The 72,089-nt window shown below is 44.3% G+C and overlaps 1 protein-coding gene across 1 annotated transcript; it reads left to right on the top strand.

The window, feature by feature from the left end:
• Positions 1-15,511: 15,511 nt before the first annotated feature.
• Positions 15,512-69,549, top strand: LOC137431632 (thymus-specific serine protease). Its single transcript, XM_068123172.2, has 12 exons — positions 15,512-15,655; positions 23,373-23,554; positions 31,805-31,904; positions 39,562-39,691; positions 41,892-42,015; positions 46,434-46,511; positions 51,779-51,826; positions 56,446-56,718; positions 58,848-58,992; positions 63,193-63,375; positions 68,878-69,023; positions 69,109-69,549. The coding sequence occupies exons 1-12, from the start codon at positions 15,595-15,597 to the stop codon at positions 69,166-69,168; spliced, it is 1,530 nt and encodes a 509-aa protein (XP_067979273.2). The 5' UTR covers positions 15,512-15,594; the 3' UTR covers positions 69,169-69,549.
• Positions 69,550-72,089: the final 2,540 nt, after the last annotated feature.

The raw sequence follows: 72,089 nt of genomic DNA, 5'->3' as shown, positions 1-72,089 counted from the left end.
AAAGTTTGTTCACAGCATAAAAAAAAAAATTGGGGTCAACGTGGATCCAGGTTTGACCCCCCAAAATAAGAATTTGCTTTTTCCCCTGAAACTACAAACACTATTTCGATGAAACTTGACCACAACCTTCATCACCTGTGATGTACCGAAGTTTGTTCATGGCACGAAGAAAATCGAAGTTTAAGGGGATCAACGAGGGGTCAAAGTGGGTCAAGGTTTGACCCCCCCAATACACTACCGGTCAAAAGTTTTAGAACACCTCAATTTTTCCAGTTTTTATAGAAATTTATGCAGTTTAATGTCTCAATGCACTCTGAAATTAAGCATAGAACAAATAAACAATTGGAGATGAAAAAGAAATCATAGAATCACTTTGTTTAACAAAATGTAATTTAAATTTTTGACTCAGCAAAGTAGCCACCTTTTGCAGATATAACCGCCGAACACACTCGTGGCTATCTTTCTACAATGGAAATCAAATATTGTTCGGGAAGTTCTTCCCAACACTGTTGCAGAAGTTCCCACAAATGTGTTGCACTTGTAGGTTGCTTTGCTTTCACCCTTCTGTCCAGTTCATCCCAAACCAGGTCGATGGGGTTTAAGTCGGGAGACTGTGCTGGCCATTCCATGATTTGAAGCCTACCGTCTTGTTCTTTTCCTCGAAGGTAGTTTTGACATAGCCTGCAGGTGCGTTTAGGGTCATTATTTTGCTGTAGGATGAACCCCTGATCAACTACGCGTATACCCGAGGGTATTGCATGGTGCTGCAAAATGCTGTGGTGGCCCTTTTGGTTCAGGGTACCAGTCACTCTGTGCAAGTCGCTGACTCTGGATCCAGCAAAAGAGCCCCAGACCATCATGCTTCCTCCTCCCTGTTTGACAGTTGGTGTCACACACTGAGGAACCATCCTTTCGCCTACTCGGCAGCGTACAAAAACCCTGCGTGATGAACCAAATATTTCAAATTTTGATTCATCTGTCCATAAGACCTTCCAGTCTTCAGTCGTCCACTGGCCGTGCTTGCTTCATGGCCCAGGCAAGCCTCTTTTTCTTATTTTGCCATCTTCACAATGGCTTTCTTGCTGCCACTCGACCTGTCAAACCTGCAGCTCGGAGTCTTCTCTTCACAGTTGAAACTGAGAATTGCTTACTTTGACCAGTGTTTAGCTGTGCTTGAAGCTGTTGTCCTGTGAGCCGCCAATCACGCAAGCTGCTGACTCTCAGAAACTTGTCTTCTGATTCTGTTGTGGCTTTGGGTCTGCCAGACCTCTTCCTGTCAGAGTTTCCTCCAGTTTCCAATATACTACTTCCTGCAGTGCGATATTGTCCAAATAATGCTTCAGAGGGTGTAATAACAGTCTGTTCCAATACTGCTTTTATACAGACAGAGGGTTTGTAATCACGTAATCAGCAGAGGTTGGGACACCTGTAGGAATTGTTTGCATCAACTTTCAAGGCTTAATTTACTTACCTTGCTGCAGAACAGCTGTAAGTTGTTAACCCATTACTTGTTCCCTGAAGAAGGCCTTTTTTTTACAATATAACTGTGCAATTTACATTATTTTCCCGTTTTTGCTAAGCTAAACTTTTTTTTAACCTCGAGCAATTTACTGCTTACCTTTGTACCATTTCAGGTTATTCACTGGACTTGAATTGCTTAAATTTCAATCAAAACTGGAAAAATTGAGGTGTGCTCAAACTTTTGACCTGTAGTGTAGGTATTTGCTTTCTTCTCTGAAACTACACACAATTTCGATGAAAGTTTACCACAACCTTCACCAACCGTGCTGTCCCAAAATTTGTTCACAGCATTAAAAATCTGCCCCTTTGTGGGTGTACGGTGGGGGGTTGCCCGCCCCCCCCCTCAAATAGGTATTTGCTTACTTCTCAGAAATAACACATGCGATTCCTATGAAACTTGACCACAACCTGCATCACCCGTGATGTACCTGTAGTGAAAATGTATTAAAGTTGAACCCAGGAGTGATGCCCACTTAAACCGCTGAGGGGCTTCTATAAGACCTCGGACGTCCGCGACGCAGAGCCACTCCTGTGACATTTTACTATGACATGTAGTCTTGTATGGTACGTACCCGCACATATTCTAGGCTTGCTTGCATTGACTAATATGATCGATCATTCTTATATGATGCCAAGATCCTGATATCTATTGCATGATTGTATTTTACAGGATGATACCAAAGATCTAATTGAGATTAAACCTACCTATGGGACAAAGTTGTGGACTTGGTTTATTTTCACAACATTTAATCTCAATTAAGATCTACGGAAATGGCGGGACACAAGATGATCCATGTACCGACATTCAGCGCCGACCCACAAGCTGCGGACTCGGGCTCTGAGTTAACTCACTGGCTCAGGTCACTGGAGAACCAGTTCAAAGCCCAGGATACTGTTCCCACTGCTGAAACGAAACTGGACGTTCTGCAGACCAAAGTGGTCCACCACGTCTACAGGAGCATCGAACGATGTACGACGTACGATGCCGCTGTGGCGGAGATAAAGCGAATTTACATTAAGAAACGGAGCGTGGTGTACACCAGGTATCTGCTCTCATCGCGGCGTCAACAGCCCACTGAGTCGATAGACCGCTTCACCCAAGAGCTACGACAACTCCTTGCGGACAGTGCCCAAGAGGTCCGCACTCACGAGCAAGTCCAGGATGATCTTGTCCGAGACGCTTTCGTCTCTGGGATCGGCGCTCCTGCTCTCAGGCTCAGACATTTGGAGACAGCTGACCTGACGTTCTCGGAGGCTCTACGGGTGGCACACGTCTACACTGAGGCCCGGGAACAATCTACCGCCTATGACCACACATGGGTCGTCGTGGGAACTTCTCAACTCGCGCGACCGGAGAGAGCTACCGCCGAGGATACGGGAGCGGACTCGACCACGCTCGCGGAGCCCTTGGCCGCTCCCGAGGTGGACTCGGATTCCGGCTTTGCTGCGGCTACGGTGGCCAGGCCAAGGCCTGTACGAAATGCTACGTGTTACTTCTGCGGCAATCGACAGCATCCCAGGTCGGCGTGTCCGGCTCGGCAAGCAATATGCCATTTATGTTCAACTAAAGGACATTTTGCAAAAGTCTGCCGAAAGAACGCGCGGGGCGCACGAACTCGCGCGACCTTGAATGGGCTTATCGCCGAGCCAACGGACCGAGCACAGAGCGGGGCGCCTCACCCGACTTTGATGAGCGGTCCTCCTCCTTGTGGGCCCCTGGCTGCACGCTCGACCTTGGTGAGATACATCGGGCCGCCAAAACAAATGGCGCGAACGCGACCGACCGCGGAGCGACCGTCCTTGACTGGAATCCGAACGCCCTCCGAAGGCGACTCAAACAATCGACAAGCTCCTGCTTTGACACGGCAGACAATGCACGTGACATGAGCGCCATCTGACGACAGCTCGTACGGACTACATGCTCTTGCTTCAGCACGTGAAACCACAGTTGGCTGCGATCCTTCTCACGTGACACGAGCGCCCCCTGACGGCAGCTCGTACGGACTACAAGCTCCTGACGCTCCTGCTTTGGCACGACCAACTATGCCTTTGACACGAGTGCCCTCCGAAGGCTGCTCAAACGACCGGAAAACTGCCGGCGTGGGATCCACACGCGAGGCGCGATCTTCTCGCTCGGATGGCTCAATACCTGCCGGATCTTCCGGCCTTGCCCAGGCCATTATTCCACTCATGGTCGAAGGCGTTTTTGCACGGGCTTTAGTCGACACGGGATCTACGGATAGTTTTATCGATCATTGACTCGTGCGTAAACATGGATGGCCAGTCCTCGGGACAACACGACGGATCTTTATGGCCTCCCAGGGGCTTAGGCTCAGCACAAAAGGGGAATGTCGATTGAAACTTGTGATAAAGGGACGCATGTTTCCAGATGTACATCTTATGGTCTTGCCTGCTTTATGTGCTGACATTCTGTTCGGACACGATTTTCTTAAACGACACGGACGTTTGGAAATGGAATTCGGTGGGACTGACACGCTCGCTGTGTGTGCACTCGCGAAAATGGAAATTGAGCCCCTTTCGCTGTTCCCCATCCTGACCACTGACTGCACACCTGTAGCGGTGAAATCACGGCGCTACTCACGAGCAGACGTGCAATTCATTGCGGAAGAAACGGCCCAGCTCTTAAAGGAAGGTATCATAGAACCTAGGCGGTCGCCGTGGCGGGCCCAGGTCCTAGTGGTGCGAAGTGAAGCGCATCGCCGACGCATGGTAATCGATTATTCACAGACGATTAATCGCTTTACACAGCTGGACGCCTACCCCCTTCCGGGGATGGACGCGCTGGTACGACAGGTGGCCCAGTACTCAGTCTACAGCACGCTCGATCTGCGTAGTGCTTATCATCAGATCCCCATCTCTAGGGCTGATCGCATCTATACCGCCTTTGAATCGGGTCAAAGGTTATACCAGTTCACCCGACTACCTTTTGGGGTGACGATCGGGGTCGCCTGTTTTCAGAGGGCTATGGACGACCTCGTTACGAAGGAGAACTTGACAGATGTCTTTGTATATCTGGACAATCTTACGGTTTGTGGGTATGACCAGGGGCATCATGATGCTAATCTGAAGCGCTTCCTCGAGGTCGCGCAGAGGTATCGCCTAACCATGAATGAGGCTAAGTGTCGTTACTCTCTACGCACGATAGATCTTCTGGGGTACACCATGACCCATGGCTCTGTCGCTTCAGATAAGGAGCGTCTGCGACCTTTGCTCGATATGGCTCCGCCTAGCGATTGAGCTTCGCTGAAGCGTGCTCTCGGGCTGTTCGCCCATTATTCTAAGTGGGTGCAAAATTTCTCCGTGAAGCTCCGCCCCCTTGTGGCCTGCGACACGTTCCCCATGAGCCCAGCCGCCTTGGCGGCCTTTGGGGGCCTTAAGGCCGACATCGCTGGCGCCGCTGTGGAGATGATCGACGAGAGTGAATCTTTCGTCTTAGAAAGTGATGCCTCGGATCATGCGATAGCGGCGACACTCTCCCAGGGGGGGGCGCCCTGTGGCTTTCTTTTCGCGGACTCTCACCTCCGCTGAGCGGAGGCATTCATCTGTCGAAAAGGAAGCGTACGCGATCGTCGAGTCGATCCGGCGATGGCGACCGTACTTACTCGGGCGATGCTTCCAAATCATCACGGACCAACAAAGCGTAGCGTTCATGTATGACACCTTACATGCTCAGCGCATTAAGAATGAGAAAATCACTCGCTGGCGTATCGAACTTGCCGACTTCTGCTACACCATCAAATATCGCCCAGGGAAGGATAACCTGGTCACCGACGCCTTATCGAGGCCGGCTACGTGCGCGGGTATCATAACTCTGGAGGGTCTGCGCACTTTGCACGGCACTATGTGTCATCCTGGGGTGACGCGTTTCGCTCATTTCGTGCGTAGTGGTAATCTGCCATACTCGATTGAGGACATCCGCCGGATCTGCCGCGACTGCGCTATATGTGCAGAACTCAAACCGCGTTTTTACAACCCTCCCATGGGGACGCTGGTTAGGGCTACTAGACCGTGTGAGAGATTGGCAATGGATTTCAAAGGGCCGCTGCCGGTGTCGAGTAACTCTCGTTAGCTGCTCACTATCGTTGATGAGTACTCGCGATTCCCTTTTGCTTATACGTGCGTGGATATGACGGCTGCCACGGTCATACGGTGCCTGCAGAATTTGTTTTCTATGTTTGGGTATCCGGCCTATGTGCATACCGATCGGGGTGCGGTGTTCCTGTCTCAGGAAGTGAGAGGTTACCTGCTCCAAAATAATGTCGCTTCGAGCTACACCACACCGTACAGACCCCAGGCGAATGGGCAGGTCGAACGCTTCAATGGGATTATATGGAGGGCCGTCATGCTAAGCCTCAGGACCCTCGGCCATGGCCTCGATAAATGGGCTTGGTCGCTACCTGCGGCGCTGAACTCGATCAGCGCTCTACTATGTACGGCCACCAACCAGACTCCTCACGAAAGACTGTTCCACCACCCTAGAAGCTCGGGTAGTATCCGATCTTTACCCAGTTGGCTCACTGAGCCAGGGCCGGCCTATCTCAAACGTGCGGTTCGCACAAGCAAGTACGACCCCTTAGTGGATAAGGTGCAGGTACACCAGGCTAATCCCGAGCATGCTCATGTGATGACGGCAGATGGACGCGAGTCCACTGTCTCCGTCCGCCATCTCGCCCCATGTGGGGTCATCGACCCTTATAGGGATATCGACAAACCGATCTACGAGTCTATGGACTCTCCCGAAGCTTCCTCTATGGAACATCTGCCGTCCCTTCCTTCGTCAAATACTCCCGCCTGAAGGCTCTGTGGTGCCCCCTCCGACACCTACCTCCAGCGGCTACTCCGAAGCGGGGGACTCCCGGCTTGGGGATGCTGTACCTGGTAGTTTCCGGACACGTGCCGGCCAGGTAATTCGCCACCCTGACCGCTACGGATGGACCGACTGACATGGAATGACATCCCCAATCAATTAATGCTGACGCACGCTTGTTTCCTGCCTAGCGGCAGTGTAGTTCTAACGGCGGGGAGAATGTAGTGAAAATGTTTTAAAGTTGAACCCAGGAGTGATGCCCACTTCAACCGCTGAGGAGCGTCTATGAAACCTCGGACGTCCGCGACGCAGAGCCACTCCTGTGACATTTTACTATGACATGTAGTCTTGTATGGTACGTACCCGCACATATTCTAGGCTTGCTTGCATTGACTAATATGATCGATCATTCTTGTATGATGCCAAGATCCTGATATCTATTGCATGATTGTATTTTACAGGATGATACCAAAGATCTAATTGAGATTAAACCTACCTATGGGACAAAGTTGTGGACTTGGTTTATTTTCACAACAGTTCGTTCACGGAATGAAAAAAAAAATCGGATCCTGAGGGTCTACTGGGGTAGGAAGGGGTCACCCCCCAAAATAGGTATTTGCTTTTTCCTCAGGAACTATGCACACAATTACGATGAAACGTGACCACAACCTTCACCACCCATGATGTAAAAACAGTTTCACAGCATTAAAAAAAACCCGGGGTCTAAGGTAGTCTATGTGGGGGTGGGGAGGTTGCCCCCCAAAATAGGTATTTGCTTTTTCCTCAGAAACTTCGCACACAATTACGATGAAACGTGACCACAACCTTCACCACCCATGATGTAAAAACAGTTTCACGGCATTTTAAAAAACCGGGGTCTAAGGTAGTCTATGTGGGGGTGGGGAGGTTGCCCCCCAAAATAGGTATTTGCTTTTTCCTCAGAAACCGCACACAATTACGATGAAACGTGACCACAACCTTCACCACCCATGATGTAAAAACAGTTTCACGGCATTAAAAAAAAACCGGGGTCTAAGGTAGTCTATGTGGGGGTGGGGGAGGTTGCCCCCCAAAATAGGTATTTTTTTATTTGTTTGTTTAAAGTCTTATGATTACTCCTGCTAGGGAGTAATGCATTCACTCTTCTGTGTGTGTGTGTGTGTGTGTGTGTGTGTGTGTGTGTTTGTGTGTTTGTGTACAAGATATCTGGAAAAGTTCTGAACGGATTTGGATGAAAGTTGGTGGGATGATTGGTCTTGGGATAAGGAAGAATTGATTAGTTTTTGGTGAAGCTCGGGATATTATTCCGGATCCAGGAATATTTTTTGGAAATTTTTTTGGGAAAGATTTTTTCTGTTTTACTGCATTAAAGCTTTTATTCTTATTCTTAAATGATGATTTTCTCCTCTAATTCCGAGATATATCAAAATAAATTCTCTGACATTTAGGGCTTACTTTCTTTTTCATTTATTGTTTTTAGTGGGGCGGCTTAGCCCAAATATTCAAAAGAATTGTGCATTTTGTGATACAAGCACCAAATTTGGCACAAATGTACATTAATATGTTGCGAACATTTTCAGATATTGGGCCACTTGAAATTCCGTAATTTTTTTTTTTCAAATTTTTTCAAATTTCGTAATTTCAAATTTTTCGGGTGACACCGTCCCAATTTCGGTCTTCGAGGCCGGCCGATAGGCAAAGTGTGACCGGAAGGGACGAGGTTCTCCTGACCATGTGGCCCTCGATCTGGGAAGCGAGAGGCGTTCCATTAGTGGACGCGCCCCTCACGCCCGACTTTTGGGCGGCCCCGGCAGGCCGTTTGTTTTGACGTTCCGTGACAGGCCCCGCACCCCCACCTCCGGGCCGACCGGAAGCTTGTGCTGAGTACATCATACCTGAACAACTCAGTGAGGCAGAACACAGCAGTGCACACCAGGGTGACCCCTTCAGTGCATAAACCAATTAACCTGTCCACTGCAGGGCATATAGAAATGAAGTTATTTTCTGCATATAATAATAATATAAGTTCAGTTCTATATAACAATTTCTGTTATCACCACTACCACTACAACTACCACTACTACAAGCTTTGTCTGGAATTTTGTGGACTAACAGACAAACAGACATACAGACAAGCTGGGATCAAAACATTACCTCCTTCCACCATTGAGTGTAGAGGTAAACATCATGGAAATTATATCATGCCCTAGATTTAATTCATGCTTACCCGTGTATTTGCTTCACTGGTTCACAAGGTCTTTTGCATACATGTAATTCAGACTCACGTCTTCATTGCTGACCACACAATGTTCGCAACATATTAATGTACATTTGTGCCAAATTTGGTGCTTGTATCACAAAATGCACAATTCTTTTGAATATTTGGGCTAAGCCGCCCCACTATATCGGCCGGCCTCGAAGACCGAAATTGTGACGGTGTCACCCGAAAAATTTGAAATTACGAAATTTGAAAAAATTTGAAAAAAAAAATTACGGAATTTCAAGTGGCCCAATATCTGAAAATGTTCGCAACATATTAATGTACATTTGTGCCAAATTTGGTGCTTGTATCACAAAATGCACAACAGGTTTGCTATGCTGCTACACTATTTGGGGAGAGGGGATGTTAAACAAAACGTATTATTCCAACTAAACCCACGGCGGGAGTATGCGCTCTACTGAGTGGCGTTCTAGTTATGTTAGTATGATTCTACATGCTGCTCTGTCTTCTAGCAACCATTGAAATTGGTTTAAAATCTGCCATGATCTTAGTATACTGCTTTAATCTACCAGGTGAGCACCATGGGGCATTGCCCCTATGTTTGTTTTTATTCCTGTGAATTCCAAGTTCGTTTTGTGTGATGGTTTGTGTACCTTTATGTTAGAACGCAAGATGTTCCTCTTGTGCATGTACCAAAGCAGAAATTGCGTGGAGGGAGAGCAAATGGAATGGTTTGCATTTCCTAATGTCCCACATGATGATTAAAACCCCTTGAGTAAAAGCAAAGAGGCTGCTAAGGTGCCTGGTACCTGGTAAGAGGGTGCTAAGGTGCATTAACCAGTCGTATCGACTCCGTGGAGGTTTTGTTACTTGGTGTGCATGCGTTAGGTGTAAACCCACGACCCACGTTAGACGTCAACCCACAACGTTGGGGTGACTTTTGTGGCATTCGTGGCATTCGAACCGCTCATTGTGGCATTCGAACGAATTTTAAATCTCGCGAGATCACGGCGAGGTCACGTCTTTTCGAAGCTGTTCCATGCGCTCACGCTTTCGAAGCTAAGTGATCTTTCACATTTGTGTTTTTGTCGTATCTTTATCTTTCTTTCGGTGCATGTACCTATTGGGGTGACTTTAATAGGTTTCTCGGTGTTGGTTTTTCATACCTGTGTACAGAATCGTCGGTTTTTTCGTATCGTATATTCTGAGGCCTAGTGTAGTACTAGTAGGCTACCGTGTCCTCAGACCTTGGCTTGAGGCTTTTGTTTTTTGTCTCAGCGGTTCTTCGATCGCGCTGCAACTACTGTCGGTCTCTGTTTTTCACGGTCTTTTCACCCATACTCCCTTGTTTTAAAATCTCAAAAAAAAAAAAAAATTTTTTTTTCCTTCCCTGTTCTTATCCGCTTGTGCGTTCTTATTTGTTCTTTCGTTCTTCGTTCTTTTGCTCTTTCGTTCTTCGTTATTTGTTCATTCGTTCTTCGACCACGTTGTTCGAGATCACGTGATCAAGTTGTTAATACATGTTTCATCTGTCCCCTGAAGAACTTTATTATTATGTCATATTCTATAACACTTTTTTCTACTTCTTCTATAAAAGGATGCTTTCGACTTGCTCACCAATTCTATTCATTCAAAAAAAAAATTCCATCTCTTACAGTGCATCTTTCATTCATTCCCTAAACTCTCCAGAACTCCACCCATCCTTCAGCGTCCTCAAACGTATTTTTGACTCGAATATCTCAAGAAACTCATTTTGCAATAAATGTTCGTTTCCCATAAATCGTACACTTTTCAAAATCCAATCACACCCCTCCCCTCCAAATCTTCCCCATCACCCATCTCTGTCAAATCTTCCCCCTTGCCCCTCCCCCCCACATCTTCCCAAACACCCATCCCTTTCAAATCTCCCCCCCTGCCCCTTCCCTCCTAAACTCCCCCCACACCCCTCCCCTCCGAGACTCTCCCTCACTCCTCCCCTCCTAGACTCCCCTCTCACCCCTCCTCCTCAAAGCGTCCTCCCCGCTTCTTCCCCCTTCCAACTTTCACCTTCATCTTCCTCAACCTTCTGCCTCACTCTTCCCCCTCCTCAAATAACACCTCACTGCGCCTCACCCAAACACCATCAAACCTTTTGTCCGCCCCATTCTTCCCTTTCTCCAAGCTATTCTGTAATCTCTGACACACCTGCAACAGCTCTCCCTACCTCTTCCTCCTCTTCCACATCCTGCCCTACCGCTCCCCCCCCCCCCCCCCTGTTCTGTATCAGATGCTCCCCCTTCCTCTTCCTTAACAGTATGGACCTCAAACATCCGGGGCCTTCGCTCAAACTTAACTGATCTCTCCATACAGGTTGCTTCTGACAAACCAGACGTGATCTGCTTAACAGAAACCTTCCTCCTTCATGATGTCTCTGATTCCTTGGTATCTCTCCCAGGTTACTCCCTCCTCCGGTATGATAGACCTGAGCCTCGTCCTGGAGGTGGGGTTGCTATCTTTATAAAAAACTCTCTGCCTCACTCGCCCTGCACTGCCCTCTCTCCACCTCACCCCCAGGAATACCTTTGGCTACGGCTTCCCCTTCGCTCCCACCTTTTGTTCATATGCGTGTTGTACCGTCCACCAAACAGTGATGACTCCATCTACATCTCGCTGTCTGATAATATGGACCAACTTCTATCTACCCATCCCAACTCTCTCTTCCTCATATGTGGTGATTTCAACTGTCACCATGCCAGTTGGCTGGGGGTGGGTACCATTCTCACCAGCCATGGCTCTTCAGCAAAGGACTTCTGTGACTCACTGGGACTGACACAATCTGTCAATTTCCCAACCCGGATCTCAGTCAACGGAGAATCTTCTCTTCTGGACTTGGTTATGACTAACTTCCCTGAAAATGTCTGCTGCTCTTCTTCTGCTCCAATCGGCTCTTCTGATCATGTGCTTGTTGAAGTGGACATCTCTCTGACCATTTTCAGAGAGCCTCCTCAGCGTCGACGAGTCTGGCATTTCACTCAGGCCAACTGGCATGGTCTTCAAGCAGCCATCAATCATCTGGACTGGTCTCCCATCTCTACTGCCTCTGACATCAACTCATCCTGGGAATTCTTCCAAAGTAAATTGCTCTCTCTCATGTACAGATTTATCCCTTCTCGTCTTCAGTTGTCATACCCTTCCTCCCGTCCATGGTACATGGAATCTTGTGGTGAGGCTATTGCCCAGAAACAACTTGCTTTCGTCTCCTGGAAAGCAAATCCAACGGAAGGAAATCTCATTTCCTTTCACAAAGCCCGAAACAAGTGTGTGTCCACCCTCAGGAGAGCCAGGAAACAATATCTCTCCGTCCTCAGGACCGAACTGTCTTATCTGTCTCCCTCTTCCAAATCCTGGTGGCGTCTGGTATAATCTGTTTCTGGTGTTTCTTCCCCCTCCATCCCCTCCCTCACCTTAAATGGCCACACGGCTGACTCCGCACGTGAAAAAGCTGAATGCCTCAACTCTGTGTTGGCCTCTAAATCTTGTGTCCCAAACCCATCCCTCTCTGTACCCACCATACCCAGTCGTACCCAGCTGCTCCTGGACTCTGTGTCCTTTCCTCCTGACAAGGTGGAAAAGTTTCTGTCAACCCTCGACTCTGATTCTGCAACTGGACCTGACGGCATCAGCCCACGGGTTCTAAAATCATGTTCTTCCGCTCTTTCACTCCCTCTCTCTGTTCTCTTCACCCTCTCTTTTGCTCAAGGTCATCTTCCATCTGCTTGGAAATCTGCCAACATCACCGCTTTGCACAAAAAAGGTGTAAAAACAGATCCCAGCAACTACAGACCAATCAGCCTTCTCCCAATTATCAGCAAAGTCATGGAATCCATCATTGCTTCAGATATGAAATCTTTCCTCTTCTCCAATGGCTTGATCTCTGATCATCAATTTGGTTTCAGACCTGGACACTCCACTCTGGACATGCTGCTTCTGCTTTCTCAACAATGGATGGAGGTCCCCAATGCCAAACAGGAAATTAGAGCAGTCTCCCTTGACATATCACATGCCTTCGATACGGTCTGGCACCCCGCTCTGCTCTCCAAACTCTCCTCTTTTGGTATCCATGGAAATCTCCACGCATGGCTGGCGGACTTCCTCTCTAGTCGTAGTCAACGTGTGGCCCTGAATGGGTTTCTCTCATCTCCTCTTCCTGTTCAGGCTGGAGTTCCCCAAGGCAGTGTTCTGGGCCCTGTGCTTTTTCTGGTCTTCATCAATGATCTCTCTGACTCTCTTGAAAATCCTCTCTATCTCTTTGCTGACGACTCTACTCTCTGTCGCTCCATTCTTCATCCCTCAGATCGGCAGTCTGCAGCCTCCTCACTCTCTGCAGACCTTGACAAAATCACAGACTGGGCAAACAAGTGGAACATGTCCTTCAATCCTGACAAATCTCACACTCTTACGATGTCTCTCCGAAAAGACCGACTGGACAACCCTCCAATCCACTTTCTGAATAATCCTCTCCAAGAAGTTCTGTCACTCAAGCTTTTGGGTCTCACTATCTGCCATGATCTTTCCTGGAAAAACCACATTTCAAATCTGGCCTCCAAAGCCAGTCGCCGACTGGGCATCCTCCGTCGTGCGAAGTCCTTCCTTGGCACACCTGAGCTCACCACATACAAGGCTTTCATCAGCAGCTCAATGGAATACTGCTCTCCCCTCTGGGCTGGTGCTCCTGCCTCACACCTCGCTCGCCTTCGCGCTGTTGAAACCAAAGCATTCAGAATCATTGGAATCTCCCGCGATGAAGCTAACTCCAAGGGCCTCTCACTCACTCACCGCAGGCAGGTTGGTGGTCTTTCCGTCTTCTACCGACTCCTCTCTGGCCTTGCCCCCCCAGCTCTCTCTGGGCTCTGTCCTGCAAATATTCCTACAGGTCGCACAAGACCTGCCTGCAACCCTCTTTTGGTTAAACTGCCAAAATCAAGACTCTCTGCTCACCTTCACTCCTTCATTCCTCTTTTCTCCCACCTCTGGAACAAACTCCCTCACTCTCTTCAATCCCACTCCACCCTCCAAGTCTTTAAAACAGCTGTTCACCACCATCTCTTATCTTCCCCCATCCAAAACCTTGATCTTTTCTACCCCCGCTAATTTCACCCCAATTCCACTTTTTGAAATACCAACTTCTGTCCTGGAAGTCCTTGGTGTCCTTGTGCTTTATACTTCTCCTTCCCCCCCCCCCCCCCTTCCCATGCCTCCTCCCCCCGGGCCCTCTCCCTTCCACACATCTCCCTGCTCTCGGATGTTGTGTTTGTGTGCTTCCCCTTTTCTCCCCATCTTGTCTTCCGCTCCCTCTTTTTGTGTATTTTGTTTGTCTGATCGATTTGTTTGTGAAGTAAATGTTAGCTCTTTCACGAGCCTCGATTCAGTATACAAAAAAAACAAAAAAAAAACACGAGTGTCAGAGGTAAACCCACAAGCCACGTGATGTGTCTACCCACGACCCGCTTGGGTGTCAACCCTTGACTCACAGCAACTGTCAACCCATAACCTGCATTAGGCGTAAACCCACGACTCAACATGCGTCAGGTGTCAACCTGCAAGCCACGTTGGATGTCAACCCAGGAGCCGCGTTAGATGTCAACCCACAATCCGCAATAGGTGGTAATCCGCATCAGGTGTTGCCCCGATGTTTGTTGCTTGTGGGTTGACGTCTGTGGAAATACTTATGAGAAAATGGAGACCACCGGAGGTGCTAGCGAATGATGAGTGGAAAGTGCATTACCAAATTGTGGTGCCACCGCCATACCGGAAGGAGATGTTGAGTTTGGCGCATGAGACACCTTTGGCCGGGCACCTTGGAGTGAACAAGACATGTGACAGAATTTTGGTACATTTATTCTGGCCAGGATTGCGACGTGATGTGGCGGAGTTCTGTAAATCTTGCCAGCTGGTGGGCAAACCTAATCAGAAAGTCCCATCCGCACCTTTAAAACCAATTCCAGCTTTCGAAGAGCCATTCAGCCGAGTCATTATTGACTGTGTAGGCCCTTTACCTAAAACTAAGGCTGGACATCAGTATTTGCTGACCATCATGTGCGCTTCCACAAGGTTCCCAGAGGCAGTGCCTCTTAGAAAAATTACTGCGGCAGTTATTGCAAAGGCCTTGATTAAATTTTTCACTTTGGTTGGCCTACCTAAGGTCATCCAGTCTGATCAGGGTTCCAACTTCATGTCAAAGCTTTTTCAGCAAGTGGTACACCTGTTTGGGAGTGGAGCAAGTAAGATCAAGTACTTACCATCCCGAGAGCCAAGGGGCCTTGGAAAGGTTCCACCAGACATTGAAGAATATGATCAGAACGTACTGTTTTGAATGTGACAAGGATTGGGATGAAGGAATACCCTTATTGTTGTTTGCTACGAGAGAATCTGTTCAGGAGTCATTGGGGTTCAGTCCTTTTGAACTTGTGTTTGGACACGCAGTGCGAGGACCATTGAAATTGGTGAAAGAACAGTGGCTACAGGAGGAGTCACAGTCAACAGTGGTAGAGTATGTGTCAACGGTTAGGCACAGATTGGCAAAGGCTTGTGAAGTACCCAAAGACCCTTTAAACCCAAAAGACTCTTAAATACCTCAAATAACCAAAATACCCTAAAGACTCAGAGGAAACAAAACACCTCAAAGACCCAAAATACCCTTAAAAGCCCAGAGGATCCAAAAGACCCTGAAGTTCCAAATGGCCTTGAAGACCCAAAATACATCAAAATGGTCAAAGATGCCGATCCCTCTGAAACGACGTGTGGTGAAATGCGCGCTGAGTTACGCGAGTGAGTTTAATTTAAAAGCCTCCATCTTCGAGCGGGTGAAAACATGCGGTCACGTGACCACGTGCGTGATGCAAGAACTCGAGCACGTGATCCGTGACGCGTCAGCACGAGTTTTGTCTCGCCCACTGTCCCACAAGCACGTGATCCGTGACGCGTCAGCACGAGTTTTATCCCGCCCGCGCCCGCTTCGGACGCTCTTCCTATTTTCACTGCAACCATGCGGGTCCTCGCTTCGCTCTCGCTCGTGATCTTCTTACAGGTGCTTCATATCAACGCTGGTAATGGTAACCTTCACACGTTGTAGTTACTTTGTGTTTTGTACACAACATTGTATCGCACGTGTCTGTCTAGGATACGTATATGATCGCTCGTGCGCTTCTTGCTTTTCGAGCTATTATGTACATTTATTGTTATTTATAGTATTTCCTTGTTTCACTTCCCCCTTAAATGCAAATCTGCAAAATGTTGTTTTAATCTGGAGAAGTGAACAGACCTTAGTTTGTGCGTTTGTTGTTTTTTTAATGTTAAAACTATTTTTTTTTTTTTATTGCAGCAAAAGCTGGAAAACAGCATTTATACCAAAAACCAAAACAAATTGTTAGGAAGCGCCGATTGGTCCAGTTTGGTGATTTTACTTTACGATGGATGTTCAGAACCTTCTATAAATACCGATGGTCCGAGACACTTCAAGGTTTGATTTAAATTTAAATGTATTGCGTCAAATTTAAAAAAGTGAGAATATAGTTAAACGAGAAGGGCACTCTGCACAGCGCACACCTCCGCCGCCACGCCCGCCGGGGTGAGCGCGCACCTCCGCCGCCACGCCCGCCGGGGTGAGCGCACACCTCCGCCGCCACGCCCGTTGGGGTGAGCGCGCACCTCCGCCGCCACGCCCGCTGGGGTGAGCGCGCACCTCCGCCGCCACGCCCGCCGGGGTGAGCGCGCACCTCCGCCGCCACGCCCGCCGGGGTGAGCGCGCACCTCCGCCGCCACGCCCGCTGGGGTGAGCGCGCACCTCCGCCACGCCCGCTGGGGTGAGCGCACACCTCCGCCGCCACGCCCGCTGGGGTGAGCGCGCACCTCCGCCACGCCCGCTGGGGTGAGCGCACACCTCCGCCGCCACGCCCGCTGGGGTGAGCGCGCACCTCCGCCGCCACGTCCGCTGGGGTGAGCGCACACCTCCGCCGCCACGCCCACCGGGGTGAGCGCACACCACCGCCGCCACGCCCGCTGGGGTGAGCGCGCACCTCCGCCGCCACGCCCGCTGGGGTGAGCGCGCACCTCCGCCGCCACGCCCGCTGGGGTGAGCGCGCACCTCCGCCACCACACTCGGTAGGGTGTATACCTCCCCCAGGCTGAACTGTTTACATTTTGTAACCCCCACTGATAGGCCAGATCTGCATCCGGATATTCACCAAAATCTAATCATTTCGTACTTGTCACACATCCAACATGTCCACCAAGTTTCGGCCAAATCCGTCCAATAATTTTTGAGATATTCTGCTCACAGACAGACGGGTGAAAACATAACCTCCATCAACCTTCAGTGGTGGATGTAACGAGTTGTGGTGATGGTGTCCGGACTTTTTAACTGACTCTGCCCAAGCTTCTCCATTCTATATACAAACGTTGCTATTAAAAAACAACTTTTTATGTTGATGGGTTAAAATCGGAAAATTGAGTTGAAGGTATTGCTAACCTATCAGATTCTTGAAGGTATTGCTAACCTATCAGATTCTTGAAGGTATTGCCAACCTATCAGATTCTTGAAGGTATTGCTAACCTATCAGATTCTTGAAGGTATTGCTAACCTATCAGATTCTTGAAGGTATTGCTAACCTATCAGATTCTTGAAGGTATTGCTAGTCTATCAGATTCTTGAAGGTATTGCTAACCTATCAGATTCTTGAAGGTATTGCTAACCTATCAGATTCTTGAAGGTATTGCTAACCTATCAGATTCTTGAAGGTATTGCTAACCTATCAGATTCTTGAAGGTATTGCCAACCTATCAGATTCTTGAAGGTATTGCTAACCTATCAGATTCTTGAAGGTATTGCTAACCTATCAGATTCTTGAAGGTATTGCTAGTCTATCAGATTCTTGAAGGTATTGCTAACCTATCAGATTCTTGAAGGTATTGCTAACCTATCAGATTCTTGAAGGTATTGCTAGTCTATCAGATTCTTGAAGGTATTGCTAACCTATCAGATTCTTGAAGGTATTGCTAACCTATCAGATTCTTGAAGGTATTACTAACCTATCAGATTCTTGAAGGTATTGCCAACCTATCAGATTCTTGAAGGTATTACTAACCTATCAGATTCTTGAAGGTATTGCCAACCTATCAGATTCTTGAAGGTATTACTAACCTATCAGATTCTTGAAGGTATTGCCAACCTATCAGATTCTTGAAGGTATTGCCAACCTATCAGATTCTTGAAGGTATTGCTAACCTATCAGATTCTTGAAGGTATTGCTAACCTATCAGATTCTTGAAGGTATTGCCAACCTATCAGATTCTTGAAGGTATTGCTAGTCTATCAGATTCTTGAAGGTATTGCTAGTCTATCAGATTCTTGAAGGTATTACTAACCTATCAGATTCTTGAAGGTATTGCTAACCTATCAGATTCTTGAAGGTATTGCTAGTCTATCAGATTCTTGAAGGTATTGCTAACCTATCAGATTCTTGAAGGTATTGCTAACCTATCAGATTCTTGAAGGTATTACTAACCTATCAGATTCTTGAAGGTATTGCTAACCTATCAGATTCTTGAAGGTATTGCTAGTCTATCAGATTCTTGAAGGTATTGCTAACCTATCAGATTCTTGAAGGTATTACTAACCTATCAGATTCTTGAAGGTATTGCTAACCTATCAGATTCTTGAAGGTATTGCTAGTCTATCAGATTCTTGAAGGTATTGCTAGTCTATCAGATTCTTGAAGGTATTGCTAACCTATCAGATTCTTTAAGGTATTGCTAACCTATCAGATTCTTGAAGGTATTGCTAACCTATCAGATTCTTGAAGGTATTGCTAACCTATCAGATTCTTGAAGGTATTGCTAACCTATCAGATTCTTGAAGGTATTGCTAGTCTATCAGATTCTTGAAGGTATTGCTAGTCTATCAGATTCTTGAAGGTATTGCTAACCTATCAGATTCTTTAAGGTATTGCTAACCTATCAGATTCTTGAAGGTATTGCTAACCTATCAGATTCTTGAAGGTATTGCTAACCTATCAGATTCTTGAAGGTATTGCTAACCTATCAGATTCTTGAAGGTATTGCTAACCTATCAGATTCTTGAAGGTATTGCTAACCTATCAGATTCTTGAAGGTATTGCTAACCTGTCAGATTCTTGAAGGTATTGCTAACCTGTCAGATTCTTGAAGGTATTGCTAACCTGTCAGATTCTTGAAGGTATTGCTAACCTTTCAGATTCTTGAAGGTATTGCTAACGTATCGCACACCTTTGGCGAAGGGAAACCCACTGGTCACCATAGTCCAGAGATAGTCGCCTGAAGTGGTTTCATTCCCCATTACATGGATACTTTAGCCTTGTGGATTCCACTCTATCATAGATTGGTTTTTTTAAATGCAAAATTCGTTTATTTTTCGTTTATTCAAATTTTTTGTTTTATCGGAACACAATGAACTGGACCCAACGACATTGGCACTGCTATCCACAATAATTTTTTTCTTCTAAGTTTTTCTCAGACGTTCTCCTGCCTTCATCTTAGTTTTCAACGGCACTGCTATTTACAAGGGTGATGATCCATAAACCTCCAGACTGGTCAAGTCGGCCTTCTCCCCATCATGACCAAAGTGGTGGAATCTATCATTGCTGTTCAAATTGTTTGCTAATGATATTTGTGGCCGAGTTTGAAGGTCTACTTTCATGCACCACACACAGGTTGTTGGGTCTATTTTCTGTCTCAATTCTGGCCTTGCTCTCTCATCCATCCATGTCCATCTAGATCACATGTTTTCCAGTTCTCACGCCTGTATGCCCTCCTCAATGCCAAGCTGAAACCTCACCCTCTATTCTTGTACCTTTCAATCCTCTTGTTTGTAACCTCGATTCCTGGGTGTCTGTCTCGTACCTGCTCTGCTACTTTCGCACTCCTTATTTCTGCCCTTTTTAGCCTGCGTTTTGCCATAGGTCATATTCCATCTGCTTGGAAGCGAGCCAACATCACTGCATTACAAAAAAGGTGAAAAAAAAAAAAAAACATTCCCCATTTGGTCCTTGACTGCAGAACTCTTGGCTTACTTTCAATCCTCAGCAAAGTCATGGAATCCATCATTGCAGTTGACATAAAATCATTCCTTTTCTCCAGTGACCTCAGATCATCATATGTTCAGACTAGGTCACTCTACCTTGGACATGTTGCTTCCACTCTCCCAACAATGGATGAATGCCCTCGAAGTCAGACATGAGACCAGGGCTATCTCTCGAACATGTCGCATGCGCGCGATATAGTCTGACATCCTGCCTTGCACTCCAAACTGTCTGTCTATGGAATCCAAGGCCAACTCCACTCGTGGGTTAATGACTTGCTCCGCTCTCATAGGCAATGTGTAGTTCTGAACGGAATCCTCCCCTTATCAAGGCTGGAGTACCCTAAGACAGTGTTTTGGCCAGGTCATATTGCTGATCTTCATCAATGATCTGACTCTCTGGAAAATCCTCTTCACTGTATCTATTTGCTGATGACTCCACCCTCTGCCGTGACATCCCTCATCCTTCTGATAGATGGGCAGCAACCTTTTCCCTCTCTTCAGACCTTGACAAAAATCATAAATCTGTCTCTCCCTCTCTCTCTCTCTCTCTCTCTCTCTCTCTCTCTGTCTCTGTCTCTGTCACACATACACACATACACACACATATTCCCATTCACTTTCAGACAGCCATCTGAGGTTCAATCACTCAAACTCCTAGATCACACTGAGCCATGATCTTTCTTGGGCAAACCATATTTCAAAGTTGGTGTCCAAAGCCAGTTGCTGACTTGGAAAGTTTTGCAAAGTCCTTCCTTGGCACACCCGAAATCCGATCCACTTCCAAGGCTTTCATCTGCAACTTGACCTCTGGGCACACGGGCCCCCATCAACCCCCGTTGGGTGAAACTCCAAAAATCCAGGATCACTGCACAACTCGTCATTTTTCTTCCCCCCCCCCCCCCCCCCCCATCTGTGGAACCATCTTCCACACACCCTTCAATCTCATTCTTCCCTTCAAGTCTTCAAGACAGCTGTTCACCACCATCTCAGGTCATCCCCCATTTGAAACCATGATCTTTTCTACACCTGTTTAACCCCTTGCCCCTTCCCCCTTCCACATTTTGCTTCTGCATCCATCTTGTCCACCCCATGCATTGTCCGCTATCCCTCATCCTTACCCACACATCCCTTGTTTTGTTTGTCCGTCTCCATTAATTTTCTCCCTTGGCCCTGCTGTTGGGGTTTCGTCCCTTTTTCTGCCGTTGCTTTTGTTGTGTTGCATCCTGATCCATTCTAGCTCTTCCATGAGCCGTAACTCTTATACAAAATGATGTGACGTCTCTCTCTTCCCCCCTTTGAATACCTGTCAGTCTGTGAACCTACAGCATCTGTTTACCTCCTCCATGAGCCTGGATTTGTGGATTTAGAATTAATCTGGGATGAGCAACGTAGCAGTCATCTGTCTTGGAGGTGACGTGAATGTGTAAATACAGAAATGTTTATGTAGGCATCTATATAATCAATGATCAACACCCCTTACACAATGTGGAGCTTGAGGAGACCCCAAGTAAATTCTGTTGTTGCAGTGACAATTATTTATTGTGAAATTTATGTCATGTACACATGGTTGCTGATGCATGATGATTAAATCTCTTTCACATATCTTATACCAGCAAGACTCTGCTCCCTACCACTATACTTGGAATTTGCGACGGTTCTTGAATGATGTCTTCCCAGGCAGGTGGATTGATAGATATGGATGAAATGCTAGGCCACCTATCGATGTGAAATTTTACAAATATAATCTAACAGCGCTGTTGCATATCGTTTGAAAATTATGTCATAGGTCACGTGGTTTGGCAGCCATCTTGGATAGAAAAACGAACCTTATCCGATCAACACAAAACTTCACAAACGTGATCCCCTGCCTATACATATGCACACTCGCAGAGTGCTAGCATCTACCCGTTGTGGGACTATGCGGAGGCATATTGGCGACAGTCGCATTGTTCTCGTTTGTTTTTCGTTTATAAACAAATTGTTTTGTAATGCAGATTTCCATGAAGTAAATGATTGAAAATGCAAGTGCAGTAGGTAAAGCAGTAAAGCCTTATTGTTGTACTTCACTTATTTATTTTTTTTCGATCCCTCTCCCTATGCCTATTGAGTAGAGTTACCAGTTGTTGCATACACTAAAAAGTCTAACTAATATCTCGTATCTCAAGTCATCCTGATTAAAAACAGAGATAGAACATTGAAAACTATTTTTGCTGAACTCTTTCTGTATTTTATTATTATTATTATTTTTGTTTTTGCACTCTTCATGCACATCCTTCTCAGACCCTTCAGAAATGATATTCTTCTCCAGCAGTTTAGTTAACTTCAGAGAACATGAAACTATGACATATTCTGCTTTGAACTTGTCTCCCCCCCCACTCCCCACTATCACTCTCGGGGACACACACACGGACACACACACACACACACGGACACACACACTCGGACACACACACTCGGACACACACACACACCTTTCTCTTTCCAACAGCTCCAATACACGGCGTCGATAAAGTCCTTGTGAAACTTTGAACTTTTATAACTTGATGTGCACATGAGAGAAACGATCATCATTTGATGTACACATCACCAAGTTTTGTCATCGATAAATGTTATTGCCGTTAAATCCACAATTCCCCTGGGTTTCTTGACGAGTTGACATTTTCTGAAGCGGCAACTTGTGCATTGGTAAAGTCAAGCACCACAATTACCATATTTGGTTGCTGAAGTATGATTATTAAATCTTTCACATATCTTATACCAGCAAGACTCTGCTCCCTGCCACAATACTTGGAATTTGCGACGGTTGGTGAATGATGTCTTCCCAGACAGGTGGATTGATAGATATGGACGAAATGCTAGGCCAACTTGTTTGCCTGACCTGCCCCTATTGGACTACATTTTATGGGCTATGTAAGACTTATTTACTCGTAAAAACCGCATTCTTTGGATGAACTCAGGGCTGCGATCACATATGCAATTCATTGAATTACTCAGCAGAAACTGGAGAATGTTTCCAACAAATTGGAAAACCAGATTGAATGATTTATTATGAAAGACTAGCAACGGTACCCGCCTTGGGAGGCCCAAATGAAAAGGCAAAATGTCAGAAATTGAAGGCTTTTTTAATTTAAATGATTCATATAATTATAAACATCCGTTAAATCGTATCAGACGCAAATCATCAATCTAAACAGTATTTGTAGAATTTCAATAAAAGCCACATCACTGTTCATATCAGTAAATATTATTCCATCGTGTTTAGAAAAACTGGAAAATTGGAAAAATTGGGAATTTTTTTTTTTGAAAAACAATATAGCCTATTTTACTCCAGGGGGTCCCAGGATTACCCACCCAAAATTTCGTTGCGGGCGGTTCAGTCGTTTTTGCGGTACCTTGGAACGGACAGACAGACATTTGGTCAATTATAGTAAGATTGTGGTTATGTTGAACCGAAAATAAATAACTGTTGAGTAAAAACGTTATTAATTGTGCTTTCATTCCGTAGTTATCATTTGCTTACATCTTGTGTACATCAAAAGTTTTATAAATAAATAAAAAGTTCAAAAGGTGCACAAGGACTTTATAAGTTGCACAAGGACTTTATGGACACCCTGTATATATCTCGGGTTTTAATTTTGCTTTATCTATGAAGGAAGCTTTAATGCATGTCACCAGTTGGGTAATTGTATGATGCTTGTCATTGGCAGGTCGGCATTTCTGGAGAATTACTGATCATGTCCACAGACTTCGTCTTGAACGGCAGAGATCGTACGTGACCAAGACCAAACTTTGGAATGAGCCACTGCAGTTCAACAGGGCTCCCATCGCCGAGTTCCTCAAACAACCTTTTGATCACTTTGATCGGCAATGTAGAAAGAGCTTTGAGCAGGTGAGTGTGGTCACGTTTTGTGTGTATTGAGGAAAGGGTGGAAGGACATATTGGCATTTAAACTGACTTGCTTTAGTGCTCCCTTGTTTATCATACGCAATACAATATGAATTACCTCACTTTATCCATTGCATTGTGACATCCGAGTCTGAAGTGCATTTGGTGCATTGTGGTTTTAAAATGCCTCGGGGTGTTCAAAACATGAACTTCAATATTTGTCGTGATTGAGGTATATTAGCAAAACAATGATTCAAACCATTTCCAACTTTCTTTTGACTAATCTTTGAAAAATGGATGACATGTTGGTACACAAGGATACTGAATTGATTGGATTTCAGCCATCCTCCTAAAGTAGACCAAACTAAAAGGTCTTGTTCGATAGTGGATGAGCTGTTGATATATTTTATTTTTTATTCACGAGCTGTTGATATATATGAGCTGTTTTATATTTTATTTTTGATAACGATAGTTGGTCACAAGACGAGATAGATAGTGACATAACCCTGGTGTTGGCTTAACTGGTTAAGGCTTCAAGACCCTGGATCTTGGAGTTTGAGCCCCTTCGGAGCATAAATGACACCAGGTGGGATGACTCGGCCTGTCATCTTTCTAATGTTGGCAAAATGAATACCAGCTTATTGGAAACGGGGGGCACTGCATCAGTGGCACAGCTGTGCTTGCCCAAAATAATGCAACCGACAGCCACAGGCTGCATACGAAATACTAATAATAATAGTGGCATAAACATGCTTTTTATTATTTTATTTTTTCCCAGTCGAATACTGGGCACAGAAACACAAGATTAACATGAAAGTCTAAAATAAGTTAATGCAGCATTTGTTACTTGAGGCCATTTTCATATGTACAACAACAACAGGCATTTTAAGGCCGTTTTCCCTGCTAGAGCAGGGATTAGCTTTGCGGACCCCATGACAATCTTCTACATCTCCCCTTGTTAACCCCCTTGCCCGCATTTCTTCTTCCACCACTTTTAGCCAAGTCTTTCTCGGTCTTCCCCGTCCTCTACTTCCTTCTACATTCATTTCCATCACTCTTCTCAACCAGTCACTTTCATCCTTCCTCAACACATGACCAAACCATCTCAACCTGTTCCTCTTCACAGCATCAATCACAGGCTCTATTCCCATCATCTTTCGCAATTCATCATTTGTCTTCCTCTCTCAACGATACTCCACACATCACACATCCACCGAACCATTCGCATGTCGACCCTTTCCAGCCTTCGTTGCTGCTCTACGTTCATGACCCATGTCTCGCTCCCAAAAATCGTAACAATTCTCACACATGCAGCATACACCTTTCCCTTCAGCTTCAACGACACTCCCCTCCTCATCAGCACACCACTCAGTTCCCGAAACTTCTTCCATGCACATCTCACTCTAGCAACCGTTGCCGAGTCTGATCCACCTTCTCCATTTAGCATGTCTCCGAGGTAGCAAAATGTTTTCACACCTTCCAGCTTCACGCCGTCTCCAAGATCCAACTCAACATTCCCTCCATCTGCACCTCCCTCTGTGCACACCTTACACTTGAATGTAGCTGCCACACTCGTTAATGACCCTCTCAGACCACTACATTTTTGATGAACCCAATCAGCGCACATTGTACATGGAATGGAGTTCACTCCGATACCCTTCCTGCACACAGCAAATGGCCACTTCCCAGTTCTTTCCACCTCACCACATGCTTTACCACTTGCCATCACCTTCGTTTTTCCGATATTCACCTTCAGACCTTTTGCCTCCATACATTCATTCCACTTGTTCATCTTCTCCTTCAGTCCATCCATACTCTCCCCCATCAACACCAGATCATCTGCATACAACAACTCCCACGGTAAACCCTCTTTTACGTTCTGAGCCAGCACCTCCATCACAGCTACAAATAGTAGTGGACTTAGTACTGACCCCTAATGCACTCCCACCTCCATCTCACCACTGTTCCCGTCCTTCGTCCTTATAGCTGTGCGTGCTCTCTCGTACATTGCCATCACTACTCTGATCAACCATTCCTCCACTCCTAACTTCCTCAATGCCCATGTCACTACTTTGCGTGGAACCCTGTCGAATGCTTTCTCCAGATCAACAAACCCAAGAAACAACTTCTTCCTCTTCTCCATATACTTCTCCTGCAACTGCCTCACAATGAAAAGCGCGTCTGTCGTTCCTCTTCCTGGCATAAATCCAAACTGCATTTCGTCGATCTTCACTTTCTTCCTTATCCTCCTCTCCAACACCCTTTCCAATACCTTCATTCCATGCTCCAATAACTTTATCGTGCCATACTAGCCACAGTTCAGAGGGTCACCTTTCCCCTTGTATAGAGGGATGAGGGTACTCTGTTCCCAATCCACAGGAATGCGGCCTTCTTTCACCTTCTTTCACTTCTTCACGGAGTGGGTACAAAGTTCTGAATCCAGAAGCAAATTTATTAAATGAGAAATGTAGCAGAGTGTGTATGTGTGTAACTTGATTTTGTTTCAAGTCTGGAGTTTGATGACCTTTTCAGTGATAGCATCCTGCTTTCAAGTTATTCTGTCCAGTGGTGCAGGTGTGCACATTGCCTACTTTAACAAAATGGTAAAAACCTAGGTTGGAGGTGGCCATTCCATCTTGATAAAATGCTCCCATTTGTGAAGGACGTACACCCAGAGTACAACCACCACCTTTCAACTTATTTCATCCAGCGGTTTCTGAGTGCATAAAATACAGAGCACTTGGCCAGAGCACTTGCGTAAATTGGCCAAGTAGTTTTAAATTTTACAAGGTTTTCATACAGATACGATTACAATATGTAAACCGCTGGAATCTGTAATATGCTCTCCCACCACGAGTGGTGGGAGACTATACGCATTTACAGAGAACACATGTCCCCTTCCTTCTGAACCCCCACGAATATAAAGTTTTAATGTGTAATGCTTAGAACCTACCCGGGCACAGCCCAAGTACAACCACCAAATTTCAACAGACGCGCGCACAGATGCAGGCGTGCCCGCGCAGGCACGCGCGCGCAGGCAGGCGCACACGCACGCAGGCAGGCAGGCGCACACGCAGGCAGGCAGGCAGGCGCACACGCAGGCAGGCAGGCACGCACACGCAGGCAGGCAGGCACGCACACGCAGGCAGGCAGGCAGGCACGCACATGCACGCAGGCAGGCAGGCAGGCACGCACATGCACGCAGGCAGGCAGGCACGCACATGCACGCAGGCAGGCAGGCACGCACACGCAGGCAGGCAGGCACACGCAGGCAGGCACGCACCCACACGCAGGCAGGCAGGCACGCACACGCACGCAGGCAGGCAGGCACGCACACGCAGGCACGCAGGCAGGCAGGCAGGCAGGCAGGCAGGCAGGCAGGCAGGCAGGCATGCACACGCAGGCAGGCAGGCAGGCAGGCAGGCACGCACACGCAGGCAGGCAGGCACGCACACGCAGGCAGGCAGGCACGCACACGCATGCACCCGCAGGCAGGCACGCACGCACACGCAGGCAGGCACGCACACGCAGGCAGGCACGCACAGGCACGCACACGCAGGCAGGCACGCACACGCACGCAGGCAGGCACGCACACGCACGCAGGCATGCACACACGCACACGCAGGCATGCAGACGCGCATACACGCAGACACGCAGACACACAGACACACACGATTAGATGTGACAGTAAAATATACTAGAACAGCACTCGATAGAGCGCATACCTCCGCTCGGCTGAACACTTTACATTTTGTATCCCAGTGATAGGCCGGATCTGAATCTGGACCTAAACCAAAATCGAATTTGTGTGTGTAGTCCTTTAATTTTTCCATTTTCTAACTAGTGGATATACCCATCAATGATGAGTGATGTGATTTGATAAGACGCAAGATAGATAGAACAACAACAAATGGGGAATTCATAAAACACTTTACCCCATGCAGTGTTGAGAAAAAGGGTATGGGTGGGGTCTGTGAGCAGCAAATTTGATTGGACGTTATGATGTAAAATGCCATAATATTTTGTCCAAGTACTGGTGAACAAAAGGTTTTTGAAAGTTCCAAAAATACTTCAGTGTTCAAGTGTCTAATTAAATTGAAATAAGATAGATTTTGAAGGTTGTCGAAAAAACAAAATCTGTTTTCTTTTTTGTTTGTTTGCTGCAATTGGTGCAGCGTCTTTGACACCACTTTATTTAACAGATTATATTAGTTGTCCATGCCTGTTGCTTCTGTCCTCTAATGTCGCAAAAACAGTAGGTTTCCTGTTTGGAATTATTATTATTATTATATTTTTTGACTGCCAGACAAGCAGACAGATTAAACAAATTGACTCACTCCTCTCTGCACATGTGTGACAGGGACGAATCAGACCAAAGTACTGCTAAACTACATGTTTGTAGTCCGATTCGTGTTCAAAATATAACATTCAATTGGAATCAAGTAATTGCCCAATCATAAACTGACGTTTGTAGACACAGACAGACAAACTGAACCAATTGCTTAACGCCGCTTTTCACTGCATGTGTGCAGGGTAATAATGCCTGTGATGTAATGGTGCCTGGAAGCCCCCGCCCACCTAGCTGATATACCTGTTATGGTCAGGTGATAGGATGGTATTGGATTTGATAAGATTTGGCAGAGGGAGGGGGCATACAACAACAGTGCAGTAGGCCCATCATGGAAATGCGGCACGGGAATTTTGTGATGTCATCAGACATGATGAACATTATGACCAAAATCTCCTTTTGATTGGGTCTAATGGAATAAATGGAGAGGTTATAAGTATATTTAGATTTCATAGGCAAAATTGTAAGACATTGATAATTATGCCTGATGTTTTGGGACTATGTGCAATGCACTGAGAAAGGAGACAGCAGTGGAAAAGAGCAACAGAAAGGTACTGTCCTTTTATTTATAAAAATAGTTGAACACTTTTTCTAAAACATGTCTACAATTCTAGTTTGTGATTGAAAAACACAGGTGCACTCTTTATCTCTTTATCTCAATTATAAATTTTTGAATGCCTGGTTGGGCCTCAATTATTGCATACTCAAAATGGTGGAATGTTTCACCCACTCATGTACGTAATATGAATAGACTGCCTTCACATCTCTCATTATTCCTATTTCTCCACTTTCTTCCAAACATCCCTTTGCTTCTTTCAACATTACTATATCTTTCTTTGTCCCCCTTTTTCTCTGTTTTGATTATTTTCCAGTTTACTGTTTTCCCTTCTGGCAGGATGATGTACAGGTAGTGTTACCGATCCGTCACTTCTGCCTTTGTTGTTGTTATATCCTTGTAGGATTTTTAGTTTCAGATAATATTGTTGTTAAGATTTTTGTGTGATATGGATATGACGAGTAAAAGGTAAAAATAAATGTCTGTGAAGGAGAAAGTAAGATGCGGCAAAGAGGCCAGAAGAGGAGAGAGGAGGATTGGCAGGAAGAAGACTGCCATGAGAGATGCAGCCGTAAAGTCGCATCGGGGCTGCGAGCAGACTTTTTTTGATATTGTTCGCGAATTAATTGAGGCTTCCCGAGAGAGGGATTGCTCGCGACATCGTCCATCACGACAACATTGCGAGTGCAATTAAACCTGCGTCTCAGGTTTTATCAAAGTGAGTCATTGTTGGAGGGAGCCAGCGCCTCCATTACAGGCTTTATACGCCATTTTGTCCTCGAAGAGGCTGTCTACCTGGTGCTTCGTGTTTTGTCATTGGGATTCCCATATCGATATTGTGTTGATCGCCGTTGGTTTTCCATATCGGCTTAATCGTTAGTAGACGTGAGGTGTGGATTACACTCTCGTTTTGGGGGATCGTTATCCCATGAGCCGCCAGCTGCCCGACCTCTCACCTCGTAACTCTTAGTCTGCACTCGCGCTGATACCTGCCTGTTGTTTTGCCGTTCTGCACGACCTCCACCTTCAACCAGCGTGGGGATCCGTGCACGGACTTTGGGGATTGTTACATTCCACTCACGTTTGGCATATCGTGAGTTTATTGCTTTGGGAGCATTGGGGCATGATGGTACCATCATATACAGTCACGTGAAAAAGTAAGTACACCCCAGTAAAGTTTTGACTTTTTCAACATATTTCAACATACAGCTATTTGATCTTCATTTCAACAATATTGATAGATAAAGGTTATATAATATAACAAGCATCATGAAACATTTGCATTTTGTAGTCAATTGTATAATTTAAATAAACATAAATGCAAATTTCGCATGTGGAAAAAGTAAGTACACCCCTACATTTATCCCTACTTCAAATACCTAAAATTAGAATCAGGTGCACCAGCTCAGGTGCAAATGATTAGAACATCATTAGAGAGGATCTTGGAGGAACCTGTCTTATTTACACCTCAGACATTTAGTTTGGTTTGTTCTTTGTTGTTGAAGTGTGCGGTGTCACCATGCCTAGATCAAAAGAGCTCTCTGAGGCCTTCAGAAAGAAGGTTATAGATGCCTACGAGTCTGGGAAGGGATTTAAAAAGATCTCCAAACAATTTGAAATCGATCATTCGACTGTCCGGAAGATCATCTACAAGTGGAGAAGATTCCAAACAACTGCCAACTTGTTAAGGCCAGGCCGCCCCAGCAAGTTCAGCCCGAGAGCAGACCGCAAGATGCTGAAAGAAGTCTTTAAGAACCCCAGAATGTCATCACGGGACCTACAGGTAGCTCTTGCCACTGTTGATGTCAAAGTGCACGAGCCTACCATTAGAAAGAGGCTACACAAATTTGATCTACATGGGAGGTGTGCCAGGAGGAAACCTTTGCTGTCCAGAAAGAACATCAGGTCAAGACTAAAGTTTGCCAATGAACACCTGGGCAAAGACCAGCACTTCTGGAACAATGTGCTCTGGACAGATGAGTCAAAGGTCGAGCTATTTGGCCACAGAACCAGAAGACATGTTTGGCGAAAACCAAAGCCAGCATTTGACCACAAGAACCTGATACCAACTGTAAAGCATGGTGGTGGAAATATTATGGTTTGGGGCAGCTTTGCTGCTTCAGGGCCTGAGCAGCTCACCATCATAGAATCCACTATGAATTCTTCATTGTACCAGAGGGTGCTTGAGGATAATGTGAGGCCATCTGTCAGAAAGTTGAAGCTCAACCGAAGGTGGACCTTGCAACATGACAATGACCCTAAACATACCAGTAAATCCACCAAGGAATAGTTGAAAAGAAAGAAATGGAGGGTTCTGGAATGGCCAAGTCAAAGCCCGGATCTAAATCCCATCGAGATGTGGGGGGAGTTGAAACGAGCTGTGCATGCAAGAAACCACTCAAACATGGCACAGCTGAAAGAATTCTGCATGGAGGAGTGGGCAAAAATTTCTCCCAGTCGGTCAGAGACAGGTAGACAGTTATAAGAAACGCCTACTTGAGGTTGTTTCTGCCAAAGGGGGCAATACCACCTATTAGAGCCAAAGGTGTACTTACTTTTTCCACATGTGAAATTTGCATTTGTTTATTTAAATTATACAATGGACTACAAAATGTAAATGTTTCATGATATTTGTTATATTATATCACCTTTATCTATCAATATTGTTGAAATGCAAATCAAATAGCTGTATGTTGAAAAAGTTAAAACTTTACATGGGGTGTACTTACTTTTTCACGTGACTGTATATTGTTCATTTGATGCAAGGGACATTTTCATTATACTCTTTCATCGTGTTATGATTGTGTATGTGAGAGTTCTTGATGCAATTGTTGTGTTCTACAATTGCATTGGTGTGGTTTTACCATGGTTTATTAGAACGCGCAAAATAACAAATCTTTCTGCCGCATTCCCTCTTGAGACTCTGGGGTGCACCATAACCAGGGTTTGGAGAGGAATACGTAAAAGTAGTGAGTGCACTGACCAATGAGCTTTCCAATCTGGGTTAGATTCCCAATCAACTATAAACTGTTGGATTTGCACTTTCCAGGTGGGGTTTAGCATGTTGTGCCTTTGCTGATATTTCTTCCTTCACAAAATGTGCTGTCTCTTTGGTTGTTAAAATCTGTTTTCAAGAAGAGTAGAAATTGATTGCCCTGACTATTGCTGGGAAGGCAAAGGAAAACCATGCAATGTAATATTTTCATGAGTGCTTTGGCAACATTGAACCTGCCTTCAGACAGCACACCAAGCCAACCCCCAACCCTCTTATCCTCTTATTGGTATTGATATAAAAACAATAAATAAATAAATTGCCCCTTATTGGTGTTGCCTGCTCCGTCCTTCACAGCGATTCTGGGTGAACACTGCATTCTGGAAACAGCCTTATGGTCCAGTGTTCCTCCTGATTGGTGGAGAGGCGTCTCTCTCAGAATATGATGTTCTGTCCGGTGAGTCTGACGTCGTTGTGCTTTATTGCACATGTTTTTTTTTTTTCCCCCCCCCTTCAAATCCTTGTTCTCCCTCGTAAATATATATTTAAATTGCATATGAAACTGTTCTTGTAGCTTGCAGTTAATGTCCTGTAGTTTTGGGATTTTAATACTTTTGTTTGTGCCGTTGAACCTGATACAACACTTGCCTCTCCCTGACTATCGTCTCTCTCATTATGAAAAGGTCTCACCTCCACAGAGTTGGTATTTACGTGAAGAACTCAATCCATTGCTGCCCCTGTTCTGTATTAACTACCCCTCCCCCCCCCCCCCAACCCCTTGGAATACATTTAGTTGTGAATTGTTATTTTTAACCACCACCTGTTTCTTTGTGATGTACCATCAACCTAAGGCTGGTGACTCCACATACACCTCTTTCCATGAACATGACCAACTTTAACTCCTCACAACCCTCTCATTCTCATATGTAGCACTTTCAGCTGCCACTATTTCAGTGGATGTGACTTGAGACTCATAAGAAACCCATACTCCCTCATATGACTAATGGTATTCCGGCATCAAGACAAAGCTTCACAACCTTGAAAAGCTTATACAACACTTGTTATGGGGATAGGGGAGTTGGGGGGCCTTTGTATTTGTCATTAAATTGTTTACAGTTCATGAAGCTGCCTTATTTTTGTCTTTGGTGGGAAGATAGCACCACATGGTGAACTCCTAACTGCCCTCTATAGAGCGCAAACCTCCCTCTGCCAGGCTTAACAGTAATTAAATGGAATGACAGGGGCTCAAACTCAACACATTAAGATCTCAAGCCAGCCACCTTAACTGTTAAGCCAGCACCAGGCTTGTATCCCCGCTGATAGGCCAGATCTGCATATGGACCTGAACCAAAATCGAATTTGCTTATTCTTGTCACCCACTCAACTAATCCACCAAGTTTTGTTGTAATCGATCCACAACATTTTGATACCATGCTATATATTGTCGCGTTCCTGGCGATTAAAATCTTTCCCAGGAACGGATAGCCGAACAAGCTGTTACTCCGAAGCGTTCAAGCTGTATGGCGGAGTTAATACACGCGTTGGGGGTGGGGAGGGGGGGGGGAGGGGAGGAGGAGGAGGAGGATTCTGAAGAGCACTTACCTGCACGGATCCCACCGGCAGTCTCCAAACCCTGCAGAAAATAACTCGCATGAAACGGATTTAAAATTTACAAAAAGAAACATGTTTTATTAAAAGAAATGCCAGTAGCAAAAACGCACGATCAAATAATTTCCTAAATTGGGACGTCCCCACAAACAGACATGAAACACGGACACAGGGAAAGATAACTGAAAATAATGTATGTGTGGGTGCACTTAACTCTGATCACTGGTGGGGTCTCGTCAGGGGTCGTCAAAATTGTCCGGCGCATTGGTGGGAACCGCCCGGTCGTTGGCGGGACCCACTCGCTCCCGTGCTGCTCGGCCTCCGGACGCCCTCGCTCACGAGGCGGAGCGCAACAGGCCTTCCACGCGAATCAAATGGGCTCGCTCCTCCAGCCGGGCCTGTCCCCGTCCCCGGTGGGAAGCTGCTGCCCTCGGTCCGTGGCCCTGCCATTTTCCTCTGCACATCCACCAGTGGTGTCTCTGAACACTGCCGGTCCGATCGCTTCCTTGAGCCTGTGGTCCAAGCACGATCGTTTGCTTTATTGTCCAGAACATGAATGAATGAATGAATATGAATGATCGTTTTAAGGCCATTTTCCCCGCTAAAGCGGGGGTTAGCCTTGCGGGCCCCATGACAATCATGGTTCCCTGTTTGAGGCAATGTTTTTATGGCCGGATGCCCTTCCTGACGCCAACCCTTGGTCGCCTCTTACAATACGCAGGGATACGGTGTACCTATTCTAAATCGGGGTACATACCGTGATCATTCATCCCAGCAAGCTGGTACTCAATTTGCCGACCTCGGAATGATGACAGGCCCAGAACGAGGGAGACAAATGCCGACTGCCGCGATAGAGAGCAGAGGGCAAAGAGTGAAGAGGGCCAAGAGTGAAGAGAAGAGAGCAGAGAGCAGCGAAGAGGGAAAAGAGCGAAGAGAATAGAGCAGAGGGCAAAGAGCAAAGAGAGCGAAGAGAAGAGAGCAGCGAAGAGAAGAGAGCAAAAATGTCCGTGAATGCGTTATCACCCAGGCTCTCTGGTCATTTGTCCTCTTCGCCAATCAGCGAGTTGCTTCTTACCAGTCCTGTCAATCAAGAACCCTGACCAACCCTGGCTCCTCGGAGCATGGCCTCGGCCTGCCCGTCCTGTGTGTGCCTCCCAAGTCGGGGTTGTCAGCTGTAGGGCTCAATGTCCTGGCTTCCAGTAGGTTTTTATTAATGAGTGTTTAAATGAGGGATTCTAGCCCTACGTGTCTATGGTGCGGTGCCAAAGGAGACAAAGGAATAGATAGAGGTAACGACGTACAAGGGATAATTTTAACCATAATCCCTGAGCTAATTAGCGCAAGGTTCTTGAGGTTCTTCTTCTTTATGACAATCTGAGCATGCTAATTTATGCAAATCTACCTGAACTAAAGTAATCACTGCCTACCCCTACAAACGTAACAATATCGTTTTTGGCCACGTTTCTCAATGGTGAAGAATTGCTTAAAACAATTGTAGTATTCAGATCAGGATCTTCACCAAAATCTAAACAATTCATCCTTGTCACAGACCCAACCTGTCCACCAAATTTAGTCCAAATCCATTAACTTTTTAAGATACCCTGCTCTCGCATGGACAGATAGAGGTGAAAACATATACTCCATCAACCTTCGGTGGCACAAGTTAAAACTGGTTGTTTTTGTGAACCAGGGTCGCATGACTTTTGCACTTTCTGGTTCAAATTTTGCTTGAACAACTTGGTCAGTCTTGGGACATAAACAGCCCAATGAGTAAGTGCTCGAACAAAGACATGCACATGTTACAGTATATGTCAGACCCCCACTACAACAACAACAACATGCATTTTAAGGCCATTTTCCCTGCTAGAGCGGGGGTTAGCCTTGCGGTCCCCATGACGATCTTCTCCATTTTGCCCTATTTTCTGCATCTCTCCTTGTTAACCCCCTTGCCCACATTTCCTCTTCCACCATCTTTAGCCAAGTCTTTCTCGGTCTTCCCCATCCTCGACTTCCTTCTACATTCATTTCCATCACTCTTCTCAACCAGTCACTTTCATCCTTCCTCAACACATGACCAAACCATCTCAACCTGTTTCTCTTCACAGCATCCATCACAGGCTCTATTCCCATCTTTCGCAATTCATCATTTGTCTTCCTCTCTCTCAACGACACTCCGCACGTCCACCGAACCATTCGCATTTCCACCCTTTCCAGCCTTCGTTGCTGCTCTACGTTCATTTCCCATGTCTCGCTCCCATAAATCATAACACTTCTCACACATGCAGCATACACCTTTACCTTCAGCTTCAACGACACTCCCCTCCTCATCAGCACGCCACTCAGTTCCCGAAACTTCTTCCATGCACATCTCACTCTTGCAACCGTTGCCGAGTCTGATCCACCTTCTCCATTCAGCATGTCTCCGAAGTAGCAAAATGTTTTCACACCTTCCAGCTTCACGCCATCTCCAAGATCCAACAACATTTCCTCCATCTGCAGCTCCCTCTGTGCAAACCTTACATTTGAATGTAGCTGCCACACTGGTTAATGACCCTCTCAGACCACTACATTTTTGATGAACCCACTCAGCACACATTGTACATTGAATGGAGTTAACTCCAACACCCTTCCTGCACACAGCACATGGCCACTTCCCAGTTCTTTCCACCTCACCACATGCTTTACCACTTGCCATCACCTTCGTCTTTCCTATATTCATCTTCAGACCTTTTGTCTCCATACATTCTTTCCACTTGTTCATCTTTTCCATCAGGATCTCTCGATGTCTCCATGTCTCTCGGTCCCTGCTCTCAAATGTTGTGTTTGTGTCCTTCCCCCTCTCCCCATCTTGTCTACCGCTCCCGATTCCCGATGTTATATGTTTTATGTGTCGGTTTGTCTTTCTGTGTGATTAATGTTCGCTCTTTCACGAGCCTCGATCTTGTATACAAAAAAAAAGAAAAAAAGAAAAAAAGTCCATCCATACTTTCCGCAATCAACACCAGATCATCTGCATACAACAACTCCCACGGTAAACCCTCCTTTACCTTCTGAGCCAGCACCTCCATCACAGCTACAAATAGTAGTGGACTTAGTACTGACCCCTGATGCACTCCCTCCTTCACCTCAAACTCACCACTGTTCCCGTCCTTCATCCTTAGAGCTGTGCGCACACTTTTGTACATTGCCATCACAACTCTGATCAACCATTCTTCCACTCCTAACTTCCTCAATGCCCATGTCAATACTTCGTGTGGAACCCAATCGAATGCTTTCTCTAGATCAACAAACCCAAGAAACAACTTCTTCCTCTTCTCCATGTACTTCTCCTGCAACTGCCTCACAATAAAGAGCGCGTTTGTCGTTCCTCTTCCTGGCATAAATCCAAACTGCATTTCGTCGATCTTCACCTTCTTCCTTATCCTCCTCACCCAACACCCTTTCCAATACCTTCATTCCATGCTCCGATAACTTTATCGCTCGGTACGAGCCACACTCCAGAGGGTCACCTTTCCCCTTGTATAGAGGGACGAGGGTACTCGGTTCCCAATCCACTGGAATGCGGCCTTCTTTCACCACCAGATTACAGATCTCTGTCATTCTCTTCACACCCCAACTTCCTGCTGCCTTCAACATATCTCCCACAACTCCCGTCGGCCCTCCCACTTTTCTACTCTTCATTGCTTTTATCGCTTCCTCAACCTCCTCCTCAGTTATCTTCTCTGCCGGTCCTAAAACTGGGTTACTCTCTATGTTGCCATCAAATTCATTCTCTGTATTCAACAGCATTTCCATATATCTTTTCCATCTTTCTTTAATTCCATCTGGGTCCACAACGATTTGTCCCACTTCATCCTTCAAGCAACTCACCCCCATCACATCACACCTCTTTCGCTATCTGCTTTGCAATCCTGAATACTGCTCTCTGACCCTCTTCTGAATCCAAGCGTTCTCCGAACATTTTCCTACATGCCTCCTGCACCTTTGCTACCTCTTTCTTTGCAGCCTTCTTGGCTGCCTTATAACTTTCATGCTCTGCCTTTTCTGCTCCCGTACTCTTCGCCTTCTGCCACTCCTTGTACTTCTTCCTCTTCTCGTCAATCCTCTTTCCAACTTCATCATCCCCCCACCATGTTTCTGAGTGCCTTGGTGGTCCTTTTGTCCATCCACGTACCTCGCCAACGGCTCCCAACAGACTATCTTTCATTGACATCCAACCACGTTCAAGCTCAACCACATCATCGTCTACCCTACTCGGCCTCTCTTTTAATGCCTCCCTTACTGTCACCTCTTTCAACCTCCACACCTTCATTCTCGGTTGGTACTTCACCCGCCGAGCTCTCCTCGCACCTTTCACCCTTATCTCGCAGACAACCAAGTGGTGCTGTGAAACAGCCTCCTTCCCCGGGATCACCTTTGTGTCCCGGAGGTGCCCCCTATCTTGCCTACGCACCATCAGGTAGTCGACGGTTGTCGTCGACCCACCTGACGTGTATGTAACAAGCTTATTATCCTCTTTCTGGAACTGAGTATTACAAATCAACAAATCAGCTCCATCAGCAAACTCCAAAATCCTTTCACCTTCTCCATTTCTCACACCATATCCGTAACCCCCATGAACTCCCTCAAAACTGTCCATACTCCTTCCCACACGTCCATGTAGGTCTCCTCCTACCACAACAACTTCCTCATCTTTCACGTTTTCCATCAGCTTCTCTGTCGCACACCAGAACTTGTCCTTCTCTTCATCGCTCCGACCAACCTGCGGAGCATATCCCGAGATGACGTTCACCAAGAGCTTTCCAATCATCATTTTCACCATCATCAACCTATCACTCACTCGAGTCACACTCACCACACTGTCTACAAACTCCTCAGAAAACAGGACACCAACACCATTCACGCCCTCCGGGCACCCTTGCCACACAAACTTGTATTTCTGTCCCTGCCTCCCCTTCACCATTCTCACACCACTTCCCTTCCATCTCGTCTCTTGCACACAACATATGTCCACTCTTCTTCTGACCAATACTTCCACCACTTCTCCTGATCTCCCTGTCATTGTCCCTACATTCCATGTCCCAAACCTCAGAAACCGATCTCCACTTCGGGCTGTACCCTGCCAATATGTAGTTGTAATTGTCATGGTTCTCTTTTTGAGGCAATGTTTTTATGGCCGGATGCCTTTCCTGACGCCAACCCTCTTCGTCGCCTCTTACGACACGCAGGGATACGGTGTACCTATTCTAACCAGGGTACACACCGGGAGCGAAATGTGCAGGTATTATTACCCTCTCCCTGAATACCTCCGGGAGATCGATCAAATTTGAAGGATTTCGTAATATTCTGAAATCCTGCAAAATATTATGACCAGCAAAAGAAAAGAAACGAAAACATGGATATTGGAGAAAGTCTTCCACCAGAGTACCAAAACTTGTGTGATCATGCAGCCCTACCTAGCAGTACTTTATCACCTGAAGGAAGAGGACTATACTGCATGAACAAACTACCATAATTGGCGATTTACTAGGATGAAAACATGGATGACTATGATATGGAAGTCAGAGCATACAGCATCAATGACAGGTTGCCTGGACCACTTGTCTGCCTAGATGAAAATCTTGATCTGGAGTGGAAGGGGAAGTGCGAGATGTGCATATCTTGCATCTGCTGTCAAAGCGATACTCTCCTGTTTCCATGGCACCATGATGGAGAGTACTTTCAAAATCATGGGAAACATTTTGGATGATACGTCCCAAAATATGATAGAGCCATAATGTGTTATGCAGACAGGAAGGCTGATCTATTGTTTAAGAGCATGACATCTGTTGACATTATTTGTGTCTTTCCTCTTTTTATTCTGGCCCCAAAGGGGATTAGACAATTGCCATGTGTCTGTCTATATATTTTTGCTTTAAAATGTTTTTTTTTCTGCAACTGCTTGTCTGATCAATGCAAAAATTTAAACATGAGAGGGACTCTCCACAGATAATATTTTATTGCTAACTCTGACATCGTCGCATGGTATGGCAGCTATACGAGATTAAAGGGAAAAAAAATTGGACATGATTTTCTTGCAAATCACTTCACAAAAAAATTGAAACCTTACATGTCATAAAGTCTCCATGGGGTATATAGGACCATAACAATGATGTCATTGGTGAAGTGGTATTCCAGCCATGATATTAATTGAAATATTTATCTGACACTTTATATATCTGATTTATGACCTGATGCGAGGGAAGAATTAAATTTGTGATGTTCATAAACCCATGCCAAGAAACTGACATAATAGGGTGCATGGATGATACTGGTATGTGGGCCATAATGGCAGTGAGCTAATCGCACGTTCAGTTGGCGATGGTATTTTTGTTCAGAATGAAGACGTGAGGCGAGATCATGTGCTGTACGAGTGCTGTTATTTCTATTTGTGTTTTGTGCTTTATAATGGTGTTTTGCTGTTTTACCAGAAATAATGACATTATTATGAATTTGGACTCATTCAGGCGAACATGTGGATTTGGCGACAAAGTTTGGTGCGCTGGTCGTAGCTGCTGAACATCGATTCTATGGAGAGAGTATCTGTGCCGCTGGGCTAGAAATGTCTAATCTGCAGTACCTGTCCAGCCAACAGGCGTGAGTTTTGTTTGACGTTTCTAATAGTCTGTCAGAAATGCACCGCACTTGATCGCTGCCCAATCGCTCTCCACTCCAGTATTCATGCAAGCAGTTTGCAAGTATTTGGAGTTGTTTAAATAATTCTACAGTTGAAAGGTTTTTTTTTTGGTTGGCTTATGGAGGATCTTGTACATGTATCGCATCCAGGACAAATACACTCTATTAGACATCAGTGCACTTTAGCATGACTTTCAGGGGCATACATAGATGATAGACAAGAATGCATGGTGGCCTATATGGGGTGTTAAATTGGGTTCCCTGTATCATGGGCCAAATGGGAACACTAACTAACCAAGAAACCCAAAATATTTTGTGCAAACCTTCTTGGAGAACTGGAGAAGGCCTTGCTGTTATCCTGCATTTTTATAGTTTTGAGAAATACTGCAATTCCATAACGTTTGTTCCTAAATATATATTCTCATGACACTATCTCCTGTAATGATTTATTTGGCAAATATGGTGGGATGTGCAATGTCTCAAACTGCATTTTCACAAGCCACACTTATTCAGTAACACAACATTTGTGTGCACTTTCTTCTACGTAGCAATGGATGAATGACATTAATCTTGATCACAAGATCAGGGTTAGCTCACTGTACATCTCCTGTTTTATGTCTGGTAGCTCACCCTGATGTCCAAACGTTTAGCGAATGCCGCGCTGCTTGGCCTCCGCACGCCCTCGCTTTTCACAGCCTCGCTTTCACAGTTTCTTGGCATGGGTTTATGAACATCATAAATTTAATTCTTCCCTCACCTGGGTTCCCTCCTGGATAGGCTTCAAATATTTCTGTGTGTTTTCAAGTAGTGTGTACAGTATTTGCATGTAATGTTACTGCATGTTGTACCTTGAGAAACTGGTATAGCTGGTATTCCTCAAGGACGTGTTCTGGGACCAATCCTTCGATATACACTTTGTACAGCAATGGCATGACTTGGTCACTGGCAAAACCATTGTAGCACATTGCACATGACCCCATTCTGTGCAGGGTATGTCCACACTGCTCTGCCAGGCCAGGCTTTGGCAGCATCCCTCTGCTCATCTGGAGAAAATAAGCAACTGATAATCTTCTTGGAATACCTTTTCAATTTTACCCATCATAAAGGTAAGCAGGCACATTCCCCAATCAAATTATTCAGTCAGCTACTTGGGGAGAAGTCTCCAGAGCTTCTGTGCCTCACTATCAGCTACAGCTTGTCTTGCACAGAAACGTCTCCAAGCTGTCCTGCAAAGTCGGTGGCTGTCTCGCAATTATCTGCAGGGCCAAGTGTTTGCTCTGCTGTCCTCACTGTAGAACAGTGTATAAAGCCTTCATTTGGAGTATCGGACTTGTGCTGCTTCTTTTGATATAACTCCCGTCATCCCCCATTGAGGACCTGGAATTTAGGCCCCCTGTCATTGGAATCCCATGACAGGAAGCTGGGTCACAGTATCTGCTTCTTGCTAATCATATAGGAAGGTCGATGGCCTTTTTTCCCCTTTTTTGCCAGCTCTATTCTTCTCTTGCTCATTTCACTTCTTACCGAGCTCCATCCAGACCCTGCTCCTTCAGGTCAAATGTGTTCTGATCAAAACTATTTATTGTTACCATCCCCAAGTCAAAACTTGTCTGTGGAAGCCTCCATTCCATCATAACCCTCTTTCACCTGATGCATGCATCGGTCTGGAACTATCTTCCTAAATCTGTTGCCTCACTCTCTTCCCGACAACATTTTAAATCTGCTGCCTGCCATGACCTCTTGACCTATTCATTCTCCCCTACTGAGTTATACCACTGACACCCCCTTTCTCACTCTTCTCCTGCTATTCCTCCCCTTGTGCTGTGGTGCATTTGTTTTTGTTCTCCTGTTCCCTTTACCTCGTTCTGTCTGGTGATCCAATGCCATTTTTTCTGCTCTTCCATGAGCCTCAACACATGTTTAAGGAAACGAGTCCTTTGTATAAAATACGAGTATTATTGCAGAAAGATGACGTGGCCATGTTTTAACTTTTTAAAATCTCATGAAAGTGTGTTGTTTTATTTTTTTTCAAAATGTAATGATGGAAAAATTATAGCTGTTAGAAGTTTCCGTTTGTGTGGATTGCATTAAATTGATTTCTCATGAACTCGATTTTTTTTTCTATAACTAACCTTCTTTATCTTTACATTATCCTCACCAGGTTGGCTGATTTGGCTGTCCTTCACGCAAACCTGTCTCACCGTTTCAATCTTCCACGCAATCACACCTGGATCTCCTTTGGAGGCTCATACCCAGGCTCGCTCTCTGCTTGGTTTCGCTTGAAGGTACACACTCTGCCGCCTCAGATGGTCCTTCTTTCCCCATGTGGAACTGACTTCCCTCCAATCGTGTGCAGACAGTTACCAAACTTGAATGCAAATGCAACCACGACCAAAACTTTTTTCTGGAAGATTTTGTAATTGCATAGTCCTTGGTTTTTATTTATTTATTTTGCATGAGCTCGATCCACCTGTGCTTTCAGTCACTCCGATTCGCACCATGGCATGCATTGGCACAGTTGGAGATTCCCTGTTTTTAGGTCAGGTAAGTATTTTGGGACTGCTACTGGTAACATGTAACCCAGTGCTACCTGCCGCATGATCGGGTTGTTGGCGACTAAACCGACACCAGTCACTGGCTTTGCTTGTGAGGAGGGTGACTGGGACACCCTGCCAGGACTAAAAACAATGCCTGACAAAGGGTGGATGGCCAATGGCCATCCAGTAAGGAGTTAGTGGCTTAATTTAAAAAATTAAAAAAAACACCCGTTCAAGTCACACTAAGACTTTAAAAATGGAACATGCTGCTTCCTTGCTTGAAAAGGATACATCACGGACAATCCCCATCAGTTGGCAACCATGGGGAGGAGGAAATTGCTCTTGAAGAAATGCCCCCCTGAGTACGGTGAGAAAATCAGCGCCATTGTTGTGACGTCGCTGGTACCCAGAGTATCCCAGGAAGTGATGGCATTTCCCCCCAGCTCAGTGGCTGTGTTAAATGTTTGTCTGTGTCTCTGTCAGCTCTATTACCAGCCTTGGCCAAAGTATTTAAAAAAAAAAAAAAAAAACACCAAACTGTAGAGCTAACTGTCCTGTACATGTCAGCTGGTTTGGCATTTTCATTTGCTGGAAACTTCAGTATACAGTCCAGCACACAAGATGGTTTATTGCCACCTTGAAAATGTCAAGAACAGTTTGCACAGCTGACACCACACGAGTTGTCACCTTTGTTGCAACCAATCAACTAACTTTCAGTGATCTGTTGTCATTTTGCAATTATTTAAATTTGCTTAGTTTATTTACAATAATAATGTTGAACCACCCATTTTTGCTCTATGCCATTCATATATGAATTCCTTGGATTTCTTGTTTTTCTACCTCCTGTGGCTCTAATTTAAAACTTGTCTTTTGAAAATGCTTAACACCCTGTCATATAGTAACATACAATGTCTGTGTTCCAGTCCTGAATATTTCCTTTGCTTGTCATCTAAAATCATAATCATCTAAAATGCAACATGAGGAATGAGGCCTTCCCAGGGCCTGAAGTATTTTTTCTTCATGATATTTAATAATCTTTGAACATTTTTTTATTAAGGACCAAGTTGTGATGTTTTCAAGCTTTATAGGCTCGCCCGCATTATCGATATAGTACTCGTACTTTATAGACGTGCATTCTTCATTGTACAACCTTGAAAGACATCTATGCATTCTAATAGTACCTACTTTATGGATGGGCATGTATGGACAGTCTGGCAAACGGACCCAAATGCAATACCCTTGCGTTCTGGAAAATCATCTCTACTAGCCGAAACCCGTGGAACATCCACAGAAGGGAGGATGTGGTGTATGGATAGAGTGTACCATTATGGATGGCATAGGGGATTTGCTTGTCCGAGTAAGAGTTAGGAAGAAAGATGAGAATGAAGAGTGCGTATATGAACAACGATCGCCGACACCGGCACAAATGCATGCTCTGGATTGTCCACTCAGCGGACGGCTTGCTTCGCCTTCGCCCAGCAGACGCCAATACGATGGCGTCGTAAGATGGCGTCGTATCGGCAGTTAATCGGATGCTTTTGGGCCCCAACGTCGGCTAATTCAGATTTTTCGAGTATAGCTGTACGTGATAAACAAAGAGCGCGGTTCGTAGATCGTAAATCCATTAGTGCCGTGGGCATCGGGTCACTGGGTGCGGCGTAAAAGGGATAACAAAGTCGAGTCCTTACGCTATTATTATATAGATCCTTTTGCTGATTGCTCTACCTTTAGATACCATCATCATTTAGTACCATCTCTCAACCCTCAGATCGTCAGACAGCAGCCTCTTCACTCTCTGCCGACCTGGATAAAATCACAAACTGGTCAAACACTTTGAACATGTCTTTCAATCCTGATAAATCTCACGCTCACTTGGCCCTTCCCCTTCCCTCCCAAACAAAAAAGTTCTGCAGGGCGCACAAGATCTGCCAGCAAAGCCCCTTCCGGTGAAACTGCCAAAATCAACTCACCGCTCACCTTCACTTTCATTCCACTTTTTCCCCACCTCTGGATTCCTCCCTCAAGGTCTTCAAACCAGCTGTCCACCACCATCTATCTTTCCCCATCCAAAACCATGATCTTTCTACCCCTGTTAATCCACCCCAAACCCACTTCTTCAAATTCCCTGTTTTGTCCTGAATGTCCCTGTAATGTCCCTGTAGTGTCCATTTTGTTTATCCCATGTACCCATATTTTTATCCAATATTTTGTTTATCATTTGTTTATCCCATATTTTGTTTATCCTCAGTGTCTCCTGCTCCCTTTGTTTTATATGTTAGCTCTTATACGAACCTTGACTTGGTATCCAGAAAACCCCTCTCCAATAGTGTGGGTAACTGAGCCATGACCATCAGGTTTTGAAATATTTTTTTTCTCCCTGTTTATGAGAAATTGATAGTAAATGTTGTATTATAATTAAAAGTATGCGGAATGAAGTACAGATTTTGGATCTGTGATTTGTCATTTGTTGTTTTCCCAATGACCATGACAACTGAAAACGCTTTCTTTCCCGTACGCTATTGTTGTGGGTTTATCGATAATTATAGATTGAACATTGTGTGGAACTGTTTGATTGGGCTATGCAAGGCTAAACTCTTGTGTATAGTTTGTAGCCATGACGTCTGAAAAACCAGGGAGTGGTGTTAATTACACTTGCAAAACGTGATTGATTGGGAGAATGATTCATAAGATCCTTCATTCATATCCTATCGACTAACTATTTCCATGCTCTCGTTATCAGCATTGTGTGTGACCTCCAATCATGAAAAAGTATTAGACATATTTTTCTGTTTTAACTGAGAATAAATTTGCCAAGTTTTGAGCAATAATGGGTATTAATTTATTCACTATTCTCCTTTCCCTTTTTACTGAGAAAAAGTGCTCCGCAAATCCGAAGGGGTTGCCTGAAAATGATTTGCGTAACCTATTTTTAGGTTTCACAAGATTTTAAATTTGTGTATCCCAGACTCGCTAGTTGAATGATAGTATTAAATGCAAGGGCGGTCTTGATGATTCTGGGAACTTGGGCAAACGTCAGAATGGGGACTTCCCCTTTTTGAAGCAATGTTTTACGGCCGGATGCCCTTCCTGACGCCAACCCTTTTTGCCGCCTTTAACGACAAGCAGGGAATTACCAGTGAACTGGTACTCAATTTGCCGACCTCGCTTCAATTCAATTCGCTAGTTGAATGATAGTATTAAATGCAAGGGCGGTCTTGATGATTCTGGGAACTTGGGCAAACGTCAGAATGGGGACTCCTACACACACCCTTTATGCCACACAATCCACCCTGAACAAGAATAAAGCGTCCAATTTTCACAATGCATGCACCGCAGTTTGAGATTTGACTTAACTATTCACCATTATTCACCAAAACGAAACACAAAACGTAGCGCTTACTTAAAAAAAAAATTAAATAATTGACATGATAATCATGTAATGACTCTATTCATATGACATATCGGTGTGAGTGCCTTGTATTGGGCTCAAAAAACAACATACTCCAGCGTTTAGCTAGCTATGACTTGGAAAAAAATGAGGTTAGTAAGGTAGAAATGTTTTTACCTGTTAGACCTCCAGCACAGCTGCTTCATTCTCTATTTTAATTTTGAAGAAATTCGTAACTTTTTGTAAACTTGTCATTTCTTCTTTGCTTTTATTTTTTGGGGTTTTTCTGCCCCACTTGGATAATTTTGTTTCATTGCTTCTGGCTTACTTTGCCCCTGGTAGGCCATAAAATAACGCTGGCTCAATTGATGACGTGTGCATCATTCAAAAATAAAAATAAAAAGACCAACGAATAGCGCTAGCTAGTTTGATCGCGTGTCGACATGTGGCCGTCAATAACAAATACATCTTATGAATGCGAGTAGTATAGCTCATTTATGAAGAGAAGGGAGACATGTGGAACTAGTTGTTGGATTGTTTTTGCTATCGGAGAAAATTGAAAATACAGCAGATGGAAACACTATCGGATTTTCCATTCTCTGCACTGGGTGATGTAATTGATGGATTCTTCAGTAGTCATGTAGTATATCACCCACACCTGCCGTGGGGCCCTGGGAAATTGCCCAGACTACCCCATAGGTAAGACTGCCCCTGGGTAAATGTTGTCTCTTTATTATTATGTGGTGTGATTTGAAAATGTTGGATCTTGCGTTTGCAGTTTCCGCACCTAGTGTTTGCTGCTGTGGCTTCCTCAGCTCCAGTGAGAGCCCAATTGGATTTCCAAGATTACAACAAGGTAACTTGCTTTACATTGTCACATTGTCACCTTATTAGCTTGTACTTATGATCTAAAAAATTTGGGTTTTATTTTGTAAACCTTCTATTATTCTGGTCGTGATGAGTTTAACTCTGTTTCAGGTTCATGATTTTGTGGCATTAAATTAAGGAAACAGTGAAAACTATTTTCTCTGTACCTCAATTACCATCTAATATGTAAGTTTAAGTTCCAAATTCTTCTGGTCAGCAACTCTGAGCACCTTTACTTGCTACTGAGTAGTGCTTGGCGAGTGATCATCCAGGTCGAGGTTGACGGGGATTTATTGAGCCTCTGCTCTGGTGTTAATGCATTGAGACCTTAAAGCCTGCACTGCCAAAGTGTTGTCAATAATTGGTTGTCTCATCAAGAATCTTTTGCAAATTGAATACCTTGCCGATGGAAAAAGACCGATGAGCATATGCAATGCTTTGGTGGTCGGTGTCCTGATACATGGGACAGAAACATGTGCCCGAAATGATACAATTGAAAAAGTTTGACACGATCAAATAATACAACCAGGAATTAAAGAAACTGGAATTGTTGGTGAAGTATCTCCAAAATGATTCGAAATAGTCTAGTAGGAAGACTAGGTCCCCCTGCACCCCCCGGAGATATACTTCTAATCAGTGTTTCTAGATTGGAAAAAATGTGTAGAAAATGACTAGCTATGGCCCCAAGCTGAAAAAATGTCCCACATACCATTTTTATGCAAATTATTGCTGCAAATTTTATGCAAAATTATGCAAATTTTATGCAAATTTTTGATGAGGAGTAGAGTTGAGGGGTCTTTGAGGGCTTCATCGAGGTGCTCTCGGTTGCAAGACTGGGTCATTCTGAGAAGCACAGCAGGGTCAGAGATCATGATGTTCTCCTCCTCAGTGAATCTCTCCATCAACAGCCTCTCCATTGCCTCACACACTGTTTTGAGGCAAAAGAGGGACTTTGCGTAGGCCTTTCCACTGAGAACACCTTTGAGAGATCCACTTGTTACTAGTTGTGCCTCAAAGAGAATCTCTGCATATCCAGAACCACGCATCTTGTGTCCAGTGAGCATCCCGATGTAGTTCATGGATGTGTGGAAGGGTCCAATCGTTACTACATGACTAGCAAATTCATTTGGCCAGCGCCAGATGATGGGAAGGGCTTTCATGCAGACACCCAGATCAAATGTATTCAGGACCCATCTCTGACCCACCTCAGCAGTTGCTGCCTCGGAACGCTTCAGTAGCTCACGAACAACTGCGTTGTCTGTGATCGGTTGGTGGATAGGCGTGCAGTAGTCGACTGTTGATTTGCTGGGTGGGGGAGAACCAGTTGCAGAGGTGAAACCCCCTAGCCCAGGCACAGGCTGCAGGCCACAGCTTCCGATGTATCTGATGAAGAGCCAGATGTAGTACTCTTGCATCGTAGTGGCATAGACTGTGTCATTCTCTGCTGGCGGTGTGAATGATGAGCCTTCAGGGAACTTCGGGCCAACGCGAGTAAAGTGCAAGGGTGGGAGAGTTTTTGGTGTGTCGACCTTCAGGCTACGCTGTTGTGACCTATTGATGGTAGGTAGCATTCGGTCCTTGCTGCTCTCGAACCCGGGCTTGACCTCCTGCACCATGATTCCTCCAGCACTGTTTACAATGTTGCTGCCGTGCACACTGGTAGTGGTTTTATTCAAGTTGTCCCACTCACAGTGGAATACAAGGTTGCCCTCTCCTGTCACAATTTGTGGTGTACGATAAGTTGAGACTTCATCCAGGACCTTGGCGAGAGCAGTTTCCAACTCCAAGGCGAAATCGTAGCTCTCAGAGTGTCCAAGCCTGTGTAGTATTGTGGTGAGCTGTTTGCTTCGGAACAGGTGCCTTACAGTCACACAGAGGAGAATGTGCTTTGGTAACTTCCATTTTCCATCTGACACTGCACGGCACAGATCTTGTCCAATGGAGAAGACCAGACGCTTCACCTTTTCTGTCTCGATGCCCTCCTTGCCAGTCATTAGCACGCTGAGAAAGCGGACAAGGTCTGGAGGTAGGATGTCTTCAGGATTGAGCTCCATGTCTTCAGCTGTTGGTGGCCATGGTTGGTCTTTACACTCTCTGAAAGCCTGTAGAATACCCTGGCGAAGTTGGAGGGCAACATTTTGGTTCTTGTTTGTGCTTCCGAGTGTGAATGCTCGTGCGAGAGCATTGGAAACTGTTATGTTTGAGCTGTGCACAAGCCAGAAAGAAATGACATCACATTTGTCATGATCAACCTTCGTGAAGTGGATATGCTCCTTGATTGGGTCATTCTGTAGGCGTTTCAGTAGTTTCTCTGACCGATAATTTGAGTTCTCATATCCATTCAGTTTCAGTTCCTCGACATAGAGCAAGCGCAAGGAAGAAAGCTGTAGAACTTTATTCTGCTGGATGACCTGGGTTTGAATGTGTTCCAGTACTGAGTTGAATGCCTTTTCATGGGCGGCTGACATGCAAGCCTGCTCCTTTGGTGCTTCGGCTCTGTGAATCGCACGCTCATAGTTGTAGAATGCTGTGCGGAAAGCTTTAAAACATGACGGATGGTGTTTGGCCTCACATGCAAAGAGGTCTTTGTTTTTCACCTTTCGATGGAGTCGATAGAGACCCATTTTCTCAGCCCGTGTTTCGATTTGCTCCCATGCATTTTCTTTGTTTTTAAAGGATGGGAAGGTTGTAGGCCTCTCAGTATTGCGATGAGCATCTTTGGTCTCAACTTTCTCACAAAATATACACTCTGGCGGGAAGATGGGTTCAGCAGAACCTCCTGGTTTACGAGGAGAGTGATGCCATGATGAGGTTGATGGCCCTGGTTCTGTATCATCTCCCAGACGATGAAAGTGGCGGACAAAGTGCTTATAACACTTGCTGTGATATCCTACTCTTTCTAGGTCATCAGGAAGAGTTGCCGGGATCTGATCACATACTGATTGCATACGACATGGGGAGTCATGCGGTTGGTTGAGACGTCTATCCCGGATCTTTTGAAGCAGTTGCAGTTTTTCTGAAGCAGATCCTTTAATTTTACGGAGGGGCGTGAAATCCCCATGATCAGACATGGATGGTACATGAAGGATGCATGTAGGAGGAGAGCTTTGGGCTGCAGGTTCTACACTCCGTTTTCTTTTGGGCATGCTTGCTGTCGATGTCTACCATCACTGTTAAATGACAAATAAGAAATCACGAATGATGTTAAAAGTGCCTGTGAAAGGAGGCTCTGAGTTTTCAGTGAGGTAACAGAGGTTCTGAGTCATGTTCTACACTAGGGTACTTTTTAGCTGACTAAACCATGTTTAGTGGCATCAAAAGTGCTAATAGCTAAAACATCTAAATTCTTCCACACTAACGTTAGCTATCTAGGCCAATGAAACATTGTGCTAAGTTACTGTAGCTAGCTCAGCTGTCGTGCCTCTTTCTGGTTCAATTCATATACAGAAGTCAACAGATATGTCTCATGTTTGGCATTAACAAAAGTTTAAGTTACACCGACATTAGGAACATACTGTACATAGATGAGGCTAGCTTTAACGTTAGCTAACATGGTGCTAGCTGGCTCAGCTGTTATTCTGCCTGTTTATGATTTCATGCAGAAACTGAAGTCAAGAGTGTGAGTAACATTATAGTTAGCATCTTACCTGGCTAGATTGGAGGATGAATACCAAGAACAACACACAGATGGAATGGAAGACTGAACTTTCAACTGAGGTATTCAATAACATCAACGTTACCAATTGATACGAGCGCGCGACATTACCAATTGATACGAGCGCGCGAGCGCGCATGTTACATGGATGGAAATGTAAAATGGCAGCTATAGCAGCACTAATTTGGATCTCTAGTCTGTCATTTCTGCACTGTGATTGGATAACATAAAAAAATATGTTTGGGAGTTAACAGCAGGAGTTGGTAGATTTTACGTGGGCTGGGTGAGAAACCTTTAAATAAGCAAGTGAAAATCTCTCGCAATACAAAGTCAATGGTGGGAAGAAAAGTTGAGTGGTACCAATGTTACTGCCAATGTCCCGCCCCTATGCAAGACTCAGGAGCATCTTGTTGACATTTAACCTTGAAAATACCTGGGTTTAGACCCCTTATGTACCATGTTAAGTTATCTGCAGTATTAACGTATCCTTATCATTTGTAAAACTGATTATTTTGTAATTACAGCATTAATATGCATACTAGTATACCATAGACACATGTAATCATGTTATGAATAGTTCTATCATGATCTATGCCCTTCAAAACATGGGTCTAGACACCTTCATTTTTCAATTATCTGCAATATTGGCTGAGATATGTCAAAAATCGTTTTTTTGATAATGGCAGCAGTAATTTGCATAAAAATGGTATGTGGGACATTTTTTCAGCTTGGGGCCATAGCTAGTCATTTTCTACACATTTTTTCCAATCTAGAAACACTGATTAGAAGTATATCTCCGGGGGGTGCAGGGGGACCTAGTCTTCCTACTAGACTAAAACATCAGTTGATATGATGTCCACTCCTGCGTCATCAGATGCATATGGTTGCCGAAGCAGTTTCTTGACTCTTGGGAACAATCCTGGTCGGGGCGTCACTCCTACGCAGGACATCAGTTGGTATGAATTGGTCTATTGAAGAGATCTGTTCTGTAGCTATTCAGCAGATTGTTTAGTCAAATGGTTACCTAACACACTCAAGGTGCTGTGGTTATCCACTCTGCGTACCATTCTCAGGGTATAATCTTCGACCGAATGAAATCAGGATTGAAAAGATGCCTCGAAGGCCTGGGATAAGATCATTAGACTGTCGACAGTCACTGTCCTGGGCGAAATTCCTACCCCAATCCACCAGATTTGGCTCATTTGGGGAGGGAGGAAGTGCAGAACATTGTGGATGTACATGGCACATTCGGTTGCCTCCATGCTCTTCAACCAGCTCATTTTAAAAGATTTTGTTGGATCCAACGTTGACAATCTAAATCCAGACTCATCAGTCGTCCTCATTTCCCCATGTTAAGGACAACGTTCTAGGAGTCTACGCCCCCTACTGAACTACAAGAGAACTACAATGGAATGGTAGTTTTGGTTGAGGAACTTTGACCCAATTGGGGATTGAACTTGGAACCAATTGGTCGTATGTGAGTATGGTACTACCGAGCTGTCCCACCAAAACTAAATGAGCTACATGGGTTTGACAGTTTTTAAGATTAATGATATAGCAAAACTTGCAATATTTAATCCTCTCAATACCTGCCTCCCTAGGTGGTGGCGAACAGCTTATCAGATCCCATGATTGGAGGGTCAAAGGAGGTGAGTGGTAAACTCTTAACTCCTCCATTCATCTTTTGAGTGCTTTTTAGATTATTTTGTTTTGATGGTTAACTTGTACACAAAGGAGATGAAGGCAACCAATGGAGCATAAACTGAAAATGTATACAAATGAACAAATGGTGGGATAAGGTAAGGTGACCAATTTTTCTTTTATTTTTTTTCAATGTCTCAAGACTTGCTGCCCCTACATCTAATCCTCCCTTTCTCAGTATGATCTCTGTTGCTTCTTTAACTTCAATCTACCGCGTCATTAAGATTCTGACTTAATAAGTCGATACATATTACATAGAATTTCCCCAGGCAATGCGGTGCGGGGTCCTCCAACTCAAATATTCTAAGCCACTCACGTCTTCAGAGTCGGGCTGGAGTCTAGCGCAAAAGGGTCTTCTTTTCCCATTGATTCTGCCAAGCCCGTTCCCTAGGCTGTGGTTTCGCTGGATAGTAGATAGGGACAGTGGGAATCTCGTTCATCCATTCATGCGCGGCACTAGATGACGAGGCATTTGGCGATAATAGATCGATGCTGAGCTGGTCCAGGACCTAACACCAGCTGCTACTTATTTTTGGGGTAGCTTACATTTCCATGCAGTAAGCCACCCCTTCTGAGCTAAAGCACATTATAGAATTAGACAACTTTGGTCCCTGCCATGTCGCACTGTCATATAGTGTGGCTGTCACGGGGAATGTCCTTACAAGGACAGGACCCTAAATGTGGCGGCCGCACCGATATTCCCCACTACCACTTTGTCTCCTTCGGCGTGAGGATTGCAGAGCCAAGTGCGTGCCTGGAAGGGCTGCCATCCCGTCCTGCCCACCCTACAGTCAGGTTGCACACTGAATGAAAAAGAGCACAGCACACACCACATCACACACACTGCACCAACCTTTCGTTCCAGAGGCTTATGCTTAGGGTTGGGACACCAGCCCAGTTGGCGCACTGTGTTCCCCAACGTGCCCTGTGCCGCTCCTTGCAGCTCCGCCCAGGCAGCTGGACCAAGGCTAGCTGAGCATTCTTCCTCCATGTAGTCTGTGGCGTAGGTCTTCTCGTGGTGTGACATGACTGGAGACCCAAAATTGCAACTCTGCCGGCGCCGATGTTCTGCACATGCAAGTGCGGAATGTCTAAAGGCTCTGAAAGTCTGGGCTGTCAACTCTCGGACCTTCACAGATGAGGGCTCGGTCAGCCTGACTGAGGCCTAGACTGCAAAGCGTGTTTGCCGATTCGGGTGCCCAGATTCCACGCCAACTAAGAGTAATTGCGGAGATGAGCAGCGCTGTTTCGCTTGCAAATCATTGGTTGACCCAATCCAGGATGTCTGGCACATCATAGTATCTCTTCTTTCGCTCATGTTACATATACAGCCTGGGGGTGTTGCTCTTAATCTGGGTGTCCCTGATGGTTGTAAATTTTGTTGGTTGTTCCACAGACTGGGAAAAAGTACAACATTAATTTGGGAGAGAGAAAATGAGAGCGCACCAAGACCTGAAGAGTGAAGTGGAAGGGGATGTGGATGATGATTATTAGGAGGAAGAAGAACAGCAAAATATCATTGAGGCTGAAATTGTTGTGTTGTGGGAGGATGTTTGAGGAAGCAGCATTGGTAGAGAATGAATTATGTGGTAGTTGAAGAGGCAGCAGAGAATGGTGAGGAGGAGGAGAGGAGGAGGGGGAGGAGGAGGAGGAGGAGGAGGAGGAAGAAAGAAAAAGATGTGGTTGAGAAGGATGTTGGAGTAAGGGGCAGAGGAGGACACTAATTGTGGTTGAGGATGTATTAGGATGACTATGATGTGGTTCATTTCACACATTACACGTGGTTGAATTTTGCAGGTGAACATATAGTGTAGGCTGTTATGTCATTAAAATAACTTTCGTGCATATTGTTTGTTAAAAGCAAATTATCACTTGATTCTGTGTTAAGATATTATAGAGGTCTAAAAAAAGTAGGGTGGCATTTTTTCCAAATCCAAGATGGCCACCAAAACCAAGATGGCAACCACTATAAAAAGTGGCACAATTTTAGAATTGTTTTCTATAATAATGTTATTTTGAATAATGTCTTGACTGTTTAGAATGGTGTCTGGAGCCCATGCAATCACTCATGTCTCCCGTCTCCCGTCTCCAACTGAGTGCGGTTGGAACTTCGATGAAGCTACATGCCGTTTTACTCCAGTTCGATGATTGAATCCACCAGCACCTGATGCAATAATGAACTTGGTGAAGTGTGGGTGCAAATCTGGCTGCAAGGGGAAATGCAGTTGTCGGAATAATAACATTCCATGCACAGAGTTATGTGGCTGCTTCGGTTATAGTTGCAGCAACAAAGCCAGAGATGAACAATTAGTAAGAGACGATGATGAGTAGGCCAATTTGGATGATGATGATGATGGAGGTTCAAGATAGTGTTAGCATATGAGACAGTAATGAACAGTGATGTATATATATATATAAAATGTGTGTACACAAAAGATACGGTTAGTCTCTGTTTATAAGGTCTAGATGTGCCACCCTAATATTCTTTCCTCATTAATACAACTGTGGTTGGTCATCCCATTAGGGGTGGCTGGTGAGGGTGGGATGAAACCTTCAGTGCAGAAAATCTTATGATTGGCCTGATCTTACAGTAAGCCTATACTGGTAAGAATGGGATATATTCAACACAGACCTTATAAACAGGGATGTACACTCTATTCTGTTTTGCTACAATGCTTGTTCATTTGGAATGTTTATTGTGAATAAATCATGCGAATTGTTTGCATTTTCCTCTCCAAATGCACAATTACGCATGTACATGTATTTGCTTTGACATACCATCGATATGCTACCTATATACTTCACGGCGGCCATTTTGAAATCCAAAATGGCCGTCATATAGTATTTCTTATCCATAATATAATTTGTTTAGGTATCTGTCGTCATAAATATGGTATCAACATAACTGAATTCACACCAGCAACTACAACTAATGTTTAATGCCAATTATTCCTGGTGCCTGGTGTTGGCTTAGCGGTCAGGGTGCTGGCTTGGGATCCTAGGATCCTGGGTTCGAATCCCGGTCGATCGCTGAATTAACGCCAGGGGGTTGACTCAGCCTGTCATCCTTCCGAGGTCGGCAAATTGAGTACCAGCTTGCTGGGATGAATGATCACGGTGTGTACCCCGGTTTAGAATAGGTACACCATATCCCTGCGCATCGTAAGAGCGTGACCAAGGGTTGGCGTCAGGAAGGTCATCCGGCCATAAAAACATTGCCTCAAACAGGGAACCATGATTGTCATGGGGCCTGCAATGTGGAAAATGGCCTTAAAACGATTATTCATTCATTCATTCATTATTCCATAATGAGTGTCTATTTTCATTGCAGGCGGCCATATTGGATTTGGGACCTTTATCATGTTCGAAAAAAATGCCTCCCTATTTTAAAAAAATCTTTACAACCTAAATATACAAAATCAAGTAAAAGTTTGCTTTTAACAAACATTTGACACGAAATTACAAAACAGCCTCCATTATTTTTATTTTTTTTTATTTTTTGTATACTGAATCGAGGCTCGTGAAAGAGCTAAAACCCCTGTTAACCCTAAAAACCCCACATTAATATGACAAGGTAAGTATGGGGCTAAGCCTGTGAGGAGAGGAAAGCTGCCTAACAGCTCCATAGTGATCAAGTACTTGGCGTTGCAGCGCACTCTCTTGGTGGGCAACTTTGATAATATTTCTAATGAATAGAAAGTTGCCCGTGCGCACATGGGATTCTAAACGAGGTGGGGACGGAGGTGGAAAAATACATTTATTGCCACATCTGATGCAATCATATGCTCTAATGGTGGCGAGGTGCTCCATTTGAAACTTTATTTTGATATATTTAGCTTTTTGATGCCGAGGGCCTGTAATAAAAATTTGTAGTAAAGTCAAAGCCAGTGACCAATTTCAAAAATTAATAGTAGGATTTAGAGGTTGAGTACGTGGATAGATTTAAAAAGCCCAGGGATAAGCTGCATATCATCCACATTTAAACTTATCCTCTGAACATGTTTGAAATTCATTGTATTTAAAATGAGAAATGAAACGGTGGATGAAAACGCGATGATGAGCAGAATAAATAACTGAGCAGATTTGGTATATTTACCGTACCTCCGCTACCGGAGGTGGATGGATGTTGTATTTTCACCCCTGTGTGTGTCTGTCTGTCTGTCTTTGTTTGTCTGTTTGTGAACAAGATATCTCAAAGTTATGGACGGTTTGGACAAAACTTGGTGGACTGGTTGAGTGTGTGACAAGGATGAATCGATTCAATTTTGGTGAAATTCTGAATATGGATTCGGATATGAGAATTATTTAATTTTCAAGTGAATTTTCACCATTGAGAGATCGGGCGAGAAGCGATTATATAACATGATATTTTAAAAACCTTATGGACGAGTTGTAATTAAACTTGGTGGAGAGGTTGAGTGTGCGACACTGCGACAAGGACAATCGGATTGGATTTTGGTTCATGTCCGGATCCAGATCCGACCCATCATTGGGGATACACAACATAAACTGTTCTACCGAGTGCCGTTCTAATCTTTCTCCTTTATTCCACCCGTCTTCCTCCAAGTGCCTGGCAAATGTACGTTCTGCCTTCTCTACACTGGGAGCTGCTTTGGAAAAGGGAATGCCATTTGTGAAACACGTGGCAAAAGACTTCAAGACTTGCACGATCCCCAATTCTTTGAGAGATAAGGGGCAGCTTGTCGCTTCCCTTGCCGACATCTTCATGGGAGCAGTGCAGTACAATGGAGAGCTCGCCGGTATCAATGTGGCAGACCTTTGCAGCACTATGGTCAACAGCACTACGAGTCCTTATGGTGCTTTGCAGGATGTTGCTAATGTGAGCATCTGTAGTTCTTGTCCTTATTCACGTGACTGTGCAAAATTCCAAAATGTTTGTTTATTTATTTATTTATTTAACATTAAATTTGTTTTTTAACATGTTGAAGTAATGTCAAAATAATGTGGCTAAGTGCAGACACCTGCCTTGTGTCCACTGGCATCCAGGCACGCATCAGTCCGACTTGCCAACCCCATGGAAGAGGCAAAATAAATACTACGAGTATCACTTATAAATCTCTGAACCCCAAGGCTGACGTCATCTTACTTTGTGGGCAATGTAACAATTAACAGATTTTATAAAATTGAGGTGTACATGTCTACTAAAGTACATCAAAACCTACTCGAGCAAAACCTACTTTCACTTTTGCAGCAAATAAATAATTGTAAACCGAGGACCTCACTATTATAATGGAGTCGTGGTCGCAATGACTGCATTATGCACTATTATTTTGGCAGATGACTAACAGGGCTGCCGTTGGCAAAAGGCTTATGGTGGTGTGTGGGCATTGGCATGATCCAAAACGTAATGTTGATTATGAACTCTAATGTTTAGCACCAGCAGGCCTCTTGAGAGATCTTTTCCATAATGATTTATTTCCAGTAGCCATTCTCGTGAGTGGACACGTTACAGAAGCCAATGTGAGCCTGTTGGCAGACATAAGGTATCAAAAACGGTCAATTCGAGATGACCAATTCAACCCACTCATCGAGTACCTTCTGACAGGCTCGATCACAATGGTTCTGTAATCAAATCGACCAGATCGGACATTGAACCATGTCCAATACTGTACCGATGTGAGCTAAATACGAATCGATTTCCATTACAATATCTGAGTGATTTCCCTGATTACATGTTCCTATTTGGTACTTTTACAACTGTACATTGTTGCTATATTAATACCTTTTGAATGGAAAAAGTTCTACAATGTATAAAATTTCGACTTATAGAGTTTGTGATCGGAAAATGTATGGAATTCACGGACTCTGACTTCAATCGGAAACTGTGTTCTCTCTGTGTGTGTTGTGTGTGTGTGTGTGTGTGTGTGTGTGTGTGTGTGTGTGTGTGTTCTCTCTGTGTGTGTTCTCTCTGTGTGTGTTCTCTTTGTGTGTGTGTGTGTGTGTGTGTGTGTGTGTGTGTCTTTGTGTGTGTGTGTGTGTATTTGTGTGTGTGTCTGTCTTTGTCTGTGTCTTTGTGTGTGTCTGTGTCTTTGTGTGTGTCTGTGTCTTTGTGTGTGTCTGTGTCTTTGTGTGTGTTTGTCTTTGTGTGTGTGTCTGAAATTTTGTTTATTAATTTTTTTCTAAACAGAAAATCATTGCTCCAGTGTTAAACTAGAACGGGCACTCGGTAGAGCGCATACCTTCGCCGCAGCTACTGTTCTGTACTTGGCATGGGAGTGTAGGGAACAGAACAGTGAACAGTTTGGTGCTGATTTCATGCAAATCGGATAAGAATTGACCGAGTTATGACAAACAAGATCGGGCATTGAATTCTGAACATTTTGGCATTAGTTGCATGCCAATTGGATAAAAATTGACGTTGACTATGGTAAAAATACGATTTTGACCTTTTCGTGACCTTGACCTTGACCTTTGACCCGATTGCTCCCAAAATCTAATCAAATGTGTCCCGTATAATAACCAATCATCCCACCAAATTTCATGCAATTCGGTTGAATACTTTTTGAGTTATGCGAATAACATACACACACACACACAGACATACAAATAAATACACAGCGATCAAAACATAACCTTCCGCTTTTGCGAAGGTAACAATACATCTTGATGAGGTCCCCACATTGTTGCCAGATTTTAACTTCTGTTTACTAATCTCAAAAAAAACTTGTAATAACCCTGGCTGGCACCTGGCGTTTCTAAAGAGCAAACACCAAATGTAATGAAAACTAAATATTTTCTATTTTTGCACATGTATAAAAGTTAACTGATGCATTGAGCAAATATTACTAAACTTGTAAATAGGGATTTCCCTGTTGTACTTTATTTATTTACATATTGTTTTTGACATTTATTGTTGGTCCCATGAAAAGTGCGGTCAACATTAGACAAAGTAAATTAAAATGATCTCTCAGCTACTTTACGGAATAATTTTGCTTTATTTAATTACAGCAATACTTGGAGCGTATGGAGTTACCTTGCTTGGATATTGATTTTGTACATTTCCTGAAATTCCTCTCAAACACCACGAGCGTCAAAATGATCGGCACTGGAGAACGTCAGTGGTATTTCCAAACCTGTACTGAATTTGGATACTGTAAGTACCTACTGAAACCTTTCAGATTTTCTTTTGATGGCTTGGTTAAACTTTCCTCTGAAATTCCAGTCCTTTTGTCCAATTTTGGTATTCCTTTGTGCATGTAATGATTGTGTCGGCGATAGTTTGCCTACTCTTTGTGACGGACACCATGGGATCTCTACCATCCACCAACTAATGCCGGCAGACAAAGCCAAAGCCAATCATGTGGGATCTCTAATTATAATTGTCAATGGTTAATAAAGGCTCCATCTTTTTCTAAAGAATGAAGAACTAGTCTTGCTGGTGAAGCCTTGTGTCTTTCTGTGTCGGTGGCCAGGTAGAACAATTAGTTAAAATCGACAAGAAATTGATTGAGGAATGCCAACCGTTGTGGGTAGCTAGAAAAGCTGATGTCATTACCTCTTCGTTGCTGGGGCATCGCAGTAACAAAGGGTGGAAGGTGAAATTAGATGATGATTTGTGGGGAATATTGTAGTATTGGATCTGGTTTGGTTTCATGTTCTCTTGCACTCAACAACCTCGTTTTAGGAACACCAAGTGTGATGAACAAATGAATGAGTATGACATAAGATATCTGTCCCAAAGGCATTGCCGACAAGTGATATTTTATCAACTAGAGGGAGGAATGGAATTGGACGGGTACAGAAAGCCAGATGACAAAAATGAGATGGGCATTTCAGTTATGCTGGAGATTGAAAAAAATGGAGAAGAAGAAACAAATATTCTCAGAAAGGAAAGGAGCAGAACTTGTGATTCAGCCTCTTGCAAGATTTTTGGGTTATTTATTTATTTATTTTTATGTTGAAGACCCCAGGTACAGACTATATACAGTCACGTGAAAAAGTAAGTACACCCCATGTAAAGTTTTGACTTTTTCAACATATTTCAACATACAACTATTTGATCTTCATTTCAACAATATTGATAGATAAAGGTGATATAATATAACAAATATCATGAAACATTTACATTTTGTAATTTACATTTACATTTATAATTTAAATAAACAGAAATGCAAATTTAGCATGTGGAAAAAGTAAGTACACCCTGACATTTATCACTACTTCAAATACCTAAAATTAGAATCAGGTGCACCAGCTCAGGTGCAAATGATTGGAACATCATTAGTGAGGATCTTGGAATATTGTTGGTGTTGGTGTTGGGCTAGCCCTGGTGTTGGGCTAGCGGCTAGGGTGCCGGCTTAGGATCCTAGGATCCTGGGTTCGAATCCCGGTCAATTGCTGAATTAACGCCAGGGGGGTTGACTCAGCCTGTCATCCTTTCGAGGTCGGCTAATTGAGTACCAGTTCACTGGTAATTCCCTGCTTGTCGTTGAAGGCGGCAAAAAGGGTTGGCGTCAGGAAGGGCATCCGGCCGTAAAACATTGCTTCAAAAAGGGGACCGAAAAACAACAACCACAGTTCCCGAAAAAGGCCAACCCCCGCTTGCGGGGAAAAATGGCCTCTAAAGGTGGTTTTTTTTTTTTTTTTTTTTTTTTTTGGAGGAACCTGTCTTATTTAAACCTCAGACATTTAGTTTGGTTTGCTCTTTGTTGTTGAAGTGTGTGGCGTCACCATGCCTAGATCAAAAGAGCTCTCGGAGGCCTTCAGAAAGAAGGTTATAGATGCCTACGAGTCTGGGAAGGGATTTAAAAAGATCTCCAAACAATTTGAAATCAATCATTCGACTGTCCGGAAGATCATCTACAAGTGGAGAATATTCCAAACAACTGCCAACTTGTTCAGGCCAGGCCGCCCCAGCAAGTTCAGCCGAGAGTAGACCACAAGATGGTGAAAAAAGTCTCTAAGAACCCCAGAATGTCATCACGGGACCTACAGGTAGCTCTTGCCACTGTTGATGTCAAAGTGCACGAGTCTACTATTAGAAAGAGGCTGCACAAATTTGATCTACATGGGAGGTGTACCAGGAGGAAACCTTTGCTGTCCAGAAAGAACATCAGGGCAAGACTAAAGTTTGCCAATGAACACCTCGGCAAAGACAAGCACTTCTAGAACAATGTGCTCTGGACAGATGAGTCAAAGGTAGAGCTATTTGGCCACAGTACCAGAAGACATGTTTGGCGAAAACCAAAGACAGCATTTAGTCAGGTTCACTATGTTAACAAATATAATTTCGTTCAAAATTTTGGTAGATTAGCAAAATTATACATTTTTGGAATATTCAGATCATGAGGAATCCAAAAATTAATGTTTACATTTGCGTAGACACCTTTGCGAAAATGACACTCAGGACAGTGATGAAGATAGTCAGGTTCACTATGTTAACAAATATAATTTCTTTCAAAATTTTGGGATTAGCAAACCTGTACATTTTTGGAATCTTCAGAGCATGGAGAATCTGAAAATCAATGTTGGCATTTGCACAGACACCTGCATGGCCGCCATTTTGGATTTTGAAAATGGCCGCCATAAAATACATATTTTGCGCGATCTCGGCTTCTAGTCAACCTAGAGACTTAATTAAATATGCTAATCCTATGTTTTCTGGGTCAAGGAATCCAATAAAGGCCTCAAAATAGTGCTTAGGATTATAGAAAAGCAACAAACAAAGGTAATTGAAAACCATTGTCTTTATATTTGTGATATAACTGTATTACATAATACATGATATTGCAAGTCCTTTGAAGTTATATATTGTTATAGGAAGTTATAGGTAGTATCAGATTGAACTATAAGTCCTATACACAGGATCTACGAGGTCTATACCGTTCAGGAATATGCTTTTACAGATCTTCATCACTGTCCTGAGTGTCATTTTCGCAAAGTTGTCTACGCAAATGTAAACATTAATTTTTGGATTCCTCATGCTCTGAATATTCCAAAAATGTATAGTTTTGCTAATCTACCAAAATTTTGAACGAAAAAACATAGTGAACCTGACTAATTTGACCACAATAACCTGATACCAACTGTAAAGCATGGTGGTGGAAATATTATGGTTTGGGGCAGCTTTGCTGCATCAGGGCCTGGGCAGCTCACCATCATAGAATCCACTAAGAATTCTTCATTGTGCCAGAGGGTGCTTGAGGATAATGTGAGGCCATCTGTCGGAAAGTTGAAGCTCAACCGAAGGTGGACCTTGCAACATGACAATGACCCTAAACATACCAGTAAATCCACCAAGGAATGGCTGAAAAGAAAGAAATGGAGGGTTCTGGAATGGCCAAGTCAAAGCCCGGATCTAAATCCCATCGAAATGTTGGGGGATTTGAAACAAGCTGTGCATGCAAGAAACCCTTCAAACATCGCACTGCTGAAATAATTCTGCATGGAGGAGTGGGCAAAAATTTCTCCGTCGATGTCAGAGACTGAGACAGTTATAAGAAACGCCTACTTGAGGTTGTTTCTGCCAAAGGGGGCAATACCACATATTGGAGCCAAGGGTGTACTTACTTTTTCCACATGGGAAATTTGCATTTATGTTTATTTAAATTATACAATGGACTGCAAAATGTAAATGTTTCATGATATTTGTTATATTATATCACCTTTATCTGTCAATATTGTTGAAATGAAGATCAAATAGCTGTATGTTGAAATATGTTGAAAAAGTCAAAACTTTACATGTGGTGTACTTACTTTTTCACGTGACTGTGTATATATATATATATATATATATATATATATATATATATATATATATATATATATATATATATATATATATATATATATATATATATATATACATATTATGTTGAAGGCTCCAGGTACAGACTATATAGCTATCATTGAGGCCAGGCCTTAAATAAAAGAGAAGGAAAGTTTATGGTGTTTGTTTGAGATAGAGATTGATTGAAGCTAGTCCGGTAGCTATAGATTGAGTGAGACAAAGTAAGACCAGCAATCCTGACGTGGAGAGTGTAACATGATTCCGAGTGCCACTTTAATGCTCCGAAGGTAATACCACCCTGGGCGGTTGCTGTCTTCAACCTACTATCTAAAATGATTGGATGTTTTTAATTTGATGCTTTCTTCATTTTTTCTTGATCTTTGAATGCTGCTCTTGGGTTTTTATTTGAATGATACATTTTTATTTGATAATTTTTGATGTTTAAAAAAAATAAATTGTTGTGCACTTTTATAATGAAGGATTTTACATTGATTTCTGTTTTGATTGTTGTTGTTTTTCATCCTATGGATAATAAGAATATTTTATTCATTTTTCTGCCTTCAGATCAAACGTGCAATGTGAGCCTCGGCTGCCCGTTCTCCAAGCTCATGAGCCTCGATGATAGCCTTGTTGCTTGTTCGAAAGTTTTTGGAGTTGAAACCTCTGAGATCACTTTTTCTGTGGCCTTTACAAACGAGTTCTATGGAGCTGCACATCCTCGAGGCAGCCGCATTCTCTTTGTGAATGGTAAGTGTGTGCTCATAGCTGCAATTCTTTTGAAGCACAATGTTGTGAATCTCAGATGAAAACAAGTGTTGTGGGAGAGGTGGGAGTCATGGTTTTGTGCCACTATTGCTGAAATTCTGCCTCTATTTTATGAAACCATAATGCTTCCATTCGTTTTGGTGATTGTGCATTCGTGTACGTGACTCTATAAACGGTAAATGAAACGCCGATTTTCAATTTTGGATCATGGGGGGCTCCCAGAGGGGGTTACCGTTCCCCCTCACCCTCCCAAACGTTGGATCCCTTATTTACCAACCGATTGCTTTGAAACCAGATACAACCCTTCTACTCTGGCTTCAATCTTTAGATTTTGGATTAGGTGGGTTCACACGAGGAGGTGGGGAAAGGAGAAGGAGAGGGGGAGGGGTGGGGGTGGGGCGGTTACCCCCTGAAAATTCGGGTTCTGTACTGATCATGGCGATACTGTTGCTCATGGAGCTTTGGCTGGGACCTTGCGGGTTTTTTGAGGTGGCTCCCTCCAAAGACTGCTACCAGCGCGGTGCTCCACATGGCATCGATTCCGAGGGTCGCCTGATGACTCATGCAGTGCGACCCCCTCCTAGATAGAGCCACTTGCACAGCACTATGGTGGGGGCACCATGTGCTGAATGACTGGTAAACGACCTGGTGATGGCTCTGGGTGTTGAGCATCAGAGCAGGTTTATCAGTCTGATCTATTGGAAGTCATCGGCAAAGGAATAGGAAGATCAAAACTATGATGTTCTGGAAAAAAACAAAACAACGATGCAGATTTGTATCCCACTTGTGCTGTGCTGTACATTGCCTTGCTGATGTGTAGATAACGTGTGCATGGAGTACAACCTGTGAGCTCTTGAATGCAGAAATCTATTTGATAAACTGGGAACCAGAGTTTAAGGCAAATGTGGAGGTGGATATAATGGTTTATATCCACATCTTGATGAGGCTGACATTTTACATATTTGTTTGCTTAGCTTTCATCTTTGTGCTTAAAGGTATTCTCATGGTTTGATTGTGTTCTGGCACCAAAATGATTCCTTCTCATTGGTCCAATTGTGGACTTCTACTTGTGGTCGATTTTGTACACCAAGATACCAAAAGCTTCGAGTTGACTTTTGTATATGTTTGGATTAGGTGGGTTGTCTTGTCTTGCGTCACAAAAGCTTGTCTTGCGTCATGGATGAGCTGAACAACAATGGACTGAGTGGCACACACATACTGGCAGCAATAAAATGACTTGTTCGGTTTGTACACAAGTCCCTAGACAGCACATGAGCGATCATAAATTGACATGGGATTTGACAATTCAGAATGGGGAGAAGAGACAAAAGAGCAGAGATAATGAGACTAACGGAGAAAAAAAAAGATGAGGTCGTTCAATGAACATGCATGATGGAGGAGGCTGAAAAAGGGATGATGTCATTTCTGGCTTTGTAAAATCAGATCACAAACCCAGCTGTCTGTAGTAAGTGAGTAGCAAGTCATGTGACTGTCTTCTTTAAGATTCAGTTTATCATCAGGACTTTGGACTGTACTAACTCGAGCAACACCAAGTGTGATGTACGATTGGAAGTTCATATCCAAAGTGGGAAGCCACATTCCATCGTGCTTTGTTAAAACGTTTTGTACGAACCCAACGTGTCATGTTTAACCGCTGATCAACCACCTGAAACAGGAAGTTAATTCCTGGAATGTCCGACACGCGCACGCTCATGAATTTACTTTAATGGTAAACCTTTGGGGAATTTTTTGAGCCACTTGGCCTTGTATCATTTGTGCGGAAAACTTCTAAACATACCTCTTGGGCCAAATAGAGCCTCGGAGTATTCCACTTCACAACTAATCTGTTTCCTGTTTGGAATGATTTTCAATTTTGTATGACTGCCAGATTGCCAGACAGACTAAAGCAGGGGCGGGCAACCTTTTCAGAGTGAGGGCCAGATGAGACTTTTGGAAGGAGATCGCGGGCCGGAGTGAAAAACGAAATCTCAGAATTACTATATTTTGTTTACATGAATAGATTGTACAAAAATTGCATTGAACACTCTACAAATCAATGAGACTGCTGGTGCTGTTTGCCATGAAGAAGTATTTCCATGTCTGGCTCGATGGTTGAGGTAGACAACAGAAGAATGTCATTGAGGTGGCGGTCCGAGAGTTGGGAGCGAAGGTGAGACTTCGTGTACTTCATTTTCGAGAAGAGCTGTTCACAGCAGTAGGTGCTGCCGAACATGGCCACAATGCGTTGGACATGGGCAATGTATTTTTGAAAATTGTTAGAAGGGAGAACGGTGTCGCGGAAGAAGGACAATGGAGAAGAGGTGCGGAACTTCGCCTTCATTTCATCGTTGCACTGCAGCTCCACCAACTCCATCTGTAAGGAGGCAGGGGCGTCTTCCACGGGGAAGTCAAAGGGAGCAGTGAAAACTTGAAGTCCGCAGCCAGCACCCTGACTCCTGCAAAACGGGAAGCAAATTCCTCACGTAGAGAGTTGACGACACTAACGCAAGTGCCCAGGTCCACATCGTCAGGGGCACATGCAGCAAGGCGAGGAAAATGCACAAACTGACCAGAAGCCAATTGAGCCTCCCACAAGCGCAGTTTAACCTCGAAGGCAGTGATGTGCGCGTACATGTCTGTCACGAGAATGTCTTTGCCTTGCAGCTTTATGTTGAGGGTGTTCAGGTGCGCCGTGATGTCCGTGAGCAGGGCCAGGCGAGCTAGCCACCGCGGATCAGAGAATTGATCAGCGTGGGGAAGGTTCTTCTGACGTAGAAAGGTGGCAATCTCCTGCTGTAGGTCGCACACCTGAGACAGCATGGCCCCACGACTCAGCCAGCGTACCTCACAGAAGTAGAGCAGGTCGTTGTAGTGCACGCTCACCTCGTCCATCAGTGCCTGGAACTGACGATGGTTAAGGCTGCGGGAGAGGATGGAGTTGACGACCTTCACCACGACAGACATGACACCAACGAGGTTGGCAGACTTAGCGCACAGGGACTCTTGGTGGATGATGCAGTGCATCTTGTTAATGGGCTGAGTGTATCCGGCGGCTGCACAGTGACGCACTAGCAGCGAAGCGGCGCCCTTCTTCTCACCAACCATCGCCGGGGCACCGTCGGTCGTCACACACACAAGACGGGAGAGGTCCAGGGAGTGCTGATCAACACACAGAAGCACGGCGTCGCAGATGTCTTTCCCAGTGGTGGTGTCGCGCAGCGGGACAAGCTGGAGGAATTCCTCACACACTTGAAAGTCAGCGGTGACGCCACGGATGAAAACGGACAGCTGGGCCGTGTCCTTTGTGTCGGTGCTCTCATCCAGAGCGAGGGAAAAGGCGACGAAATTTGAGCTGCGTGTTTTGAGTGAGTCGTGCACGTTTTCCGACATATCCTCGATGCGGCGACGAACGGTGCGGGACGAAAGGCTCACGTTCTCAAAGGCGGAACGCTGCTCTGGACAGACGGAGTCCACTACAGCGAGGAGGCATTCCTTGATGAAGTCCCCATCCGCGAATGGCTTCATTCGGCGAGCAAGGATGCGGGAGACTTCATAACTGGCGCGCGTCACCTTTTCGGCCTCAGTATTCTGCTTGCGGAAGAGTGAAGTTTGTTTCTCCAAGTTGCCTGATAGTCTAACCATGGCGTCCTTCCTTTCGGTGGCAGACACCGACGCGAAGTTTGACGAGCGGTGCTCTGTCTCCCAGTGGCGGCGCACGTTGTACTCTTTTAGGACAGCCAAAGTCTTCAAGCATATGAGGCACTGGGCCTGTCCAAAGCGCTCGATGAAGAAGTACTTCTCCCACTCAGGGTTGAAGATCCGACGCTCGAGGTCCACTTTCCTCTTCTTAACACGCTGGGTCGCAGACATGATGAGACGAATTGTACAGATGAATGTATTTATTTTGCGCGCACGTGGCCAACGCTGAATATGACACAGTTTCACCGTAAAACTGAAATACAGGAAATGAATCAGTCTGCATACTTTTTTTTTTAAAGAGTTCGTTTTCCTTTTAAACAAAAGTTCGTCAATTTCGTTTTCCTTTTAAACAAAAGTTCGTCAATTTCTTTTTTCTTTTACAAACAGAAAGTTCGTTATATATATTTTTTCTTTACAAATAGAAAGTTCGTTATATTTTTATTTTTACAAATAAAAAGGGAGAATAAAATTATTTAAACGCAGCAAATGAAAGATAATAACATGTTCTAACAAACAAAACAAAGCAAATTGAAAGAAAGTGAAAATTGAAATAGGTTTAGAGAACTCTGCGTCGCTTACCTCTTTGTTGCAAGTTATTTGTCCCAGACACCAACGTTTGTCGCAAGCTGACTGAATCGGAAGGACGTCCGTATCACATGCCGGCTGATTTGAAAAGACCGCCTATCAGCAAGCAGGCGGTGTCTAGGCAAGACAGTTCCCCGTGCGCATGTCTTCCGGAAGAGGACGGTGCTGAAGACAAAATGTCCCTTTCTTGAATTCAGACCGGCTAAATATAAACTCTTACATTTACAAATGATATGAGTTTTACTGGGAGGTCCGCGGGCCGGATTGCAATAATAAAGCCTAGCAGGGTGGCGGGCCGGACGCTAAGCCTTCGCGGGCCGGATGTGGCCCGCGGGCCGGGGGTTGCCCGCCCCTGGACTAAAGCAATTGAAGACCATATAATTATAACCAGGCTAAGTCACATTTTATTTTCACGTTTTTCACGTTTTTCAAAATATTTTTCACGTTTTTCTCGAAATGACTAAAATGTGACTTAGCCTGGTTATAATTCTATGGTCTTCAATTGCTTTACCGTGAATACGCATTCAGGCCCAGGACGAGATTCTGCACCATTTACCAAATTGAGCCCGAAGTACTGCTAAACTGCAAATTTGTGCTCCGATTGTTTTCCGGTTCCTGTTCTAGTGTTCAAAATATAAAACAATTGGAATTACATAGTTTCTCATCATAGAATTTGACTGATAGACAAACAGTGAGCCAGTTGCTTAACCCCACTTTGTGCTACGCGTGCAGGGTAATAATGTTTTCGGAGAATAGAGAAAATTAATTTTTACATTTCATAAACTAGCCCTGGTGTTGGGCTAGCGGCTAGGGTGCCGGCTTAGGATCCTAGGATCCTGGGTTCGAATCCCGGTCGATCGCTGAATTAACGCCAGGGGGGTTGACTCAGCCTGTCATCCTTCCGAGGTCGGCTAATTGAGTACCAGTTCACTGGTAATTCCGTTTGTCGTAAAATGCGGCAAAAAGGGTTGGCGGCAGGAAGGGCATCCGGCCGTAAAACATTGCTTCAAAAAGGGGACCAAAAAACAACAACAACCACGGTTCCCGAAAAAGGCCAACCCCCGCTTTGTGGGGAAAAATGGCCTCAAGGTTATTTTTTTTATTTTATAAACTGCTCCTGATAAGTTTGCAGTTACTCTCCATTTTTAGTACAATATTGCTGATGTGAATCGCTTTACCTCTTGCCAATGGCTTCCACAGGAGACATTGATCCTTGGCATGCCCTCAGCATCTTGCGGAATGAGACCATCTCTGAAACTGCGATCTACATCCGTGGCACAGCACATTGCGCCAACATGCTTCCACCGAGCGACTCCGACCCACGTACACTCCGTCTTGCCCGCCAGGTAACTCCACCACCTGTGCCTTTTAATCTTAATATTTATATTCTCCACATAATGTCCTTAAGTTGCTTTTAAATGTTTCTTGCAGAAAATCGAGGCTCAAGTTGGTGCCTGGCTGAAGAAGGCACGGTTAGGTGTGGCAGTGTAGTTAGATATTTGCTGGTCGAAACGATGCTTTTGGGAGATGTACCTGATGTCTAATCCCATAAGGGACATGTTTATTATATATTTATTAGGTGGGTGTAAAATTTTATATAAAAATTGAGCAAACTTGAAATGGGCTGCTGATCAAATGATGCTATATTTGTGGACTGAACGATGATAATACCCATTATTTTTACAAATGCAATGAAATGCAGCCTCTTTCCCCCCAACAAAGATTTTAAGCTGAGGAATAATTTTTAATCACGATATTAATGTGCATGATCTCGGGAGGTATTGGCTTTTGTGTTTTTATATATTGTGATTTCATAATGTTGTTTATGGAATTTTGTTTTTCAATAAAACTTTTTTTGTTTTGTTTGTACCACATGATTTGAAAAATGCACTTTTTCTGCAGAGAAACATTAATGGTTGTTTAAAATTTGGTGTCTAACCTAAAAGGCAAAAGATTTTCCAATTGCTGATGATTGAAAAACAAAATTGAGGTTCATGGGAGATGAACAACGACGAGTAGAGTGTAAAGTTGCAATGACTGGTGTGGAGGTGAATAAGCAGACAATGCTCGGAGCACTCGGCAGAAAGAGGGATGTGGTTTGGGAGTGTGAAGATAAAGGATGGGTAGATGAGAATTGAGACACCATAAGATGCCAATATGTTGCAGTGTTGAAGATTTGGAGCGATGGGCATGCATGACACAAATCTTTTTTTAATGGCACAATTATTCCCACGTCGTTTTTTGGATTGGCTCTGGGAAAACTTGGCTCAAGTCTTTCACGAACCAGCTGGCCAAGCATGAATTGTTGTGCTTACCCTGCACAGTCAACTTGGTGCGAGACCTAACTTCTGTTTATGAACGTATTTTTCTTTTGATCCAATATGGCTGCCAGACCAAGTTTAGGGCAGGAATGTGGTATTTGGTCATGGTTCTGGCGATCGCTCAGCTGCTCTTTGCATAGGACACCATATTGGGATCTTTAACATCCACCAATTAATGCCGGCAGATGATTCCCAGTTTAACATCCATCAGAGGGAGGGCACAGACATTGATGAATTACCATGTCTGTTAAACTGCGGGGTGACAGTTTGTAGCTGGGCTGAGTTTTGATCCTCAGCAAGCCAACTTGGAGCAAAGCATGCATACACCTAGTCCTTCATGCCAGCCTGCCATGGCACACAGGAATTATTTCTTCAAATGGGAGAAGGGTTGGGGGCAAAAAAAGGAGATGGATCAGATATTCATAACTGATTAATACACCTGGATGTAAAATCTATGGTTGTGGACGAGTGGGGTTTACAGAGGACAAAAGGCGACACTGACTGGGTAAGTTGGGGGAATATATCGATGCAGCAGGAAAGGTAATGACCAAACAGGAAAGGATGGAAGGAAAAACAGCAACCTACACGAAAACTGTTGGGTTGATTAGCAGGATTTAAAAAAATCATGGGTAAGATGAAATGGTGGTGTATCGTCAGATTGGCATTGAATGTCCTGTGGAAGGCATTTACACATACAGGAGAAAAGAGGAATAACAGTGGAAGTGAGCAGTTAGTCTGGATTGTGGAAGTTTCACCAGGTGGTTGCTGGAAGAACGCATATATCTTGGAGTTGCTGGAGATGGTCAGCAGACCAAGAGAACAGAAGGAGTTGGAGGCTGTACAATCAGAGGTCCCACAACACAAAAGGCCCATGTTTCACACATTTCAGGAAAGGATGTCACGATCTGTCTGGCTCGGGCATGCCAGCCATGGCGGTGTAATGTGCTGTCCGGTCTCGAAGTAGGCAATGGATTACGTGGGCAATGTTTAACGTTATGAACTCATGTTTCGAACAACAGTCCAGAACGTTCAACAATTTCAGTGTGATATGGATTTGGGGGAATAATCACGAGGAAAGAATATTGGAGAGAGAGAAATTCCCCTAAAACCAGCACATCATCCATTTCGCTGAACAGTTTCCACGTTTAAATGCTTCTCTAACTAGATGGTATTCATACAATACTTACCCTGCGCAGTCAACTTGGTGCGAGCCAACTTGTTTTTGAATTTTTTTTTTTCTTTGATCCAATATGGCTGCCAGACCATGTGAGTGATATCATAAATTTCTATTTTCTAATAATTGTTGCATAGATCATGTTCAATAAATTTCAAACTGATCAGACTAAGTGTTGTCCCTGTATAATTATGACGTCATAATTGTGGCACCAATGACATCATCGTTAACACCTATTCCCCATATGGAGTTCTTTACAATGAGCTACGTTTAAATTTTTTCCATGGAGTGTTTTGGAGATAGAGGTGAACCGTTTTTCTGTTTTTCCAAGATGGCGCCTGTACCACATGAACTATGACGTCATGATTATCATTAAAATATTCTAAAGGAGGCACTCCGATGGAGAAAATTTCATGTCAATCAGACCAACAGTTGCAGAGAAAAAAAATTAATGATTGGATAAGAATTGTATTTGTGGAATTATGACGTCATAAGGAAGGCAACGATATCTTTAACATATCTTATTCCCCATTGGGGAGTCTGACAATGAGTCATGTCTCAATTTTTTCACATTGATTGGTTTCAGAGAAATAGGTGTGAAGTTTTTCCAAGATGGCGGCTGTACCACGTAACCTGTGACATGATTATTAAAATATTCTCCAGTAGGCCCTCCTCTGGTGAAAATTTCGTGTCAATCAACCAAGAAAAAAAAATTAATACTGATCGAATCAAGCATTGTACTTGTCGAATTATGACGTCATAGTTAAGGTACTGATATCATTAACATATCTTATTCCCCAAGGGGAGGACTTGACAATGAGCCATGTTTCAATATTTTTGCATGGAGTTGTTTCGGAGATATAGATATGCAACTGTTTTCGATTTTTCCAAGATAGCGCCTGTAGCACGTGACCTAT

Source organism: Myxine glutinosa, chromosome 1 (assembly GCF_964187855.1).
Source record: "Myxine glutinosa chromosome 1, kmMyxGlut1.1, whole genome shotgun sequence".
Lineage (NCBI taxonomy): Eukaryota > Metazoa > Chordata > Myxini > Myxiniformes > Myxinidae > Myxine > Myxine glutinosa.
Note: the sequence above shows the minus strand (reverse complement) of the source record. Positions and strands in the feature narration are given on the sequence as shown.

Excerpts from the sequence above, each read along its gene's own strand:
- LOC137431632 (XM_068123172.2), top strand. The coding sequence starts at position 15,595 with ATGCGGGTCCTCGCTTCGCTCTCGCTCGTGATCTTCTTACAGGTGCTT. Across the intron at positions 51,827-56,445 it reads TGATTGGAGGGTCAAAGGAG|TGCCTGGCAAATGTACGTTC; the intron begins GTGAGTGGTAAA and ends TCTTCCTCCAAG. Across the intron at positions 58,993-63,192 it reads CTGTACTGAATTTGGATACT|ATCAAACGTGCAATGTGAGC; the intron begins GTAAGTACCTAC and ends TTCTGCCTTCAG.